The sequence below is a fragment of the Chionomys nivalis genome, chromosome 26 (assembly GCF_950005125.1).
Source record: "Chionomys nivalis chromosome 26, mChiNiv1.1, whole genome shotgun sequence".
Lineage (NCBI taxonomy): Eukaryota > Metazoa > Chordata > Mammalia > Rodentia > Cricetidae > Chionomys > Chionomys nivalis.
In genome coordinates this window covers 36414316-36486404 of record NC_080111.1, presented here as the reverse complement: position 1 = coordinate 36486404, position 72089 = coordinate 36414316, and the positions used below count along the sequence as shown (strand labels likewise).

Below are 72089 nucleotides of genomic sequence, written 5' to 3'. Positions count from 1 at the left end.
GTTAGGTCTGTCAAAAATCACAAGAACCCAGACCTGTCTGGTAAGAGAACACCGAACACCCTGACCAACATTAAACTGGGGTTCCTCTGTAACCCTACCCAACAACAACTGCATCTTTCAATATTCCTGATTCATCTGAGGGGGCTTGCTCTACCTGTCATCATGTTATCATTATGCTATCCACATCTATCCTGGGTGGCTGCCCAACCTCCCTTGGGTCCCTTTCTGAGAGCTTATGAGCAGGTGGAGCTTCAGAGACATGAGCATATGCACTCCCCATAATCACAAGCAACAGTGTTAGGCATCATTGATTTAAGATTCCCTTCTGTATGGTAGGAATATGCTTTATTACCACTGTTTAATAAAGTATCTTATTTGGCTTATGGCAGGGCAGTATATAGCTAGCTTGGAAAACTAAATTGAATGAAGGCACAAAGAAGGCAGAGTCACACAGATGCCATGTAGCCACCCAAGAGTCATGATCCTCGTAGTAAAATATAAACAACAGAAATGGGTTAATTTAAGATGTAAGAACTATACAGCAATATGCCTGAGCAGTTGGAAAATAGTGTTGTAATTAATATAGTTCTGTGTGATTATTCAGGTCTGGGAGGTCAGCAAACAAAAGAACAGTCTCTATTTACAGATCATCCAACCATATGGAGCAAGGTCTGACCTCCAGCAGTGGTCTGCTGTTGTGGAATATTATATTCACTGTGTAAAGGTCTGCTAAATTTTTGTTGCCTTTTTAATGATGCAAACATGTTTTACATTTTTTGATTAAATAAAATTAACCTGTGGTCAACAGGCTTCATCAGCAACCATCTCATAGGAAGCTGTAGGGAGAAACTAAATGTAGTGAGAGTTTTTAAGTGGGGGCTGAGTAGAAGGAAACTCTTCTTTTTATAAATGCAAGCAACAAGGACACATTAGGAACTTTTTATTCAACCTCTATGAGCTAGAAGGAATTTCTTTCAACATTTAAATTCTGACTTCCATAGAAGGATAGATATTTAGATATAGATTTTCTTAATGTCTTGACAGGATCCCCTATCTCATATTTCTGTGAGTCTGAGGTCAGTTTCTGAGGGAACAGAATTCCTTCATTGTTGTATCCCATAGGACAAACTGCTACTGGTAAATGTGGAGTTGCAATTGCTGTTTGGGACAGAAGTTACTTGAGGTGCAGTCAGTGTATTGAATGCAAAACCCCAATGTGGCCCTCCTGCTAGCTGACTCCAGGCCACCACTCTGTCTCAAAAGCACTCTGTCTGCCCTTTTGGGTTTGCGCCTGTCCAGTGGGACTCAGTGAGGCAGGCTAGAAAGAGTAAGGAAATAAAGAAGCAGGACAAGGAATAAACGCTACTCCCCAAAGGGTCTAGTTGGTATATTTTCCTCACTAAGAGTCAAGAAAATTCCACACACGTGATAAAACACGGATTTTCTGCAGAGGCAGTATGCATCATTCTAAAGATATCTCAAAGAGAATGTTCAAAACAATCAAGAACTCAAGATGAGCGATGAGGTTGTATGACTCCAAAACCTGCACTAAGGAGAGAGAGTCATGAAGATTGCCATGAGTTAGAGGCCAGACTGGTCTATAAAGAAAGTTTCAGGACAGCCAGAATGGTTACACAGAGAAACCTAGTTGCCGGGGTAAAAATAAATATATAAAAACCTAACCACAAAACAATCAACAACTCTCTTTAATTAAGGTCAGAATGTCTATGCCTTGCATTTAACTGTTAGCATACCATACTCATCTCTAAATCTAATTAATACACCTTACAATTTCATTTACAAAGGAAATACCTGAGGATGAGGAATAAAACCTGGAAGGATGACTCAGCAGTTAAGAGCACTTACTGTTCTACAGAGGATTCACACCCATATAGCAGATCACAACATAGATCCAGGTGACCCAATGCCTTCTTTTGTCCTCCATGGACTCTGCAAAATTATGATGCACATTTAGATAAGCAGGCAAATATTAATATACATAAAATAAAATAATTAATTTTTGAATTCATATATTTCTACTTTCAATTTGTACTAAATCTTTAAGTTTTATAAATTACATTATTTGATTTTATTTCTTATTTTTTAAGACAAGGATTTCTGTAGCTCATTGCTGGTCTGGACCTCACTATGTAGACTAGTGTCTGCCTGCCTTTGTGGTATGGGAAGTCCCTCAATATACAGTTGCTTTTATTGGTTAATGAATTAATATATAGAAAGAGTAGACAGAGTCAGAGGAGAAGCCATGTAGATGCCCCCAGATACTGATGCCTCAAACTTCTGGGATTAAAGGCATATACCACTATACCCAACTATGAATTACACCCATTAAGCCATGTGACAAATAATTAAGCATCTATTGTAAGGACACCTAAGCACAGTTTCTCTCTCTGTGTTGTCTCTATATTAGCTATACCTACTTTTTTCCTCTATGCTTTTTGAATTTTTCTGAAAATGGTTTTCTGTTGTGTCACCAAGGATTTAATTTTACCCAAGCAGTGGTTCCTAAGTAGAGATCTCCCCAAGGGATTGATAGCAATGCTGAACTGAAACGCCCCCACTGTAGTTGATACACACAGAGTCCCAAGGATATCTTCTGAGCATGCATGATTTGGGGCTGGCAGCAGTCTGGCTATGCTACTTTTTATTCAGTCTCTGACAAGATGCCATCTTCCATTATACACTTAGTGAATCAGCTTTTCTTGATCATGTGCCTATTGTTAACTAAGAAGTGGGAGAGGTAATAAATCAATATAAACTTCTTATACAGTAATTGGGATGTGAATAGAGGATCTTAAAATGTCAGCTCTTTTAATCCTTCTCTGCCATCACTAGGAATCTAGTATAAGAAAAAATGAAGGGCACATGTATAGCATGGTGGTGCATAATTATAATTCTCATACTTAGGAGACAGAGATGGAGAGATTAGAAGTTAAAGAAACTCCACAAGCACAAAGCAAGGTTGAGATCAGCCTGGAATACATGAAATACATTGACACATACACATGCGTGCATGTGTGCACATATGCACACACACACAGAGACATAGAAAAAAAGTTATGTTTAATTCAATGATTAATATTTAATCATTAAGTACAAATTTTACCTACAGCACAAAATATGTTAATCCACATTAGAAAAAATAATGAAAATTTGATGTGCAACTTGAAAAGAATGTTTAAATAAATTTCTGTGACATTCAATAGTGTTTTTCTTTTTTTTTTTTTTTTTTTTTTTTAATAGGAAAAACATTTTTAATAAAGCATTTCATAATTATAATGTTTACATCACCTATGACTCTAAATTGCACTTAAAATAACATTGACAGTGATTGCTTAGGACATATATTACAAAATCAAATAATTATTTTTTTCTGTTTTATTAGTTATGTTTACTCAATCAAGCTTTAGAAGTATACTGCCGATTGACAATAGTTTAAGAAATTCTCAACAGATAGGAAAAAACATTTTAAAAGAAATATTGGATTATAGAAAATTATCATAGCATAATCAATGGGAGGGGGAAAAGGCAAATCGTCAAATATTGTATTAACTTCTGTCCTAATCTTATTTTATAAATTATCTCTCCCATGAAAAGTCTGTAGAAAATTCTCAAAAATTGTGGAGAGATGCTAACAGTTGCTTCCACTCTGTACAAAGATAACTACTCTTCTCTTCTCCTTTTCAATACTGTTAGATATTTCTCTCTGGTTCATGTATTGAAGAGCTACTAGGCTCTATTCCAAAGCAGCTGCCTAATTTCCCAACTCAGTAGCTGTGTGTAAGATTTCTGGCCCCTTGGAATTCATAAAGACATCTTTAAATGTTCCTTGGCATCTTTCTTTTTAATATTTTGAGCAGTTTATGAGCAATTGGTATTGTTTCTTTAAATGTTGGGTAACTTGACCAGAAAAGTAACTGGGATTCTGCTTTTTATTATTGCCAGTTCAACCTTTTTATTGAGGATAAGTTAGCCTAGTATGCTCCCAACTGCTTTGAGGAAACAACATGCCCACAAAAGCACATGGGGAAGAAAGTACTTATTCCATGTTCTCGAGGCAGGGGCTGACACAGGGGCCATGGTATTGTGCTGCTTACTGGCTTGCTCCTCAGGGCTTGTTCATTCTGATTTCTTACAGCACCCAGGGTTAGCAGACCAGGAATGAAACCACCCACAATGGCCTGGGCCCTTCCATATAAGTCATTAATCAAAAAAATGCCCTACAGAATTGTCTTCAGTCTATCTGATAGAGGTGTTTTCTCAATTAGGTTTTCTTTTCCCAAGACAACCCTAGCTTGTGCCAAGCTAATGTACAATTAATCAGAACAAAGTCTACTCAGAATTTCTATTTCTTCTCGGTGAGTTTGAGTGTGCATAACATGCATATGCATGAGTGTGATTGTATGTGTATGAATGCTGTTGTGTGTGAACTGCAAGTGTTACAGCTCCAGAAGAAAAGTGTCCTAACCTGTCAGGATGTCAGGTTATCCCTGAAAGTGTTACAACTCTGGAGAAAAAGGTATCCTAACTTGTTGGGAAGTCCAGATATGCCTACAAGTGTTATAGATATGGAACTAAAGGTATCTTAACATATCAGCTAGTCAGACTATACCTACAGCTGTAAGGGAAGGTGTTCCGGGTACATACAGCTATAAGAAAGATATCTTGACTTGTAAGAAAGTCAGGCAATATGAACAGCTGTGGAGGGAAATATCCTGTGTATGCCTACAGCTGTGAGGAGAAAGGTATCCTGATTCATGAGGAAGTGAGGCTATACCTACAGCTGTGAAGGGAAAGTATCCTGTCCTGATTTGTCAGGATGTCAGGCTATAACTGCAGCTGGGATCCAGTGTAGGATGGTCTAACAACAAAATATGGCAAGCCTGTTTTTCTCTGAGAGAGAGCTATTTACAGCTGATCTCTGCTTTGCTCCCAAGGGAGATTCACATCAGAAGCATCCTTTCATCTCAGCTACTGCCCAAGTTGTTACTTCTGCTTCACTCTGCTAAGGTAAATTTCCTGCGGAAATGTAGCAATCCACTGTGGTTATAGGAAAAAAGTTATTACTTCAGCTATGTTCCTGTGAAGGACCTGCCAAGAAGAGATTCTGATCTATGTCAGCAAAAGAAAATCTTCACCCAAAATTATTTCAAGATTCATTAATCCAGGAATTTGAATGACTCTACAAGAGTGTAGAAGGAAAACTCTGAACTAAACAGACACAGAAATTTTTTTAGGGATCCTTAGGGGTAGAGTTTCTCCAGGGAGAAGATTTTTAGGGAGAGAACTGGTCTGGTTTCAATTTCCTTGATCTTAGACAAGCTCAGTTATTGATGGTTTCCCTGCTAAGAGGGTGTTTACTTTTATGTATTGTTGGTCAGACGCTTATTCGGTTCTAGTTCCAGTGTATTCTTTGGCTCATATCTTAGGGTAAAAATGTGTTTCTTTAGTTCTGGTTTCAGAGCTAGGGTGTATTTCTTTCACTGGTTCTGGTTTCAGGACCAGGGTTAGTTTATTTCACTGAATAAGGGCTCAGAGTTAGGGTGTTGTTTCATTCACTGGTTATGGTTTGAGTGTCAGGGTGGTTTTATTTCACTGGCACTGTGTTTAAAGTCAGGATGTCTCCCTTTTACTGACTCTGGATTCAAGGCCAGAGTGGGCTTTTTTCACTGGTTCTGGTGGGCAAGGTTGGATTTTTCTGGTTCCAGGGCCAGGGATGGTTTCTTTCACTAATTCTTATTTTGGGGCCGTAGTAGGTTTTTTTTTTTTTTGGTCATTTCATCCTACATGCACCTTGACACATGTGTGGAAGTCAAAGGACAAGCTTAGATGTGAATCTTTAACTTCCACCTTGTTTGAGATGTGGCCTCTTAGCTGTGTTCCTCTGCTACTTATCCCAAACATCCTGGCTGACCAGCTCTCAGGATCCTCCTGTGTCCACTTCCTAACTCCCTAGACAGACAGAAATTGGGAGTATAGACATGAGAAGTACAGTCAGGATTTTTAGTGTGGGTTTTGATAACTCATGGTTATGGACACTATATTTATTTGGCAAGTGCTTTGACCCATCGAGCCATGTCCACAGACCTTCTACACTTTTCTTTCTTGGTGTGAGGACTGAAGCTGAGTTCTCATCTTATTAAGTAAGAACCTTCCTAATGATCTGTATGTCAAGCGCAATTTTCTACTTTTTGTTTGAGAAAGGCCCTAACTGATTCATTCAAGACTGTCTTATATTCACTCTGTAGCCCAGGAAGGTTTTTTTTTTTTTTTTTTTTTTTTTTTTGATTTTTCTAGACAGGGTTTCTCTGTGGTTTTGGAGCCTGTCCTGGAACTAGCTCTTGTACAGCAGGCTGATCTCGAACTCACAGAGATCCACCTGCATCTGCCTCCCGAGTGCTGGGATTAAAGGCGTGCGCCACCACTGCCAGGCCCCAGGAAGGTTTTTAAGGTAGAATCCTTCTGCCTTCCAAAGCAGCAGATGTTGAAGATTTCTGTTGAGGCTTAAGCTTAAGAATTTGTTGGTTAGCCGGGCGGTTACACATCACCATCCCAGACAACAGCAGACAACAGCCCTCTGCGCAATCAGGAAGGGAGCCTAGTCGCTGGAAGTGGTGCCAGAAGCCAGAGAGCGACTGGAGAACAGTTGCTGCTTTTTTAAAGAGAGAGAGACCACGCCCCAATGGGCTGGTATCTCAGCAGCTATTGGCTGAAGGAGCGGAAGGAGCTCCAGCAACATACAGATGTCCTGCTAAGACTCAAGCTCTCACCTGATTGCCATCATTGTTCCTTCCAACATAATGTGACTTGAATTCCAGGAAATTCCCTGACCTTACCATAAGCAATATTAAAAAATTTCATGTTGCTCAGTGTAGGTTGTAGAATAAGCTTCAGATTGCTTAAGCAGTAGGCAGAAGTGGTTAGCTTTCCTCTACCTTCAGGTTTCTCAGCACCTGCACCAGTGGTACTTTGGGAGGATCAGTCTACCATCATGAGGATGGTCACTCCTTTGTAAGATACTTAGTGACCTCTGATTCTTAAACAATAAGTGTGTACTCTATCATGCTGGAAAGTTGAAATATACTTATGTTTCAAAGCATTGTCCAAGAAAATCACTATGCCTTACCAAAGATGTCAAACCTTATTCTCAGCAAGGCAGTCACTGTGATTCACAGCAGCAGAAATCAACTGTATTTGTCTTGTCCACCTTGGCTTGGTCCTGAATTTTCAACTTTATGACTTCAGTGACTTTGTTGGATTCATCTTTGATTTCTCCAGAACAAAATACAGCTTGGGACACTAGGTGTGAGGTGTGGCTCTGCCCAATAATGTGTCATTTCATTTTTCACTTGTGTGATATAATTTGCTGATATGTGGAAAAAGTGAATCTCAACAGAGAAAAGCCTCCATGAGATCTGGCCTGTAACGGTATTTTATGAATTAATAATTTAAGTAGAAGCACCCAGACCATTGTGCATATTGAAAGCCCTGAGCAGGCTAAGCAAGACACAAGGAGCATGCCATTAAGCAGCATTCCTCTGCTTTAGTTCCTGCTGTGATTTCCTCAATGATGGGATGTGACAGGAAAATGTAAGACCTTTCCTCCTGGACATTGTGGTTGAAATAACAACAATAGAAAACAGGCACAAGTAGAAGTGAAATCAAAGTCACATTTCAAGCTGATTAGCAACCATAACAGAAATGCAGAAAGAAGAAATAGATATAACTTCAGTGTGTAAATAAGGTCACATTTTGTTTGCTATGTGTACTAACATTGCTGAGTTTTGGAGAACAGACAGTATAGAGTACTCACAGGATTTCAACTGAAACATGCTGTGTCTCTTTCCTGGTCATATAATTAAGGGCTGCATTATAGGGAAACATGAGAAATTCTCCTTACCTATCCACTTTTCAACAGTTACCTATTTTGCTTCCAATGTTGCCAATTCTCTCTAAGTGTCTTTCTTTCTTTCTTTTTTCTTTCTTTATGTCTTTCTTTGTTCCTTCCTTTCTTTCATTTCTTTCTTTGGTGTGTAGGTGTGAAAAATTTCCAATACATAAAATAATTGAGATGAACATACAATAAATTGTTTACATTCAATGGATAATTAATGGATAAAGATACAATAAACAGCTGTGGTGATTGGTTTCCAGTACATGTAACAAAGACACCCATGAGAACAAATCAAGTACAAAAAGAGATCAGATATTCAGTAGGTCAAGTCAATGATCAAGTCAATATAGAAACCCTACTGCAACCATGGAGAGGAGAACCAATGATTTATTCTAAAGCAAAATGTAAATGATCAATGGCCTCATTACAGGTTTCACCACATTTCATCTTCCAGGAAGAAAGCGGTTTTTGAAGTTTTTTTTTTTAAATATTTATTTATTATGTAGACAATATTCTGTCTGTGTGTATGTCTGCAGGCCAGAAGAGGGCACCAGACCTCATTCCAGATGGTTATGAGCCACCATGTCTTTGCCAGGAATTGAACTCAGGGCCTCTGGAAGAGCAGGCAATGCTCTTAACCACTGAGCCATCTCTCCAGCCCCCGGTTTTTGAAGTTTTTATAGAATCAGAATAAAGGCACACATTATGACACCATTTAAATACTTTGGTGAAATTTTAGTTATGAGTCATGTGGGTTAGAGAATAGTTTGGTCCTCTGTTATAGAACACTGAGTTAGTAGAAATGAGGATTTGTTAGCTAGACGTTGGAAAAAGGTTTCTATCTGATATTAAAGATTGTTAAGTCAGGCAAAATGGTGAATAAAGAATGACATGGTGGTTTGAGTAAGAATTTTTCGTTTGGCTCAAATATTTATATGCTTAGTTATACCACAGAACAAGACTGATTGAGAGTCAATAGGATGTATGGTCTTGTTGGAGTATGTGTGGCCTTTTATAGAGAAAGAATCACTAAGGGTGGACTTTAATGTTGAAGAACCAAGCCAGGGCTAGTGCCTCTACTTTACTGCTGTCTGCAGATTGGGATATAGAAATCTCAACTTTTTCTCCAGGACCATGTTTCCCTGTGTGCTACCATCCTTTCCACTATGACAATAATAGAATAAATGTCTGAGGGCTGGAGAGATGGCTCAGTGGTTAAGAGCATTGCCTGCTCTTCCAAAGGTCCTGAGTTCAATTCCCAGCAACCACATGGTGGCTCACAACCATCTGTAATGAGGTCTGGTGCCCTCCTCTGGCCTACAGACAGAACATTGTATACATAATAAATAAATATTAAAAAAAAAAGAATAAATGTCTGAAACTGTACAAAAATCACAATTAAATGTCTTCTTTTATATTATAAGAGTTCCCATGGTTCTGTTGTCTACACAAAAATTGAACACTAAGATAAATGGCTATCAATGGGGCTAAATATAAATCCAATTTAAACTATAATTATGCTCTGGACATCTTATATCTAAACTTCACCATAATTACTGAGGTTCTAGTCATTTAGTTAGTCTCATAGAAGGTACAGTATAGGTGTGGCTACCTCCTGGGATATCTGCTCACAGTTCCTTAGTCCTGTGCCCTTGGGTGGAAAATCACAGTGGCTGAAACAAGTTGCTCAGGAATTTCTTATGATATGGTCATTAGAAAACAGAGGAAAAAATACAGGAAAGGCCAGAATCTGAAGATGCCACAGCCAACAGGTGGTGCCACCATCTGGGAAATGAGGAATTGAGCACATGAACTGTGGGAATATCTCATTTTCAAATTGTAACAATGGTGACACATATCTACACTCCACACATAGACTTTACAATTGATAGCCATTTAATAAGTATATTGTATCATATAACAATCTTATTATCTAGCAAGTATTCATCTTTTCACATTGTTCTTATAACCTGCTTTTTAGGAGAGGTCTGTGTTGCCTGAGTGGTTGGTTCCTAGGCCTATGATCTGATCTAAGGGGGAAATGTAGACAAGAGAATCCCTGGAATGTGTTGATTAGCTACAGCAGGAGAATAATAGAGCTCCAGTGTGAGTTCCTGTCACAAACAAATAGGGGAACAAGATTGAGGAAGAACCTTCATATCCACATCTGGCTTTCAGATACACAGTGCTTGAAGGACCAGGATCTAGTTGGCTACATAGAAGTGTCTCAAAAACTAAATAAAAGCCATACAGGGATGACAACAAAAGTCCTGGAGTTGTGAATGAGTGAGAAGACAGGTGAGCTTGTCTTGTGAGCTTAAGGATCTCAATTTGAGCCCCCCCCGAATCCATGCTGAAGAGAAAAAGAAAAATGGTATGGTCACAAGGAATTTTAATACCAGCGATGGAATGGGGGCATGAACACAAATAGTAACTGGAGGCTTGTTAGCCAGCAAGTCTTTTTTACTTGGGAAGTACAGAGCAAAAACCCTATCTCAAAAAATAAAAATTCAGTGAAATAAGAGTACATATACCAATGGTTGGCCTCTATCTTCCACACATAAATACACAAATACACACCCACACATACACAGCCATATACATACACACTCATGCATATACATACTCACATACATGCACACAGAGATGTGCACTGGCACATACAAACATATGTACATAAAAATCATTGTTAACATTGCTTGTGTGGCTTTTATTCTTTTTTCTCTTCTTTTTTTTTTGATACAGGTTTCTTTGTAAGTTTGGGTCCTGTCCTGGAACTAGCTTTTGCACACCAAGCTGACTTCAAATTTACAGAGATCTGCCTCTGACTCCTGAGTGCTGGTATTAAAGGCATGCAACCCAATTTCCCAGCTACATGTGTAGTTTTCTAAATTGTGTATCCATGCCTGTGATGATATGAAAGCAGTAATAAGAGGGAAGTGCACAGCACTAATTGCCCACATAAAGAAAATGGAGAAAGCTCACATGAGAGACTTAACAGCACACCTAAAAGCTCAAAAAAGAAGCAAACTCACCCAGGTGGAGAAGAAGATTGGAAATAATCAAACTGAGGGCTGAAATCAACAAAATAGAAACACAGAAAACAATCCAAAGAATCAATGAAACAAAGAACTGGTTCTTTGAGAAAATCAACAAGATTGACAAACCCCTATCCAAACTAATCAAAAGGCAGAGAAAGAACACTCAAATTAACAAGATCAGAAATAAAAAGCAGGACATAACAACAAAAATTTCTCTTAGGAAATTCAGAGAATCATTAGGTCTTATTACAACAGCCTGTATGCCACAATGTTGGAAAATGTAAAAGAAATGGACATTTTTAAAGATAAAAACCATATGCCAAAATTAAATCAAGACCAGGTGAACAATTGAAATAGACCTATAAGTCATGAGGAAATAGAAGCTGTCATCCATAGCCTCCCAACCAAAAAAAACCCAGGACCAGATGGGTTTAGTGCAGTATTCTACCAGATCTTTCAAGAAGAGCTAATACCTATACTCCTTAATGTGTTCCACATAATAGAAATAGAAGAGTCATTACCAAATTCTTTTTATGAAGGTATAGTCACTCTGATACCAAAACCACACAAAGACTCAAACAAGAAAGAGAATTACAGGCCAATTTCACTCATGAACATTGATGAAAAATTCTCAATAAAATACTGGCAAACCAAATCCAAGAATAAATAAAAAAATCATCCATTTTGATTAAGTAGGCTTCATGTCAGAGATGCAGGGCTGGTTCAACATACAAAAATCTGTCAATGTAATCCATCATATAAATAAACTGAAAGAAAAAACCATATGATCATTTCATTAGATGCTGCAAAAGTATTTGACAAAATTCAACACCTCATTATGATAAAGGTCTTGGAGAGTTTAGGAATACAAGGATCATATCTAAATATAATAAAAACAATATACACTAAGCTGATAGCTAACATATTAAATGGAAAGAAACTCAAAGCTATTCTATGAAAATCAGGAAAAAGACAAGGCTGTCCACTCTCTCCATATCTGTTCCAAATATTGATTGAAGTTCTAGCAATATGCTGTCTTTGTGAAGTCTCATTTGGGTTTAAGCCCAAGTTTATATAGGACAAGAGAAGACCGACAGTGGTGGTACAGGCCTTTAATTCCAACACTTTGGAGGCAGAGGTAGGTGGACCTCTGTGAATTCAAGTACAGCCTAGAATTCAAGAGCTACTTCCAGGAAAGGCTTCAAAGCTACAGAAAAACCCTGTCACACACACACACACACACAAAACCTAACAAATAAAACAGAAAAAAAAAACAAAAAAAAAGGAACAAGAGAATGGGTATCTAACCACTGAGGCAGATAAAGATTTACAGAACAAAACTGTCTTTCTGATTATGTATGATAATCTAAATATATGGTTTAAAAGATGTATAATGTAAAAGATATGTTTAAATATTTATCAACATTGAAACAGAATAGAACACGAATATAAAATAAAATGGAAAACTTCTATCCCATTGTAAAATTTGTTCTTAAATAAAAATCTACTCTGACCTATTCTAACCTCAGCATAAGCTTTCTTATGACACTGAACATGCTGGTTCATACAAAGGCCGGAGATCCTTCTGCGAAGGACTGAAAAGAGTTCATTTTAACTAGTCCTGAGTACTGCCTGTCTCAAGGCTTTTGAATTACTCTACAGGATTTCATTCTTTAAGCTTCATTTTATGCATATGGATGTTTGCAGCAGTTTCTGAGGCCAGAAGATTCACAGAAGTTCAAGCAACCTCTGTCTTTCCAAAAACACCCATTGCTTTTAATTGCTAAACTATCTCTCAAGCCACATTTTTATTAAAAAATATTTTATACACTTTAAGTAAAATATATTCCATAACTTTGTCCCTTCCTTGTTCTTTCTCCATCCCTTTCCAAATTTTTCTCTATCAATTTGTTCCTTGTTAAGTATGAGTGAATAGTTTGTGAAAATAAGTGAGTAAAATCTGCTGGGTCTGTTGGCTGTGTGTTATGGTTTCAGTACTGGACATACTGTTTTGAATACACAAATATGAAAATTATTCATGAATGTGGCTAATTTGTCCACTCTCAGTAGAATGTTAGTCTTTATTGAGCAATATGAGTCTGAAATTTAAGTGACCTAAACTGCGTTTGACATAAAACATTAGTAAGAATAGGAAACTTGAAGTGGTAAATACCTAAGCCAACACTTCCTGGTGCCATGTCCTTGAAGTTCTACCTCTACAGGGAAGACTATGGACACTGTCTTCTACCAATCACAGTATCCCCATGTCCCAATGATCTTCAAACATACATACCTCATTGATCATTCTCAACTTGAATGACTTTGAAATTATAAAATCCCCCCACACACAATTTTAAGTATCATGGCCATATGCCCGTGCTACTATGACTGACTTAGCTGACTTTAACTTCATTTAGTGAGTCATTAAAATTTTGGAATGGCTAAGATGATTGGTTATACATAAGTATATCCAAAATCACTTATCTCTGTGTGCTTGCATTTCACCATCTGTAGAATAAGGACATCACACTGCTCTATCCCTTGATGAATTATAGCACACTCAAAGATAAAGGAAAGCAATATTGCTCAGACTTGAAATTCAAGGGACTTTATGTCAAGAGGGCAGCATTTGATGGAGTCTTCTTCTGTTACTGAGGGTAGGACCATCCTGTTTCCTGGATACCATAACCAGCAGGCTTAGCAACTTATCTTTATTAAGTCAATTAAAAGAACAAACTTACAATGGATGTTGGTGGTGCATGTTTTTGATCCTAACACTTGAGCAGCATAGATAGGTGGATCTCTGTAAATCCAAAGCCACTCTGGTCTAGAAAGCTAGTTCCAGAAAATCTAAGGCTAAAATATAATCGCTGTCATGAAAACCTTTAGTATAACTACAAATTGGTTGTCTGTAATGAATCCACCTACAACTCAGGTACACTGGAAACAAGGTGGGCAAATTTCTCTGATATTGTAGAAAATGCAAGTCTATATAGTGAGTTCCAGGCCAGCCACAGATTCATGGTGAGACTATTCTTTAACACAAAAGGAAACAATAGAAATACAAAAGAGTGAATTATTAATGAAAAATTATAAACATGATATTTGTTTCAGTTTGACTTATTTGGAACAGTGATGAAGCTAAGAAAATTAATACATCCATTTGCAGCCCTAAAAGGTGAAGATACCTGGCAAGAGATAAACACAATTACCTTCTATAACTAAACCAAATAATGAAAGTCTTCCCATCTCTGAAACCCTCATCCACACTCCACTCCTGCAAGGTGGTCAGATAAATAGTAAATGGGAACAAATTTCAGAGAGACATTCTCATCTGGAGAAGTCAGTCTTTTCCCGCAGTGAAACTCCCAGGGAAATTAGAACTTCATGGTGTCTACTCTTTTTCTATTTGTTGGCCAAATGGAGATATATAAATGTCTCCTAGAATATCCTTATTCCTGCCATGCAGGCTGGTACCAGGGATTGACAAGATGGAGACTGAGGAGGTTTTAATTCCCAGGGGGCCCTCAATGTGGGGACTGAAGATATGGTTACTGACCACTACATGAAGTGCCAAAAAAGTAAAGAATGGAAATACTAGAGGGGGAAGATCCAGCACAGCTGAGGGGAGGAAGAGAACAGTTCATGGCAGCTTGTCCACAGGTGCACCCTAAACACTGCTCTCTGGTGAAGAGGAAGCCCAACAAATCACCTTGTTTGTAGGGCATGTTCCCCTTAGACTAATATTTACTTATAAATCTTGCGGCTGTGCTCCCCGCTTCTTCTTTGTTTACCTGCGCTTTGCTGGAACTCTGGCTTTGTAAGCTCCCCCACTTTTCCCTTATTAAAGTTGAATATTTTATATTAAAGCTAGTTTGGTTAATTCTATAGACCACCTGTCAACAGTTTGGCACTGATCATGAGGCTTTTTGGCTCCCTGGTCGCTGCGCAGCAGCCCACCGGAGTAGGCGACGTCTCTCGGGCAGGGTCTTACCCCTCCTGGCTGGAGGCCTCTCCCCTCCACACAGATTGCACCCTCTCAGCGCAGCTCCCTCCCTGCCAGTCTTCTTATCCACTCTGCCCCACTACAGTGGCAGAAGAAGCAGTGAGGCCCTTGCTCACAGTGCCATTGTTCCTAGGGTCACTGAGCACCTGCAGCAACACTTGATCTTTCAGCAAGTCAGCAAATGGAGCACAGGAAGCAGGACTTGGCCTGCCTGACCCTACTGAAGGCCATACTCGCCCACCTAGCCTGCGTGCTCTCACCACACCCCGCCCTGGCCTGCTAGCCCCCCTCAGCTTTCACAGCACACACCCGGCTTGCTTCCCCCTCCCATACAGGCGCCAGCCCCACAGAGCACCCAGTGCGATTCACACGCATGAGCAGAGGGAGCTCAGGCCCCGGCACCCTGCCTGCTCTTACACAGGCTGCTGCCCTTGACGCCTCTGGTGACTCTGGTGGCATCAGGGTGCCCCCTGCCCCGTTTTCCTGGCATTTCTGCCGCCGGCACCGCCATCATCGCTGCCACAGACTTGACCTGGCGCTTCTGCCTTCAAAGGCTGAGCAGCCCGCCCACAACACCACAGCTTAGGAGCAGTTACTGCCACCATTGCAATCCTGGAACTAAGGCATAAGCGAGTTAGCGAATGGACTACAGGGTACGTGACTCCACCTGAGCACGACCACGTGGTCACTCTATCCCCTCAGCACTGTGAGCTTATAATTTTCAGTATTCTTTTCCGGTTCTGACTTTCTAACACCTAGTGGCAGGCAATGGTCATTACAGGTGAACTTTCTTTTAAGCAATCAATCAATCAATAAATAAGGATAAATAGAAATAAATACAGATTTGACTGAAAATATCTGACAATATCACTGTTGAAGGCTTCTGCAGCCTATTTAATTACACCATGGCTGAGATATTGCATATATATATATATATATATATATATATATATATATGGTTTCCCTTATTGGATATCTATAGGGCTTACCATCTTTATCCTTTTTTGTTTTTTTATTTATAATATGGTTAGACATTAAAAAAATGATAAAGTCCTTACAGGATGAATCCAGGATTCTTAGGGCAGAGGTTGAATGCTTAAAAACAATTCAGACTGACAACAACCTCCTCAAGAAAGAGTTTAAATTTCTCAAGGAAGAGAATAGATCTTTGTCTAATATGACTCTGTCAACTGAGCAAAATTTAGAAAAGGTACAGTCTGCCAGGCGGTAGTGGCACATGCCTTTAATCCCAGCACTTGGGAGGCAGAGGCAGGTGGATCTCTGTGAGTTCGAGACCAGCCTGGTCTACAAGAGCTAGTTCCAGGACAGGCTCCATAACCACAGAGAAAACCTGTCTTGAAAAACCAAAAAGAAAAAAGAAAAAAAAGAAAAGGTACAGTCTGATATTAAGGAGAGATTCACTACTGTGGAGGAGGGAACAGCTGATTTGGATCATAAACTTCAGTCCCTGTCTGTAGGAACTGAAACATTATCTGAGAGAATTATAACTGCTGAATGTGACAATCGGATTTTGTCTAAAGGATATGACAGATTGGCTGACAGATTCCCAATACAACAAGGCACAATCCATGCCATGAAAATTATATCCAAGGATGAGATATTATCTCTATTGGACAAGCTTCATACCTTAGAATCCTCAATGAAGGCTTTGGAGCATAATTCTGGACAAGAGATTCAAGCCTTGCAGAAGGCAATGGTAAACAGATTTGAAAAGATTGAGGTAATTCGAAATTCTGATGAAAAGGAGCAAACGGTAGAAAAGCAAATTTTAACTCCATCAGGGAGTAAAACTCTCCAGGATAATTTCCATAAAGCTCTTCCTGCCTTTCCAGTAATAACAGCAGAGAAGGTGACTGGTTCCAGAAACCCTAGGGTCATCAAGAAACATACATGGGAGCCCGTACGTATGAATGATCTGAAAGAAATAAAACAAGCTGTTATAAATTTTGGGCTACATTCCTCCTTTGTTAAAGAGGTTCTAAAAACCTGGTCTATCAGTAACAAGGCCATGCCCCATGATTGGATACAATTGATATCAGCAGTTCTAGATAGCAGACCGAAATTGTATTGGAAATGCTTGTTCAGTCAAGAGGCTAGACTTTTAGAACAACAGGAAAGAGCCAAGGGAATTGAGATTTCCTTAGATCAAATTCTAGGTGAAGGACATTTTCCTGATCCTCTGGAACAAGCTAATTATGATGAACACACCTTATCCATATGTACTACAACAGCCTTAAAGGCTTGGGACAGGGTTCAAGACCAAGGACAGAGAATGGAATCATATATCAAAGTTAAACAGGGTCAGAGAGAGCCCTTTAGTGATTTTTTACATAGACTAACTAAAGCTGTACAAATAGGGATATCTGACCCAGAAGCAAAGTGTATAATAATTGAGAATTTTGGCTTATGAGAATGCCAATGTGGAGTGCAAAAGGATCCTGCGGCCTTTAAAGATCAGATCAGTGCCCTTGGACGAATGGGTCTTGCATACAATGAATGTTGATAAATTTGACTATGGCATTGAAGCATGGGTAGAAGAAGCAATTTCCAATGGTAAAAGAAGGCATTAAGATACCAAATGTTTTAATTGTGGCAAAATGGGACATATAAAAAGGAATTGCAAAAAGTATTTCCAGAAATAATAATAATGTCTCTTCTAGAAATAACAAAAATAGAAGGATTCAGCCTTCAGGTTTATGTAGGAGATGTGTGAAAGGCAGACAATAGACGAATGAGTGTAGGTCAACAAGAGATAGACAAGGCAACCTGTTACAATCAGAAAACACAACGGGGGGCCTCTCGCAGGCCCCCATGGCAAATGAGGTTCAGTCATTTCGGATTACTGCAGAGAATGTGCCTCATCAAGAAAATTAGAAAGCCTCATGCCTGCTGTTAAGAGCAATAATGGCCTGAAGGATGAGTTACATGTATTTTGACAGACTTGTATAAGTGAACAAAGACCAAAGCTAAGAATATGTGTAAATGGCATTTTTATTACTGGCCTACTGGACTCCAGAATCTTGGCATCCATATTGGCCTCTTCAGGAGGTACATGTTCATTTCCTGGGAATTGAAACCCTATCTTGAGTAAGGCAAAGCATGAGATGGAAGGACAAATAGGAAAACTAAGGCCATATGTAGCAAATACTGCAGTGAATTTATGGGGCTGTGACCTATTACAGCAATGGAATACCCACATTAACATTCCTGCTGCTTCTAGAGCCTATATTTCTGAGGAAAAATATTAAAAGATATTACAGTCAGCGGAAACTGGCCATTCAGACTTTATAAGAACACAAAGCAATTGATGCCCCTTCAGAGATACTAATAGCCTGACCCTAAAATGGTTGACTGAGAAACCAATGTGGAGCAAGCAATGGCCTTTAGCTGGGGAAAAGTTGCAGGCTTTAGAACAGCTGGTACAAGAGCAATTAGATGCTCGACATATAGAAGAATCTACCAGCCCTTGGAATTCTCATCTTTGTTGTTAAGAAAAATTCTGGTAAATTGAGAATGGTGACAGATCTCAGAGCTATCAACAAGGTTATTCAACCTATGGGTCCTCTGAAATCTGGAATTCCTCTGCCCTCTTTATTACCAAAAGGATGGCCTCTCATAGTTATTGATTTAAAGGATTGTTTCTTCACTATACCTGTACAAGAAAAAGAAAAGTTTGCCTTCACAGTGCCTACTTATAATAACTCTCAACCTACGAGGAGATCCCAATGGACCGTCCTCCCACAGGACATGTTGAACAGCTCCACCCTGTGCCAATATTATGTAAATCAACCATTGGAAATAATACACAAGCAATTTCCCAAGTCTATAGTTTATCATTACATGGATGATATTCTGTTATCTGACTCAACCACGAATCCTTGGAAAGACTGAAGAAATGAAGATAGTTTTACCTAAATGGGGATTGCAGATTGCTCCTGAAAAAATTCAGAGAGGAGACTCTGTTAATTATCTAGGTTTTAAAATAGGTTTGCAAAAAATTAAGACAAAAAAGGCACAAATTAGGAGAGATCGGCTACGGACTCAATGACTTTCAAAGACTGTTAGGAGACATTTTCAGCCTATGACTAGCTGTTGGGATAACACCTGGTCTACAAATTCATTTAAACAAAAACTTGGATGGTGATAAAAACTTGAACAGTCCCAGAGAATTAACAGCTGAAGCAGAAAAGGAACTAACAATGATTGAGGAAAAATTACAAGAAGCACATGTCCTAATCGCTGTAGTCGGGGCTTGGGACTGGCTGCCATCTTAGTAGAGGGATCTAGGAGTCATCACCACCCTGAGTCCCGGTAACATGCATTACACAGTGGCCTTCTGGAAACAACGCCTTAACCCAAAAAAGTGACTCAGCAGTGAAAACTTCAGAATTAGAACCCAGGGTCCAGATAACTGGCTATGTGGGACAGTGTGAGCTACGTGGTGAAAGGAATTGATCGGAAGCACTCAGCACAGCCTCACACACTAGGCTGAGGAAAGACCGAAGCAGGGAGGAGGTGGGAAGAATTTCCTCTCAGCGTCAGCAGCTGGTGACCCCACCTGTGCATCAAGAGCCCTGGAAACACACAGACAGCCAAGCGGTGGGGACTGGCGTAGCGCAGACAGCCAAGCGGTGGGGACCGGCGCGGCCCAGACAGCCAAGCGGCGGGGACCTGCGGGGTGCAGACGCCAAGCGGCGGGGTCCGGCGCGCAACTCCGAGTGCAGATCGCCCAACTACAATTAAATCAAAGAGGTAGGCCTTTTGCTGGTGAGGTCCCTGGCAAACGGGGAGCCGGGTCCCATTCCTGAAGACCCTTCTGAGTGGTGAGAGGGATCTTGGCCCACGACAGGAGACAGGAAATGGAGCGAGGGCATTTTGTAAGCCCCTGGCCAGCAGCGAAACCTGATTCAGTCCTAAAAGACCCATTAGATAGCATTGATAGGAGGAGATGGGCAGGCGCCAAGGCAAGAATTCACCCAACAATCTGAAAAACAACATGAAAACACCAGAACCCAATGATCTTACAACAGAAGGACTTAAACACCCTAACACAAAGAAGGGGAAAAATTGACTTTATGAAAGCAATAGAGTTCCTTAAACAACATGTAAAAACTGCCCTTATAGAAATGGATGAGAAGCATAACAAAAAGTTTGAAGAAATGAGTAAATATATATATGATACCCTGGGAAACCAAGAAAAAACAATCAAACAGGTAATGGAAACAGTTCAAGAATTGAAAACTGAAATGGAAGCAAGGAAGAAAACACAAAATGAAGACCAGCTAGATATGGAAAGTCTAGGTCAATGAGCAGAGGCTACAGAAACAAGCATACCAATAGAATACAAGAGATAGAAGAAAGAATCTCAGATTCTGAGGAGACCATAGAGAAAATAAATGCACTGATCAAAGAAAACAACAAAGCCAACAAATTCTCATCACAAAACATTCAGGAAACATGGGACACAATAAAAAGACCAAGCCTAAGAATAATAGGAATTGAAGAAGGAGAAGAGTCACAGCTCAAAGGCCCAGAAAATATTTTTAACAAAATTATGGAAGAAAACTTTCCCAACATAAAGAAAGATATTCCTTTGAAGATTCAAGAAGCATACAGAACACCTAACAGACTGGATCAAAGAAAAACATCCCCTCACCATATAATAATCAAAACACAGGTTAAAGAAAGAATATTAAGAACTGCAAAGGAAAAATGGCAAATAACTTATAAAGGTAAACCGATCAGACTTACACCTGACTTCTCTATGGAAACCATGAAAGCCAGAAGGTCCTGGATAGATGTACTGCAGAAACTAAGAGACCATGGATGCAATCCCAAACTACAACACCCAGCCAAGCTATCTTTCACTATCAATGGAGAAAACAAGACATTCCAGGATAAGAACAAATTTAAATGATACGTAGCCACAAATCCAGCTCTACAGAAAGTAATAGAAGGAAAATCACAACCCAGGGAATCCAACACTGCCAACACTGCCTACAATAACTCAGGCATCTTGTGGCCTTTCACCAGAGCAACTCAAACTCTACTACCAAAAACAACAAGAATAACTGGAGTAAACAACCACTGGTCATTAATATCACTTAATATTAATGGTCTCAATTCACCTATAAAAAGGTACAGGCTAAAAGATTGGATACCAAAACAGGATCCAACATTCTGCTGTTTGCAAGAAACACATCTCAACCACAAAGACAGGCATCTACTCAGAGTAAAGAGTTGGGAAAAGGTGTTTCAAGCAAATGGTCCTAAGAAACAAGCAGTGTGGCCATACTAATTTCTAACAAAACTGACTTCAAATTAAAATCAATCAGAAGAGATCGAGATGGACACTTTATACTCATAACAGGAACAATCCATCAGGAAGAAGTCTCAATCCTGAATATCTACGCCCCTTATATAAAAGCACCCACTTATGTAAAAGAAATATTACTAGAACTCAAGGAAGACATCAAACCATGACACTAGTAGTAGGAGACTTCAACACACCTCTCTCTCTAATGGACAGGTCAATCAGACAGAAACCAAATAGAGAATTAAGAGAATTATTGGAGGTAATGAAACAAATGGATTTAACAGCCATCTATTGAACACTCCACCCAAATAAGAAAGAATATACCTTCTTCTCTGCAGCTCATAGAACCTTCTTGAAAATTGACCACATACTCGGAAACAAAGGAAGCCTCCACAGATACAAAAAAATATCAGTGTCCACCTGTGTCTTATCAGATCACCATGGATTAAAGTTAGAAGGCAACAACAATGCTACCCCCAGAAAGCTGAGAAACTCATGGAAACTGAACAGTCAACTACTGAACCACACCTGGGTCAAGGAAGAAATTAAGAAAGAAATTAAAGTCTTTCTTGAATTTAATGAAAATAAAGAGACCACATACTCAAACCTACGGGACACGATGAAAGCAGTGCTAAGAGGAAAGTTCATAGCACTAAGTGCCCACTTAAAGAAAACGGAGAAAGCATACATTGGGGACTTAACAGCCCACCTGAAAGCTCTAGAAAAAAAAAGAAACGGACACACCCAGGAGGAGTAGAAGACTGGAAATAATCAAACTGAGGTCAGAAATCAACAAAATAGAAACACAGAAAACAGTCCAAAGAATCAATGAAACAAAAAGTTGGTTCTTGGAGAAAATCAACAAGATCGACAAACCCCTATCCAAACTAATTAAACAACAGAGAGAGAACACGCAAATAAATAAGATCAGAAATGAAAAGCGGGACATAACCACAGACACAGAGGAAATTCAGAGAATCATTAGATCTTACTACAAAAGCCTGTATGCCACAAAACTGGAAAATGCAAAAGAAATGGACTTTTTTAAGATAAGTACCATATACCAAAGCTAAACCAAGACCAGGTGAACAATCTAAATAGACCTGTTAGTCGCAAAGAAGTGGAAACTGTTATCAAAAATCTCCCTTCCAAAAATAGCCCAGGACCAGATGGTTTCAATGCAGAATTCTACCAGAACTTCCAAGAAGAGCTAATACCTATACTCCTTAAGGTAATTCACAATATAGAAACAGAAGAGTCATTGCCAAATTTTATGAAGCTACAGTTACCCTGATACCAAAACCACACAAAGACCCAACCAAGAAAGAGAATTACAGGCCTATCTCACTCATGAATATTGACACAAAAATCCTCAATAAAATACTGGCAAAGCAAATCCAAGAACACACTAGAAAAATTATCCATTATGATCAAGTAGGCTTCATCCCAGAGATGCAGGGCTGGTTCAACATATGCAAATCTATCAATGTAATCCACCATATAAATAAACTGAAAGAAAAAACCATATGATCATTTCATTAGATGCTGAAAAAGCATTTGACAAAATTCAACACCCCTTTATGATAAAGGTCTTGGAGAGATTAGGGATACAAGGGTCATACCTAAATATAATAAAAGCTATTTACAGCAAGCTGAGAGCTAACATTAAATTAAATGGAGAAAAACTCAAACCCATCCCACTAAAATCAGGAACATGACAAGGATGTCCACTTTCTTCATACCTCTTCAATATAGTGCTTGAAGTTCTAGCAATAGCAATAAGACAACATAAGGGGATCAAGGGGAATTGTATCGGAAAGGAAGAAGTTAAGCTTTCATTATTTGCAGATGATATGATAGTATACATAAGCAACCCCAAAAACTCTACCAAAGAACTCCTACAGCTGATAAACACCTTTAGTAATGTGGCAGGATACAAGATCAACTCCAAAAAATCAGTTGCCTTCCTATACACTAAGGATAAGGAAGCAGAGAGGGAAATCAGGGAAGCATCACCTTTCATGATAGCCACAAATAGCATAAAATATCTGGGGGTAACTCTGACCAAGGAAGTGAAAGATCTATTTGACAAGAACTTTAAGTCTTTGAAGAAAGAAATTGAAGAGGACACCAGAAAATGGAAGGATCTCCCTTGCTCTTGGATTGGGAGGATCAACATAGTAAAAATGGCAATGCTACCAAAAGCAATCTATAGATTCAATGCAATCCCCATCAAAATCCCATCAAAATTCTTCACAGATCTGGAGAAGACAATAATTAACTTTATATGAAAAAACAAAAAACCCAGGATAGACAAAACAATCTTACACAATTAAGGATCGGTTGATGGCATTACCATCCCTGACTTCAAACTCTATTACAGAGCTACAGTATTGAAAACAGCTTGGTATTGGCATAAAAACAGAGAAGTTGACCAATGAAATAGAATAGAATACCCTGACTTTAACACACAAACCTATGAACACCTGATTTTTGATAAAGGAGCTAAAAGTATACAATGGAAAAAAGAGAGTATCTTCAACAAATTGTGCTGGCAAAACTGGATGTCAATCTGTAGAAGAATGAAAATAGATCCATATCTATCACCATGCACAAAACTCAAGTCCAAATGGAGTAAAGACCTCAATATCAGTCCGAACACACTGAACCTGATAGAAGAGAAAGTGGGAAGTACCCTACAAGATATGGGCACAGGAGATCGCTTCCTATGTATAACCCCAGCAGCACAGACATTAAGGGCAACATTGAATAAATGGAACCTCCTGAAACTGAGAAGCTTCTGTAAAGCAAAGGACACTGTCATTAAGACAAAAAGGCAGCCTACTGACTGGGAGAAGATCTTCACCAACCCCGCTACAGACAAAGGTCTGATCTCCAAAATATATAAAGAACTCAAGAAACTAGACTTTAAAAGGATAATTAACCCAATTAAAAAATGGGGCACTGAACTGAACAGAGAATTCTCATCAGAAGAAGTTAAAATGGCCAAAAAATACTTAAGGTCATGCTCAACCTCCTTAGCGATCAGAGAAATGCAAATCAAAACAACTTTGAGATATCATCTTACACCTGTCAGAATGGCTAAAATCAAAAACACCAAGGATAGCCTTTGCTGGAGAGGTTGTGGAGAAAGGGGTACCCTTATCCATTGCTGGTGGGACTGCAAACTTGTGCAACCACTTTGGAAATCAGTGTGGCGTTTTCTCAGAAAAATTGGGATCAACCTACGCCTGGACCCAGCAATAGCACTCTTGGGAATATACCCAAGAGATGCCCTAGCATATGACAAAAGCATTTGTCCAACTATGTTCATAGCAGCATTATTCGTAATAGCCAGAACCTGGAAGCAACCTAGATGCCCTTCAATAGAAGAATGGATGAAGAAAGTGTGGAATATATATACATTAGAGTACTACTCTGCGGTAAAAAACAATGACTTCTCGAATTTTGCAGGCAAATGGATGGAAATAGAAAATACGATCCTGAGTGAGGTAACCCAGACCCAAAAAGAAGATCATGGGATGTACTCACTCATAATTGGTTTCTAGCCATGGATAGGGGCCACTGAGTCTATAATTTGTGATCCTAAAGAAGCTAAACAAGAGGGTAAACCCAAGGAAAAACATATAGATATCCTCCCAGCTATGGGAAATAGACAAGATTGATGGGCAAAAAATGGGAATCTTGGGGGGTGGGGTGGGATGGGGATGAGGGGAGATGGGGAGAGAAAAGTGTGAAGGAGAGGATGAGGGGAACTGGGGGAATCGGGGTGATTGGGGTTAAAGGAAGGTTGGATGGGGGAGCAGGGAAACTCATACCTTAGTTAAGGGAGCCACCTAAGGGTTGGCAAGAGACTTGAACCTGGAATGGCTACCAGAAGCCCAGGGCAATGTCCCCAGTTAGTTCATTGGGGCACCTGAGGATAGGGAACCTGAAATGAACCTATCCTATAATCATACTGATGAATATCTTGCATATTGCCATAGAACCTTCATCTAGCGATGGATGGAGATAGAGACAGAGACCCACACTGGAGCACCGGACTGAGCTCCCAAGGTTATAATGAGGAGCAGAAGGAGAGAGAACATGAACAAGGAAGTCAGGACCATGAGGGGTGCACCCAACCACTGAGACAGGGGGGCCGATCTATTGGGAGCTCACCAAGGCCAGCTGGACTGCTACTGAAAAAAACATGGGATAAAACCGGACTCTCTGAATGTGGTGGACAATAAGAGCTGACGAGAGGCCAAGGAGAATGGCACAGGAACTTTCATCTGGCGATGGATCGAGAGAGAGACAGAGACCCAATTTGGATCAACCGTCTGAGCTCCTAAGGTCCAAATGAGGAGCAGAAGGAGGGAGAACATGAGCAAGGAAATCAGGACCACGAGGCGTGCACCCACCCACTGTGACAGTGGAACTGATCTATTGGGAGCTCTCCAAGGCCAGCTGGACTGGGACTGAATAAGCATGGGTTGAAACTGGACTCTCTGAACAAGGCGGACAATGAAGGCTGATGAGAAGCCAAGGACAATGGCACTAGGTTTCGATCCTAATACATGAACTGGCTTTGTGGGAGCGTAGCCTGTTTGGATGCTCACCTTCCTGGACCTAGATATAAGTGGGAGGACCTTGGTCTTCCTGTAGAGCAGGGAATTTGGACTGCTCTTCAGTATCGAGAGGGAGGGGGAGTGGACTAGGGGGAGGAGAAGTGGAGTGGGGATAGGGGGAGGGGAGTGGGGGGAGGGGGCAATATGTGGGAGGAGGGGGAGGGAAATGGGAAACGGGGAGCAGTTGGAAATTTTAAGTAAAAAAGAATAGACCATCCACCAACACTATGGCATTTGATCCTCGTGCTTTCACAAACCTCCATTCCTATCAGTTCACTCAAATTCCACAGCTCTTTGTCGATGCCTGATCACCTTAACCTTATAGTGACTTCAGTTTTATGTCTCTGGAAGTCCTCATGAGCTGGATGTCATCTTGAGTCATCACCGCTTAGAGCTCCTAACTGAATGTTCTTCAGGCACCTGGGAAAGAGAATATGATACCAATCCTACAAGGCAGGCTTCATGCCTGCAAGTTATGATTCTCTCTTTTCAAGAGGAATGAACTCCAGCACGGTAACACCTGGTATGTGAGCTTCTAGGCACCAACTGTAACCAATTGCTTTTATTAAATAGTTAATCATCTTTTAAAGACTTTTACTGTTAGTTTGTATCCTGATTACTTTTTGTACTTTCCCTCATTTGGGGGAGACTTGGGTTCTGAAATTCTTTAAGAAGAAAGCTAGTTCAGGCACCCTCTCCTCCACTGCCAAAGTACCCAGCTGGGGACATCCACAAGGACACCTGGAATCCTCTCCATAGCCAAGTCTTCTGCCAATCCCAAAACTGATCCCCAATCAAGATATCTTCTTCCCTGCTCTCATATCCACCCCTCCTCCTTCTCCACCCTCCCACTTCCTCAAGCTCTCCCCAATTCTCCCATTCTCCCCTCTCTCTCCTCCTCCCCCCCCTTTCCAGACCCATGCTCCCAACACCTGCCCGGCAGTCTTGTCTGCTTCCAATTTCCAGGAGGATTTATATCTGTCTTTCTTTGAGTTCACCTCATTATCCGTCCTCTCCAGGCTCCTGAACAATAGGTGCAATGTCCTCTGTTTATGGCTGGAGTCCACCAATGTGTGAGTACATACTATATTCATCTCTCTGGGTCTGGGTTATCTCACTCAGTACAGTGTCCTCCATTTCAATCCACGCACACAAAATTCAAGATGTCACCATTTTTTTTTTTACCAGAGTAGCACTCCAAAGTGTACATGTTCAACAATTATTTTTTATTTTTTCCATTCAAAAATTTACACTTCCTCCTCTCCTCCCATACCTCTCCCACTTCCCCACTCACCCTCCTCTCTCCCCCGCCCTCCTTGAGAGGGCAAGGAATCCTGATCTGTGGGAAGTCCAAGGCCCTCCCCACTACATCCAGGACTAGGAAGCTTTGCATTCAAATAGACTAGGGTCCTAAATAGTCAGTACATGCGTAGGAACAAGTCCCAGTGCCTTTATCAATGGTTTCTCAGTCAGCCCCCAATGTCAGCCACATTCAGAGAATATTGTTTGATTGCATGTTCATTCAGTCCATGTCCAGCTAGATTTGGTGAGCTCCCATTAGAACAGGCACACTGTCTTGGTGGTGGACTAACCCCTCATGGTCCAGACTTCCTTGCTCATTTTCTCCCTCCTTCTGCTCTTCAATTGGACCTTGGGAGCTCAGTCTATTGCTCTGATGAGGGTCTCTGTCTCTATCTCCATCCATCACCGGGCGAAGATTCTATGGTGATATTCGAGATAATCATCAGTGTGATAGTGGGGCAAGGCCAGTTAAGGCATCCTCTCCTCTGCTGTCCAAGGAGCTAGCTGGGGACATCCCCATGAATACCTGGGATCCCCTCAAGAGCCAAATCTTTTGTCTACCCTAAAATGGCTCCCTTAATATAGATATCTTCTTCCCGGCTCCTAAATCTGCCCTTCCTCCATCTCTAACTCCCCACTCCCCCAAGCTCTCTCCAGTCTGTCCTTTCTTCCTTCTCTCTTTCCCTTTCCCCTTTCCAGACCCCCACCCTCATGCTCCCAACTTTTGCCTGGTAATATTGTTTTCTTCCAATTTCCAGGAGGATCTATTTATTGTTTTCCTTGGGTTCACCTTGTTATTAGGCTTCTCTAGGCTTGCAAACTATAGGCTTAATGTCCCTTGTTTATGGCAAGAATCTACTAATGAGTGAGTACATACCATATTCATCTTTTTGGGTCTGGGTTATCTCACTCAGGATGATGTTTTCTATTTCCATCCATTTGCATGCAAAATTCAAGATGTCATTGTTTTTTACCGCTGAGTAGTACTCAAATGTGTATACATTCCACACCTTCTTTATCCTTCCTTCCTTTAAAGGGCATCTAGGTGGTTTCCAGGTTTTGGCCATCACAAACAATGCCACTACAATCATTGTTGAACAAATGACTCTGTAATATGACTGGGCATCTCCTGGGTACATTCCCAAGAGTGGTATTGCTGGACCCTGAGGCAAGCCCGACCCCCAATCCCCTGAGAAACTGCCACACTAATTTCAAAAGTGGCTGCACATGCCCACACTCCCACCAACAATGGCTGAGTGCTCTCCTTTCTCCACATCCTCCTCTGCCTTGTCCCATGGTCACACTGATGAGTATCTCGAGTATCACCATGGTTCCTTCATCTGGGGATGGATGGAGATGGAGACAGGGACCCACATCGGAGCACTGGAGTGAGCTCCCAGGGTCCAGTTGAGGGGCGGGGGAAGGAGAGGAGGAGCAAGAAGGTCAGGGCAGAGAGGGGATGGTCCACTCACTGAGACAATGTTTTTGATCTAATGGGAGCTCACCAAATCCATCTGGACTGGGACTGAGCAAGCCTGTGGTCGGGCTGGACTCTCTGGGCATGGCTGATGGTGTGGGCTGGCTGAGAAGCCATTGATAATGTTACTGGGACTTGTTCCTGCTGGATGTACTGGCTTTTTAGGATACTGGTCTGTTTGGATGCTTGCCTTCCTGGACCTGGATGGAGGGGGGAGGGCATTGAACTTCCAACATGGCAGGGTATTCTGGGACTGGAGGGGGGAGGAGGATAGTTAAGAAAGTAGGGGGAGGGTGGAGGTGGAAATTTTTGAATGGAATTTTTTTTAAAAAAATTAAAAAATATAATAAAAATGTCAAACAGAAAAAAAAGAAAGTCTAAGTTAGTTTCCAATGCTACCACTCTTTTATTTCTGTGGTAAAGAACTTAGATTAACCATTCATACCACACTGGTACTGACATGTTCATGAGACTCAGCACTTAGAACATTGGTGATTCATCCACAGGGATCAACATTGATGCCTAGCACCCACAACTGTGTGTACTTCCATTCACAGGGGATTAGACACTGTCTTCTTGTCTACATCTAAATTAAACTTCATTCTTTTTGAAAATAACAGGCACATGAAGAAAACCTATTATAAATATAGGATCACGTACAGACATTTCTGTTCAGCATTTGCATATCTTGTGCCAAAAGAGGCCAGAACAATGAACCCGATCTTCAGGACATACAATTACAGGGAGTTCAGACCAATCTGAAGTGTGGGCTAGAAATCAAACTTGGGTACCCAAGAGGACCAGTACTCCTGAGACCACTCTCCAGTTCCCATATATGTCATGATAATGCTGAAGGTGAAGGTGTCCCAGTTTCCTTCTGTCTCTCAACACTTGAAAGATAAAGTCACTTCTAGATGATTGTGAAAAGAACCAATGGACTGAATGTGAATGGAATTTCTATATTGCTTCTTATCTTCATTGATAAAACAGATCTCTTTATGTGAATAAAGATAAAAACCTTGGTTAAAATAAACCTGAGTCAAGCCAGATTTTATTAGGAAAAGTCCACATAGCCAGGGATTTCAAGAATTCATGATGGGGAACAAATTGACCTCACACTTACTGAGATGGGTTCCATACATATGCCTGTGTGCTATGATTATAGACATACACCTCTAAGTCCAGCTGAAATAGGTGTTTTTAAAGGACGTATCATTGAATCAGAGAAAGAAATAAAATAAGATTTAGAGAGAGTACCATTGTTTTCATGAATAGCAATATTTCTTGAAATTCTAAAATATGAACAGCCAAATCATTTCATATATTCTCAATAATGGGTTATTTTCATTGAATTGTTAATTCCATCCATTATTAAATGTTTGAAGTGTGTTTGTGTGAATACACCTGTGCCATGATGTGTATGTAGCACTGACAGGAAAACTAACAGGGGTCTATGATCTACTTCCACTTTGTGAGTTCTAGTGGTGATACCTAGAGAAACATTTGGCTGCAAGTGACCTAATGGCACTTCTTTGTATTTAAAAATTATTCACCAATGAGCTCATATAGAACTGTGCACATGGAACCACCCAAGTGAAAATGTGAGAAACACCTGTAGAAGTCTTATCGGTAACCCAGAGATGGAACTCAGGTTCTCAGAATTAGAGCAATGAACTTTACTAAATGAGACAATTCTCTGCCATATAATTTATGTCTTAAGAAAGTGTTATGAATATATATTTAGCCTTTAGAATGAACAAAATAGAAATGTATGGTAGTATAAACATTTTCATATGCAAAGAAGATTTATTATTCAAGATGCCCTAGGTCGTTATACCCTTGAATGAATTTACATGTACAATCCGAAAGACAATAATTTACTGATGTGCTATTTCTTCAAATCAAATTTGATCTCACTGATAGAGTTCTGTGGGAAGAAACTGTTGTATACTATGCAAGAAACCTAACCTTGATCCCAGTATAACATCAAGCAATTGTATAGGATACACAACTGATTGCTGATTATCTTACTTTATTATATCAATATCATATAAATGAAAATATGTTTGAATACACACTTGAGGTATTTAATGTTTCTTATAATCACATTTTTCAGTCATTTTAGCATTAACATTGTTAAATTGTGTTGAGAAAACAGAACACATTGGGAGTTCATCATGTACCCTTGAACTTGTGCTCAGGTGGCAGACATATGAGCATCATGAGTTCTGATATCCAAGCCAGGATGAATAACAAACAAGACCTCAAGAGATTTTGTGAAAAGATAAAAGTCAAAACCAGGAACAACAACTGACCACCCTTTCAATGATACCCTTACTTGAAAAGTATGATCTGATATGTTCTAATATTTTAATAACCAATGGGACACTTCAATGATGGGGATGTCATCCTATACATTACATCAGAAAAATACCTATTACTAGGTAAAGGCACAATAGAAGCTGAACAAAAGCCATAGAAGGAATTTAATGTCTACAAACTAAATTTTAGTAAATAAAGTTGTCGCAATATACAACACTTTAGTACCTACTTCAAATGTTTCAAAATAGAAAACAAAATGCAATGATTTCCACTTCCTTCAAGGCTATGATGAAAAATAATTTTTCTTCAAGCTGAAGACAACTTTGATGGCTAGGTCACTAAAAACTGTTTTCATGAATAGGGCTTTCTGCTTATGAGTTTGTTCCTATTTCCAAAATTCAATGTGATATAAATAGACATTAAAATATTTGTAGGACTAGAGTCATGTTTTAGGTGACTAAGAAACCTTCATTCCATGGACTCAGGTCAGATTTGTAACAGCTATCTGCAATTTCTGCTACAAAAGATCCAAGGTGTTAACATTTTCAGGATACAGAATGCACATTTACATTCTCTCTCTCTCTCTCTCTCTCTCTCTCTCTCTCTCTCTCTCTCTCTCTCTCTCATACACACAGACATACACATCATTACAATAAAAGCAAACATTTAAACAATTTTTCTCTCATGAAAATTTTTCTCCTGTAAGCATTTATTGATGTAAAAGAGGAGTCCAGTCATCATACAGCTAGCTCACTTCCAGAGTTTATCTTCATGAAGTATTGGTTCATGTAACAATAAAGCAAATTTAAACTTGAAGTAAGAGAAATTAATCCTTCTAAGTTGGTGGTATCATTTGGGGAGATTTAGGACATGCTGCACTGCTGAAGGAAATATGTCACTGAGAGTAGGCTATGAGAATTTACATTCATAAGCCAGTTCCAGTTCCAACACTCTGCTTCATGTGGCTGATTACAGATGTGAGTTCCTAAGTTCAAGCTTTAGTGCCATGTCTGACACTTTTTGTCATGGCACTTTCATGGTGATCCTGTTATCCTCTAGAACCATGGCCTGAATAAGATGCTTTTATATGTTGAAAGAAACATTATATCACAACCAAAAAGGAGGCAGTACACATCCATAAATATTTACACCTGAATTACATATTCCATGCAGTTGAAGAGAAGTATAAAATCTAAAAGAGTTACATTATTGTTCAAATTCATCTTGCAAGTCTTAAAATTCTGGAAGGAAGGATATGCTGACTACCAAAAGTTAGGCAATACCAACAGCTGTGAAAAGAAGTTTGCCCCACTAGATGTAGGAATTCTGTTCCTCTCTGAGAGAGAGTCATTACAGCTGGGCTCTTCTCCATTCTTCTATGAAAGCTTCCCAGCAGAAATGTCTGTGGTTGATCTGCTCCACTTCCTAAGGGAGTCTCCCATAAGAGGTGTCCATTGCTTCTGTGCTCTTCTGGGTTAAGTGAGTTTCCAAACAGTTATGTCAACTGTATCTCGGTTCAACTCCACTAGGGATTTCCTGATCCATTCCAGTGAAGGAAAGTGTTCATATAAATCTCACTCAAGAGATTTATTTGGGAGAGAAGAATCCAGAGTGCGACTTTTTCTGCAAGTCTGCAAAGGGGCAGCTGCCAACTGAATGAGCATATGACTCATATAGGGATTCTTGGAGCCAGAGCACTTCTAAGGAGATTTAGAAGGCAGGAATTGCTCAGATTTAAATGCCTGGGTTTGAACAAGCTCAGAGATGGGCTGGATTTTGTGTGCTGGGATTGGTTGATTTTGAGATCAGAGAGACAAGGGTAGATTGCATTTCTTTGGCTCTGGTTTGAGAGCCAAAGCAGATTTCTTTCACTATACATTTTTGATGTTTGACTGTGTTTTCAGGGTGATGTTGTATCTTTCACTAGTTCTGGATTTAGGGGCAAAGGGTTTTCCTTTGTATCTCATTTCAGTACCAGGTTGTGATTCTTATCCTGGCTCTATCTCCTTCCCATAAGACTTCATAAAATCACAAATTAGGTTTTGTCCATCAATTTCCTGGTGCAAATAAAAACTGGTATCATAATGCTTGAACAGATTGTTGACATTATCATTTTTTTACAGAATAAATACTGTTGGTTAATTGACTGTAAATGTGATAGCTTAACATTAATTTGCAATAAGAAACCCTCAGTGTCTTCTTCAGGTACCCAAAAACTTTATCAGATTGATTACACACAAAAAGTTTTACTCCTGTAAAAAATGCAAAACATTTACCACACTAAGTTTATTTTTTTCACTACAATAAGATTATTCTCATGTTTTTGAAAACTATACTCCTTAAGTTTACAGTTTCTCTCCAGGATGGTTTGTTTCATGTATTTGCAGATTATTTTGAAAACAGATTTGCCAAACAAATTCCATTCACAAGTTTCTCTCCAATCTGTGTCCTTTTCTGCATTTGAAGATGAGTAAGATATGAAAAGACTTTTCCAAACTCATTTCATGCATACTGTTTTGCACCGATGTGTGTTCTTTGATGCTTTTGAAGAGCATTGTGTTGAGCAAAGGCCTTACCACACTGACTACATTCATAGGGTTTCTCACCAGCATGTGTTCTTTCATGCAATTGAAGAGTATGAAGCTGTCCAAAGGCCTTACCACACTGATTACATTCATATAGTTTCTCTCCAGTATGTCTTCTTTTATGGTTTTGAAGATGACTGTGTTGAGCAAAGGCCTTACCACAGTCATTACATTCAAAGGGTTTCTCTCCAGTATGTGTTCTTTCATGTATTTGAAGATGACTGTGTCGAGCAAAGGCCTTACAACACTGATTACATTCATAGGGTTTCTCTCCAGTATGTGTTCTTTTATGCCTTTGAAGATCACTGTTATATGCAAAGGCCTTACCGCACTGATTACATTCATAGGGTTTCTCTCCAGTATGTGTTCTTTTGTGCTTTTGAAGATGACTGTGTCGAGCAAAGGCCTTAACACACTGACTACATACATAGGGTTTCTCTCCAGTATGTGTTCTTTTATGCAATTGAAGAGTATGGGGATGTCCAAATGCCTTACCACACTGATTACATTCATAAGGTTTCTCTCCAGTGTGTGTTCTTTTATGCGATTGAAGACAACGGTATTGTGCAAAAGCTTTACCACACTGATTACATTCATAGGGTTTCTCTCCAGTGTGTATTCTTTCATGTATTTGAAGAGTACCCTGTTGCGCAAAGGATTTACCACAGTGATTACATTCATAGGGTTTCTCTCCAGTGTGTGTTCTTTCATGTATTTGAAGATGACTGTGTTGAGCAAAGGCCTTACCACACTGAATACATTCATAAGGTTTCTCACCAGTATGTGTTCTTTCATGCAACTGAAGAGTATGAAGCTGTCCAAAGGCCTTACCACACTGATTACATTCATATGGTTTATCTCCAGTATGTACTCTTTTATGCTTTTGAAGATTTCTGTGACATGCAAAGGCCTTACCACACTGATTACATTCAAAGGGTTTCTCTCCAGTATGTGTTCTTTCATGTACTTGAAGATGACTGTGTTGAGCAAAGGCCTTACCACATTGATTACATTCATAGGGTTTCTCTCCAGTATGTGTTCTTTTATGGTTTTGAAGATGACTGTGTTGAGCAAAGGCCTTACCACATTGATTACATTCATAGGGTTTATCTCCAGTGTGTGTTCTTTTATGCTTTTGAAGACTACTATGTTGAGAAAAGGTCTTACCACACTGACTACATTCATAGGGTTTCTCTCCAGTGTGTGTTCTTTTATGCAATTGAAGATTACTGTGTTGAGCAAAGGCCTTACCACACTGATTACATTCAAAAGGTTTCTCTCCAGTATGTGTTCTTTCATGTGTTTGAAGATTACTGTGTTGAACAAAGGCCTTACCACACTGATTACATTCATAGGGTTTCTCTCCAGTATGTGTTCTCTTATGCTTTTGAAGAAGACTGTGTTGAGCAAAGGCCTTACCACAGTGATTACATTCAAAGGGTTTCTCTCCAGTATGTGTTCTTTCATGTATTTGAAGATGACTGTGTCGAGCAAAGGCCTTACAACACTGATTACATTCATAGGGTTTCTCTCCAGTATGTGTTCTTTTATGCCTTTGAAGATCACTGTGATATGCAAAGGCCTTACCACACTGATTACATCCACAGGGTTTCTCTTCAGTTTGTGTTCTTTTGTGCATTTGAAAAGAATTGTGATTAGCAAAGGCTTTACAACACTGATTAGATTCATAGGATTTCTCACTATCATGTGTTCTTTTATTCCTCTGAACCTGACTATCATATGCCAAGGCTTTAAAACATTGAGGATGTACTGAAAGTTTCTTTCCAGAATTATTTCTTTTAATCCTGCAAGCATAAATGGAACACATAAAAGGTTTACCACATTCAATACACTCATGAACCTACAGATCTGTATATATTATTTTTATAATTTAGTCCAATTGTAAATTGAAATCAGATATTAAGGTTTTATAACTGTGTTTAAACTCATGCTTTCTTCTTTAATTAAGGGTTGTTTTGCATTTTTAAGACACTTGTCATGGTAAATTTCTTTATTATGTGGTTTAAATTTTCACCTTTAAAGAAACATTTTTCAATTTGACATATTTCACATATTTGAAGATAACTGAATAACCTCAGAACAACTTTATTGCATTCTTAAACTGTCCTATACTGTAAATACTATATTTGCTAAGTAAACTAGGACAATAAGAAGTATTTGTACAATTCTAGAACTCATGTGGCTTCTCTGCAGTGTGAGTTTGTTTATGTATTAACAGTTATGTGAGAAAACCAATTTTTTATATAGTTGAATCAGTTTGAGAAAGGGTACTCAACATGGGGCTAATGCTTATCTTCTAATTGTTTTTAGAGAGGGGTATGTTGTGTTTTCCCATATTCCTATGCTCATAGCCTTGTATTGAGATTAATATGTGGTATACAAAGTAAAGGAAGAATCACAAACAAAAAGTTTCCACACTGAATTATCACAGTGTGACTTTCTTTTCCTCATAGATGTGCAGTAGAGGTGTTAAAGTTTCTTCACAACAACTGCCACTTAACACTAACTGATTCTGTCAACAATCTTAATATAGTAATAAGAAGTATATGAGTAATAGAAGATTTACTATGTGCTCTCTGTTTAGTAGAATGTCTTGCAGACATACTTATCATCACTTCAATGTATCCACATTTTGTATTATGAGTAGCAAAAAAATAAATGGATTGGTGGATCTACAGCATAGCACTCATGGTTCTATGATTCAAATGCTGATATCTGTTTAGCCATTTCTCAGCTGTCTTTTTAATTAAAAGAATGCCTTGAAAATATAATTCACCCACATGAAATTATATATGGACTTTTCAGAAGTTAATACTCATAAATGCACTTAAAGCTGTGCTTATTCACACTGTTGTTTATATTTACATCTTCTAGGACACATTATCATTTCATTAGAGGCTCATTATTTTCAGCATGCACAAGAAAATTACCTTTCATGTCTTCTAGAAAGTTGACAATGTTTTTTACTATTATGTTCTTCCCAAATGTATCCTAAAATTTAGTAGCAGAAAATGTATGTTATAATATTGAATACTATGCATCATTTAAGTAACTATTTTAAGTAAACCTTAGAACCATGTTTGCTTTATTTACCTCATTCCTCTTCTCCATTCTAAATAAAATTATTGAAGAACATCATTAACCAAGGAAAAGCTATCCCTTTATTTTGAAACAAGAAGGAAATTAATTTTTACCTATAATAGTGAGGTTCCTGTAGGTCTCCAGCATCACATCTTTGTACAGATTCTTCTGGGAAGGATCCAGCAAATTCCACTCTTCCCAAGTGAAGTTGATATGCACATCATCATAGGTCACTGCCTTCTAAAATATTCCATACATGATAGTGACATGATAGTGACAACATTGCAAATGTATACTTGTTTGATAATATAGTCATATAATTCTGGTGTTCCCTAATTATATTCTTAAACATAGACACTCACTTTAGAAAGAAATTGAATAGGAGCGTCATCTCTGTCATTTATGTACCCTTTTAATGGGACATTACCTTACATGTGAAATATCTATTAGCAGAGAGAAACAAGGAGACAGATCAACAGTACATAGTACACATGAGAAAATTTTATGAAGATTAACTAACTACAAATAGATAAATAAGTTGGACAACATGGGTGTATTGACTCATGCCTTTAAGCTCAGAACTTCAAAAGGAGAGGCAGGTATATTTTTCTCTGAGTTAAATGCCAGATGAGTCTATGCAATCAGGTCCAGGACAGGTGGAAATACATAGTAAAACCCTGTCTTCCAGGAAGTAATGGTGCATGCCTTTAATCCCAGCAATCAGGAGGCAGAGCCAGGTTGGTCTCTGTGAGTTTGAGGCCATCCTGTTCTATGAGAGCTAGTTCCATGACAGGCTTTAAAGATACAGAGAAACCCTATCCAAAAATCAAATAAACAATAAACAAAAACAAACAAACAAAAAGACACTGTCTACATTGCAAAAATCAGTGAATCAAGCAAGAAGAATAGAGGATCTCAGAGGTTTCTACTGAAGTTCCTACAAAGAAGTGTACGTTCACTCCAGTCCTCTATTTATCTTCCAGACATCCGAAATGCCCTAATTTAAACTGTAATACCAATAACACTTTACAAACAGAGATTTATGTTTAAAACAGTTACCAATGGACAGATGAAAACATTAGCAATAAATCTTGGGCATAAGTAATAAACACAAGCTGGGAGAGAGATGACTGAGTAGTACCTAGCTTTTGATGGTCATGAATTGATGTGGCAGAATTGCCAGTACTTATTTGGGAATCATAACTATCCATTATTCCAAGTTCACAAATTCTGAGATCCTTTGATCATGTTGAGGACCAGGTACCCATGTGCAGCATAGTCATGCCGATACATAAAATAATTATATCAATTTAAAAAATGTAAAGTAAGCATAACAAGCAGGTAGAAGTTTATACACCTACAATTCAATGACTCTGAATGCTTAGGCAGTACTAATGTCACACCTACTGAAAAACTTCTAGACCCCAAAATGGGGGAAAAAAAGCTAGTTCTATCAGAGGCAACACAGACGAGAATACCAAAGAGCAAATAGAAACCAAGGAACCAAACATGCATAAAACAAAGACAAACAGAGATACTAGGACCTATACCCACAGTCACCTCAAACCCAGATACCTGGACAACAGCATAACAACATGATAAAGAACAGACAGAACAATATGTCACTACAATATTCAAACTCTCCTACTACAGTATACCCTGAATATTCAAACATAGTCAAAGACCAATTAAGTTAGATCAACTATGAAGATGTTATATTCCTTAAGGAGGAAATGAATGAATTCTGTAAAATAAGCAAGGGCAAGATAAATGAAATCTTGGAGAATAATAATAAACCCCTTAAATAAAGCCAAACAAGCAAACAGTTGACAGAAATGAATAAATCAGTTCAAGAACTGAAAATTGAAATGGAAGCAAGTAAAAAAAATGCAAGTTGATGGAATTTTGGAGATAAAAAAAAACTAGATAAATAAAAAGGAAAAACTGGCAAACTAATGTGAAGTCTATCATCTATCCTATCTTTGTGAGTCTAAACTTTTACATATAATTTGCACAAACCATAACTAAAGAAAATTTTAACAATATAGTTTTCAATTCAATCAAAAAACTCAGGACATAACATTAGACTGGAAGGTCTATGGCAGCAAAAGCAGAGCCTCTTTTCCAAAATAACATGCCCTTAGACTCAAATTTTGAAGTCAAGATACCTTTAAAGTATGTGTGAGGTTACCATAGCAGCCCCCAAATCAGATGTCTCTCCACAGTCCAAAAATTCAAAGAAAACACAATGTGTAAGCCAGACTCTGTGTGTATTTTCTATCTTTTCAAGGCCCATTAATAGTTTTTTTTCTTTAAGAACCTCAGTGTAAATTCCTTAAAAAACTATTTTTAATCTATGACTCTGTCTATATTTATCCTCTCTGTCTTAAGCCAATGGACATTTATCAAATAATCTATCACTAACTCAGAGGCCTTTTTATCTGAATGTTTTTACTGTGTATCTGTAATCCTTTTCTGATGAGGAGTGTTTTTGCAATTGAAGGCTACAATTGACTTTCATTTTTGTGATTTTACAACCCCTTGTTTTAAACTTTCTTAGGGTTTATGTGGACTTAGTTACCAAACATTTGGTGTCATGCAAATGGGGACTGGACTACACTTTCATCTATTGGCTGCCTAGACCCAAATAGTCACACACAAACTATATAATTACATTAGCATTTTTTAAATGCTTCAGGCATATTCCTAGATAGATTTTACATGTTTAATGCATCCATTTCTATTCATATGTGTATCACCATGAGGTTGTGGCTTACATATAATGTTTTGGGATTTTTACTTTCAGTGACTATGTGGCATCTCTTTGATCTTCCCAAATAGTGCACCTATCAGTCAGGTCTGTCTTCATTAAAGAAACCAAGTAACAAATGCTGAAAAGTAATGAAGTTGCTCTCCAACTATAATCAGGTCCTTTTTCATAATTGTTTCTCCAGCAGCTTATTTTCCTGTGCATTGCACATTCAAAATTCTTGCTTCTAGTCTAGACTGAGGTAGAAACCACTCTCCACATGCAAATCCTTTTCCTTGTCCTTTACCTGCAATGGATATTCAGTTTCATAACTCAAATTTATAACTTTGAAACCAGTGGTAGAATCATTTAATTTAAGATTTTAAAGGTGTAATGTAGGACAAGGTTATTGCTCAGGAGAGGAGAAGACAGGGACCAAATCCTTTTATATCAAGATGAAATAGATAGTGTCAAAAATTTCTAAAATACTAGAAGTACAGCTATTCTAAAATTAGTGACTTCCTGGGGAGAAATCACTCCATTTTTAATAATATTCACATACATCTCTGACTATTGCTCAAAGAGGACCCAGGCTACAATAACTTTTTGCATTTCACATTTTTTATCCTTATATCTTTTAGGTTCAGGCTCCACACTCTGCTCCACACTCTGAACAATTTTTTTTTTTGTTTTTCGAGACAGGGTTTCTCTGTGGCTTTGGTTCCTGTCCTGGAACTAGCTCTGTAGACCAGGCTGGTCTCAAACTCACAGAGATCCTCCTGCCTCTGTCTCCCGAGTGCTGGGATTATCTTTTTTTTATAAATCTTTTTTTTTCTGAACAATTTAAATAGGGGTGGAAGGCTACAAATCTACCCACCTGGACAGATGGGAGACTTACACAGCAAAGTCTTCCCAGCATTATTTCTTACATAAACCAGTGGCCTTAAACAGTAAGACCATCTTCAGGGACAGGATCATGAGATGTCAGACTTTTCTTCCATTTTTATAAGCTTTTTAGTAGCCTGTTAAATGAGTAGATGGCCCTGGTTTTGGTACATTTCTATTCAGAGTTACAAGATGGAGATTCCAGGGGATGTGAAGGATAGAAAAAGTATAAGGCAGAAAAGATAAAAACAGGTTAGGGAAGTCTTGCACAAGCTATGTCTCATGTCAAGTAAATTTCCTAAGAAGAATAGATTTGGGCTGGAGAGATGGCTCAGCAGTTAACAGTATTGATTGCTCTTTGAGTGGACCTGGGTTCAATTCCCAGTACCCACATGACAGCTCCTAAATATCTGTAAATCCGGTTTCATGAGATCTGATACCTACACACCAACACATATAAAATAAAATAGAATAACTCATAAAATATCCAGTATTTATACTGGCTGAGAAATAAACTTGGGGCTCTTTCATATTGACTTTCAGTCCTCTCAGTCTGTTTTATGTTTCTGTCTTCATTTCTCTTAATCTAACATTTCCTCAGACTCAGCATCCCTTCCCAGGGAACCCGCAGCTGAATTCTGTTGGACAGACCATATGGGGTATCCAACTATGCTTGAACAAAATTTACTGCAGTTTCTGTATGATGTTGCTTTTGATACAAGGAATTACTTTGCATATTCTTTCCATAAATTAAGAGCTTAGCTGGATAGAGCCTTACACTTTAGGGCACCTTGTTAAGATTTAAATGTAAAGCAAGGGCCTTCACTTTAGCTGTGTAAAATCCTTGAAAATTCCTCCTGTATTCACTACTGGACAGCCATCTGAAACAACCTAGTGCGTTTTTCCTCAACAAAACATAGATTTTTTTCATTCTTTTTATGTGTCTTTTGCAATGTAGATTTGAAGAAGTCAACAGTAATAACCATCCAGCAGAAATAATATTTTGTCTAAGATATCAGTCCATTAATTTTTAATTCTGCCTTAGTCACTTTCTTGGGACATGGAAAGATTAAGAAAGATTGGGGGCCAAAGTGTCACACAACTGATCTCCAGCAAACTTTTTATGAAGTCTTCTAAGCTCCTGTACTTACTTACCAGGCACAAATCAATTAATAGGGCCAAAAGAAATAAAGCCAGTCTTGGGCTAGAGGTACCAGAACAAGATGAGGTTATGAGAGCAATCAGAATTATTATATCTTTATCAGAAACAGAAAATAATGGCAATTTCCAGGATCAATACAGTTGTAGTTGTCAGGATGCCATGAAGATTTAAGCTATACAATGTTTAACAGTTCATTGTGTCAGACCAATTGCCCTGTTAAGCTTCCAAACTTCCTTGACTATTAAGGTATTAAAAATAGAAACACAAGGGGCTGGAGAGATGGCTCAGTGGTTAAGAGCATTGCCTGCTCTTCCAAAGGTCCTGAGTTCAATTCCCGGCAACCACATGGTGGCTCACATTCATCTGTAAAGAGGTCTGGTACCCTCTTCCGGCCTGCAGGCATACACACAGACAGAATATTGTATACATAATAAATAAATAAAATTAAATTAAAAAAATAGAAACACAAAATAGCCTGAATGCCTCTGCCAGAGAGTACAAGAATCTGCCAGCATTCCTAGCCACCATAAGGGACCTGGCTTGCAAGCCATACACCCCACCCCCACAACACCATTACTTGCAAGATCCTGGAGACCAATAATTTGTGAACATTAGAGGAAGAGATGGGAAGGTGCCAATGCAAGAATTCTCCAACATCCTAAAAAGCAACATGGCAACACCAGAACCCAGCAGACAAACAATAGGAAGACTTGATAATCCTAATACAGAAGATGTAGATGAAAATGACTTTCAATGTAACTTTATGAAAATGATGGTGACCCTTAAAAAGGAAGTCAAAAACTCCATTAAAGAAATGAAAGGGAAGACAATCAAAGAGCTGGAAGAAATTAATAAATCCCTCCAAGAAAAACAAGAAAAAGCAAGCAAACAGGTGAAGGAAACAGTTCAAGACTTGAAGATTGAAATAGAGCTAATAAAAAAAACCACAAACTGAGGGAACTCTGGAAATTGAAAATCAGGGTAAACAAACAGGAACTACAGAGACAAGTATAACCAAGAGAATACAAGAGATAGAAGAAAGAATCTCAGGCACTGAAGATACTATAGAGAAAATAGACTCATTGATCAAAGAAAACATTAAATCCAACAAATTCTTAACATGAAACATCCAGGAAATCTGGGACACCATGAAAAGACCAAACCTGGGAATTATAGGAGTAGAAGAATGAGAGGAACTTGAGGTCAAAGGCACAGAAAATATACTCAACAAAATTATAGTAGAAAACTTTCCCAACCTAAAGAAGGATATCAGTATGAAAGTGCAAGAAGCTTACAGAACACCAAATAGACTGGATCAAAAAAAAATCATCCTATCACCAAATAATAATCAAAGCACAAAACATACCGAACAAAGAAAGCATATTAAGAGCTGCAAAGGAAAAAGGTCAAGTAACATATAAAGGAAAACCTATCAGAATTACACCTGACTTCTAATTGGAAATCATGAAAGCCAGAAGGTGCTGGATTTATGTGCTACAGAAACTAAGAGACCATAGATGCAAGTCCAGACTACCATACCCAGCAAAGCTTTCATTCATCATTGATGAAGAAAACAAGATATTCAATGACAAAAACAGATTTAAAAAATATGTATCCACAAACCCAGCCTTACAGAAAGTACTAGAAGAAATACCTCAACCCAAGGATGCTAACTACACCCACAATAACACAGACTTCTGATAACCCCCCACTAACATAACCCAAAGAAGAGAAACACACAAAAACTACTACCAAAAGATAACAGGAGCTAACAACCACTAGTCACTAATATCGCTTTATATCAATGTTCTCAATCCACCTATAAAAGGACAAAAGAATGGCTACAAAATCAGGATCCAGCATTCTGCTCTTTGGGAAGCACACCTCAACCTCAAAGACAGATAATACCTTAGAATAAAAGGTTGGGAAAATGTTTTCCAATCAAATGGTCCTAAGAAATAAGCAGGTGTGGCTATCATATCTAAAAAAATTGATTTCAAACTAAAATCAATCAGAAGAGAAAGTGAAGGATATTTTATACTCATAACAGGAGCAATTCATTAAGAGGAAGTATCAATCCTGAATATCTATGCTCTTAGTAAAAGAGCACCCACATATGCAAAAGAAACATTACTAAAATTGAAATCCCACATCAAATCCCATACACTATTAGTAGAAGATTTCAACACTCCTCTCTCCACAATGGACAGGTCAACCAGACAAAAACTTAACAGAGAAATAAGAGAACTAACATATGTAATGTATCAAATGGACTTAACAGACATCTTTAGAACATTCAACCCAAACAAAAAAAAAAGAATATACCTTCTTTTCAGTACCTCATGGAACCTTCTCTAAAATTGATCACATTCTCGGTAACAATTCGAATACCCACGAAGGAAATGGAGTAATCCACTGCATCTTATCAGATCACCATGGAGTAAAGTTAGAATTCAACAACAATACTGCTCCTGGAAACCCTACAAATGCATGGAAACTGAACAGTCTACTGGTCCACCCCTGAATAAAGGAAGAAATAAAAATAGAAATTAAAACCTTTCTTGAATTCAATGAAAATGAAGGCACAACATATCCAAACCTATGGGAAACTATGAAAGCAGTACTAAGAGGAAATTTCATAGAAATAAAAGCACACATAAAGAAAACAGAGAAAGTGCGCATCAATGACCTAACAGTATGCCTGAAAGCTGTAGAAAAAAAAGAATCAGACTCACCCAGGAAAAAGGAAAACTGGAAATAAAAGAAAATAATCAACAATATTGACAAATCCTTAACCAAACAATCAAAAGGCAGAGAGAAAATATTCAAATTAACAAAATCATAAATAAAAAGAAGGCCATAACATAACAATAGACACTTAGAAAATTCAGAGAATCATTACGTCATACTACAAAAATATGTACTCCACAAAATTGGAAAATGTAAAAAAATGGACATTTTTTTAGATAGATACCATCTATTAAAATTAAGTCAGGACCAGGTGAGCAATTTAAATTGACCTATAAACTACAAGGAAATAGAAACTGTCATCACAAACCTCCCAACTAAAAAATGTCCAGGTCCGAATGGTTTTAGTGCAGAATTCTACCAGAACTTCCAAGAAGCACTAATACCTTCACTCTTCAAAGTGTTCCACATAATAGAAACAGAAGGCTCACTGCCAAACTCTTTTATGAAGCTACAGTTAACCTGATACCAAAACCAAATAAAGACTCAATGAAAAAAGAGAATTACAAACCAATCTCACTCATGAACATCGATGCAAAAATTCTCAATAAAATTCTGGCAAACTGAATCTAAGAACACATAAAAAAATCATCTATCATGACCAAGTAGGCTTCATCCCAGAGATGAATGCCTGGTTCAACATATAAAAATCTATCAATATAAATAAATTACCATATAAATAAACTGAAAGAAAAAAAACATATGATCATTTCATTCGATGTGGAAAAAGCATTGGACAAAATTCAACACCCCTTCATGATAAAGGTCTTGGAGAGATTAGGGATACAAGGATCATATCTAAATATAATAAAAAATATGCAGCAAGCCAACAGCTAACATAAAATTAAATGGAGAGAAACTCAAAGTGATTCCACTAAAATCAGGCATGAGAAGGCTGTCCGCTCTCTCCATATATCTTCAACATAGTTCTTGAAGTCTTAGTAATAGCAATAAGACAACAAAAGGAGATCAAGGAGATTCAAATAGGAAAGAAAGAATTCAAACTTTTGTTATTTGCTGATTATATGATAGTGTATATAACTGACCCCATAAATTCTACCAAAAAGTCTTAAGACAATTAAAATAGTAAGAGACAACTTGTCAGGCTATACATTTAAGCAGATGGCAAAGTTTCACAGCAAGGAGATTCTCAGAATAATTTCTCTCTTTTTTTTTGGTTTATTGAGACAGGGTTTCTCTGTGGTTTTGGAGCCTGTCCTGGAACTAGCTCTTGTAGACCAGGCTGGTCTCAAACTCACAGAGATCTGCCTGCCTTTGCCGCCCGAGTGCTGGGATTAAAGGCATGCGCCACCACCGCCTGGCTTCAGAATAATTTCTTAAGTACAAGGGTGACCTGAAACAACAGATCATTCTTCACTGACAGAGTTCTGAGGTGAAGGTAACAGGGGATGAGAAAGACAGGAAATGTAAAATGTAAAAAAGATAAAAGCTAGGGTGGGGAGGTCTTGGAGAAGATATACCCTATGCTTTGTATGCTTCCTAAGAAAAACAACAACTTGCCAGGTAATGGAGGCACATGCCTTTAATCCCAAGACTCAAGAGGCAAAGCCAAGTAATCTCTGAGAGGTTGAAGCAAGCGTGGTCTACAGAGTGAGTTCTAGAACAGTCAGGACAGTCTAGGATAGTCAGATCAGTCCTACACAGAAACCATGTCTTGAAAAGCAAAACAAAACAAAAATAAATAATAAATAAATAAACAAATAAATAAATAAAAGAGCAGAAGAGAAGCATCTTGTATCTTGTATACTTCTATGGAGGAAATGAATGGAAATGGGGAAATTAAAAAAAGTCATCAGAAACTATCAAACAATGTGACAAATTTATGATGAGGTTGGTCAAACAATTCTACACAAGGGGAACAAGGGTACACAGGGTATCTCATAGAACTTCGGGAAGTGTAAAGAGTGGCCTTGGTACTGTTAGCCATAGCTTCCTATGGTTCTCAAGAGTTGGGTTCCAAAGATCTGAAGAACCCCTCCACAAAGAGCTTGCCTGGCACCAGACCATTACCAGCATCAAAGCATGTCCCTGGTTTTAGAGAAGGAATTATGTTTTATTATCAAAACATCAGGTTTTTAGGGAAACTCTCAAGACTTAAGTCCCAGACTGTTACTAGGTCTCCTAAGAATGTCTATCCTCCCCGCCTGAGGGCCTAAATGAAAGCTTTGATTGATCAGGCCAGCATTCATACAACAGTGTTTTAAATTTCAAATATATGTCACCTGGTGTCATGTTGCCTATCTGGCCTAACTATGCCTTTTTCAAAAAGAAAACAGGAACTTTATGGCTCACCAGCCTTATAGTTGGTGGGGAGCCTGTAATGCCTCTTGAGCATCTTGTTAAAGGCCTCTTCTTTGGTATCGGGATGGGCCAGTTTAAATGAGTGATGGCTTCTTTGTAATGGTTTGGAGACAGATATCTGGACAATTCTGTTCAGCAATGGGGACCAAAGTTTCAGAGTCTCCACCAACCCTGATTAGCATCTACTTAGCTTCTGGGTAATTTAGCAGCAGTCCTCCCTCAGCTATTTTCTACTGTGTGAGACTTCACTGTTTTCTGAGCATTGGTAAATCCTCTATATCACCAATTCTGATCTTTTACATTAGGGCATAATAGTGGAGTGCCTCCCAAGACAAGATGTCTTTGATAACCACCACAAATATAAATTTAAATGGAGGTTATGTGTAAAGGTTGAATACAAAGTGCTCAATATCAAGATGATGCTGGAGAAACTAGGCCTCTCCAAGTTAGGGAACTTATTTCCATGAATGCATCAAGCATGTTGAAATTGACAATAAAGATGTTTGTACACACAGCTTCCTGCTCCCAATTCTCTAAGCAGATTTAGCTACAGAGCAAAGGTATTCAGAGGATTGCCCCTAGTTCCATGAGTTAGGAGGGACCATGTGGAAATTCATAATACAGAGAATATGACAGCAGGTTTCCATAGATCCAGGGAGGATACACCATAGTGTCTCCCACACCTCACACTCTGCTCCTCCCCATCTGGAGACAGCATTCCCTTGCTCACCATGCTGTGGTTCATCAGCTGGACAAAGCTCTCACCTCATCATCTCCATGCAGCAGCTACTGCACCACAACACAGGAAAGCGCTGGTGCCAGCTCCTCTTCAAAGCCAAGTCTGAAGACACATGCCTAGAAGAGCTCTGTACCACTTCTGACTGGCAGGGAACCAGGAATACACGATTGGTAGTTAGGCCTGAGTGGCAAGAACACCTCCCATTGGGCTATACTATGCTTAAAAACACATCATGGTGGTTATTGGCCATTCCTCCCCCCCCCCCCCCGCAATCAAAGATCTTTTCTAGATCTCCCAAAATATGCATTTCAATAGCACTTGCCCCTGGCTCTAAATCAGACACTATCATAATCGTGCACTCCATCAGAACTTTTCCTTTTTCCTCCTGAACACAACTTGGCTAGCTAGCTTGTACAGTGGACTGTGCTAGATAGGTGGAGTAATTCCCTGTAGAACAGTTAGAAGAAAGCCCAGAATATTAACAAACAAAGAGAGTTTTCAGGTCAAAATGGAGATGTTTTTGCTGGGACTTCACACTGAGATTGGATGAACTGAAGGTATTTTACCTAGTTTTCAGCAATTTGAAACAAGCATGAGAGAAAAGTAAAAACCTGATCGCAAACAAGATCTTTCTCCCGTCTGATGGCTGGATGAAAGCTCTTCTGTTTTATTAGTTTTACTTCTGAAATTCAGAGCAATATGGAAATTTGAATATGCAGAGAATAATGAAGCCACGAAGCATGATTTTATGAGCACTGTTGTTAGCCAGCACATCTTCATCCATGGACTGATGCATAAAAATATGCAGCTGCATTATTCAAGATTCTCTACAGGAACCAGACTGGTAGACTGGTAGAATGAATCTCACCATTTAAGATGGAAGTGGGCTTATTAGAATGTCTCACAGGCTCCAGTCCAGGTTGTCTAACAATAGCTGCTTACCAATGAAAATTAGAAAAATCCAGGACATTGCCTCTCAACCTTTTGTCTATGATCAAATGAAGAATTCAGTAGTTGTTCAGTCCATGAGACTTGGTGTATAAGTTGGTTTACAGTATACACTAACTTTTAAAGTTAATAATCTATTCTGGAACTTATCTCTGTGGGTCTAAATTACCCCTTTTCGTTAACTGAGCATATATTTTAAGATGCCTGATGAAGTGTTAATCTAATTAATCTTTATCAATAAAAATAAGGAGTCAGATATAGGGGTATGAACCTGAGAGATCAGAGAAGCAGCAGAGCACCACCAGTGACTCTGACCTCCTCCATGTAAAGAAAGAAAGATCTCCCAGCTCCACCTGTCTACTTCCTGTCTCTTACCAATTCACAGTTCTCAAAACCTCTCTGATATTTTGTTCAGCTAATGGCTAGGTTTGATCTCTGACTATAAAGCTGATTATCAAAAAAAGATCAAATTATTACACAACTCCTGCAACTTCTCATATATCTTACTCCATTGCAACTTCCATCCCTCATATGCAGGCCTCCATGCCAGCTGTCTCATAGATTGGAAATTACAACATCCGGTCATCTCAAATGTAATCCAGCTTCTTCTTCAACACTTAATTCAATTAACTCCCACAGTCTCTTCACTAAGGCTTTGAATCTCCAATCATACACTGCTACAATTGTGATCAACAGACCACAGAAGAAGAATCCATGACCTTTACATTTTGCATCTTTCTTGTTTCCAGAATCAGTAAATCATAGGTAATCCTGAGATTTGATGAACCCTACCAAGCTTGGACTAAATTTGCTGCAGGTTCTGTATGATGCTGCTTCTGAGACTGATGTGGGAGTGCCCTCTGAATGCTGTGATTACCATTAATGAATAAAGAAACTGCCTTGGCCTGCTGATAGGTCAGATCTTAGGCAGGCTGGAAGAACTGAACTGAATGTGGGGAGAAAGAAAAGTGGAGTCAGGAGATGCCATGGATCCCCAGTGGAGATAGATGTGCTGAAATTTGCCTTTAGGCCATGAACTTGTGATGATACACAGATTAATGGAGATGGGTAAAATTAATATGTAAGAGTTAGTCAATAAGAAGTTAGGACTAATGGGCCAAGTAGTGACTTAATTAATACAGTTTTTGTGTGGTTATTTTTGGGATCTGGGCAGATTGGAAACAAGTGGCCAAGTGGCCTCCCTCCAACATAAGACAAGGAATTACTTTCTATATTCCATCCATAAATTAAGGGCATAGCTGGATAGAGTCTCAGGTTACCTTCGTAAACTTTAAATGCACAGCAAGGGCCTTTCTTTAATGGTGCTAAAATCCTTGAAAATCCCTGTCTCTTTTTCACCCACCTGGACTGCCATCTGAAACTTCCTAGTACTTTTATTCTTAGGACATGGAAAAATTCAGATAGGTTTGGGGACAAAATATCACATAAATAATCTCTATTTTAATGTTGTTATGAAATATTTTAAGAATCTGCATTTATGACTGGAGAGATGGCTCAGAGGTTAAGAGCACCGACTGCTCTTCCGGAGGTCCTAAGTTCAATTCCCAGCAACCGCATGGTGGCTGACAACCACCTGTATGAGATCTGGTGCCCTCTTCTGGCCTGCAGGCATGTGTGCAGACAGAACACTGTATACATAATAAATAAATAAATCTTCAAAAAAAAAAAAGAAAAAAAAAGAATCTTCATTTACTTACCAGGCCAACATCACATAATAGAGCCAAAAGTAATGAAGCCGGGCTTAGGCTGGAGAGGCCACAACAAGATAAAGCTATGACTGTTTATTGAGAGCAATCAGAAACTTTATACATTTAGCAGAAATAGAAGTTAATAATAAAAATTTCCAGGATCAATACAGCCAAGACATCATGAAGACTACAAGCTATACAGGGAATACAGGATTATTGTCCCAGACCAAGTGTCCTGTTGAACTTCCATACTTCCTTGACCACTAAGGGAAGGAACACTTAGAAAAACACAGATTAGCCTGAATGACTCACTGCTAGAGGGAGTGCATCACCATGTCAGCAACTGAAAGGCAGTGTGCCCCAGGAGCCAAGGATTTTTTTTTTTTTGGTTTTTCGAGAAAGGGTTTCTCTGTGGTTTTGGAGCCTGTCCTGGAACTAGCTCTTGTAGACCAGGCTGGTCTTGAACTCACAGAGATCTGTCTCCCTCTGCCTCGCGAGAGCTGGGATTAAAGGGGTGCGCCACCACCGCCTGGCTTGGAGCCATGGATTTTAATGTGAAATAACTAAGACACATGTCTCTCAGGGTAGATGGGCCAATCCAACTCCTTTGTTCCCTGCAGAGCCTTTTGCCCACTAAAATCCTATAACCTTGACCTCCACTGCCTGCCACTACTCTCAACACTCCTGTCTTTAAGGCCCTACAATGACAGTCAGTTCAGCTGTGTAGAGTTTTCTATGACTTTTGCATCTAAAGTCCTGTTAGCTTGAAAATTCTTCCCCAGTCAATATTCCCAAGTTCATTGCAGCAACAAAACCACTTTTATGATACCATTTTTATTCCAACATTCTTCTTTGTTCCTGTGATTAAATTATCTAACCTAAAGCAACTCTAGTAATGGATAAGTTTATTTGTGTGTTACCCCTAAATCAGAGTCCACCACTGTGGGGATATTAGGATGGAAACTCAAGTTAATCACTGGAGGCAAAACATGTGGAACCATTGTTTCCTGGTTTTCTCTTGTGCTTTGTAACTGTTTTGTCCTCAGCTAGCTCCCTTAATCAGCCCAGGCCCACTTGCTTAGAGACATTGTCAACTCAGTGGAAGAGTCTTCTTCCAACATCAATCATCAATCAACATAATCACTTTCAGACAGAAATCAGACATTCTGATCTCTGATGACTGATACTCAATTGATAATTCCTCAGATGACCCTAGGCTTTGTCTTGTTGACAGCTGAGGCTAATTATCACACAGAGACAATATTATATGAGAATGTTTTAAAGAACCAAAAACATAGTGTATTATTCCTGTCAATCACTTAACCAGCAAAGACCTAAACATGAGGATAACAACAAATGGAAAACACAGATTGCCAGAAAATGGAAAGAGATAAGGATCTAAGATCAAGAAGAGAAAACTAAAACTCTCACTCCATAGAAACTATTCAAAACAAAAACTTAAGGAACTGATATCAGAGGAAATATTCTGAATACAAATTGATGAAGGTCCGTAATTTTTGAAATTTTAATGATATAATTAGATCATGGTTCATAAAATTAACATAGATGGCACCAATGCCAAAACAACAAAGACAGATCTATGAATACATGTTATTGCCCCTTAAACAAGAACTACAAGATTCTAGTCAAAATCAAACTCGAGAAAATCACTGGCATTCATTCATCCTGTACACTCCAGTTCTCTCCTCTTCTGTTCTCTCCTCTTCTGGTAATAGTAAAATAACAAAAAAAAGGATTGGGTAAGAAGGGCTCTTCCACCAAAATTCACAAGATTCACTTGACACCTTCTGATATTTTTGCTTTGTGGAAATAGTTTTGATTACTAAAAGGATCTCATTCTCTTATGATAAAGAAAATGATGTCTGTTAGGATCACTTAGACACGATTTTATTTCCTACAATTGGTGACTGCCTCTAAGTCTGTATCAGAGTGAGGAAGTATAAACTTTTTAAATGAAATTACAAGAGAATAGATTTTTAAAGAATCACTGTATATGTGAAGTAACTTGCTTTACTCTAACTGCTTTATAAATCACAAACAATTTTGAAAACAAGGTTATTCCTATTTTTTGAGTATGTTTGTGCATGAGACAAAATGGCTGTGATATACAAAAAATGTTTGTTAGATCTTTTGGATTGGGAATAGTAGAGATTTGTTAACCTGCAAACTTGAATGTAGGTTTAAACTCAGGTCATCCACAGGGGGGAAAAATATGTGCTGAGCCACCTGCCAAGACACATAATAAATTTTATCAAATAATCCAAGTCTTTCTTACATCAATAAAAACAAGAAAAACAAGACATAAATAAAGAAGTAAAGAAATGATTTCTGGGAATATGAGGCATAAGAATTAAGATGATATGTAAGATAATTTTGCAGCATTAAATGAATACAACTCAATAACTTCATCCAACAATTTATAAGAGGAAAGCTAATCACAAAGTAACATTCACAGTGGAAACCCTCAGAATGCTCATTGGGATTGTGTGTTAATCACATCAACTTCTAAGTAGCAAAGACTCAAATGTGAAGATAACAACAACTGGAACACACAGATATGCCAGAAAATGGAAAGAGGTAGGCATCTAAGATGAAAAAATAATCCGCACGGAAATATCCCCCAAACCTCAAACTTAAGGAACTGATGATGTAAGAAATTTTCTGAATAAAATTGGGGAAGGTCCACCATTTTCAAGAAAGTGAATAATAAATTAGATTTCAGTTGTAGATTACAAAAAATTGTATACAGATTCACATAATATGCTTTCTGCATTTTACACAAAGATCCATCAATCAAGAATGTGTACAATGGTTATGAAAGAATAAAGGTGTTAAAGAGAAAGAGCCGTGAACAAAAGCAGGAATATATAGTCAATTTTTAATCAAAAACCAAAGTAAACTTAGGCAAAGAAAAGTGTGATCTTGGTCAATACTACCCAGCTATCTTTTATTATATGTGTACAGAAATTAAATAAACATAAACTGTACAACTTTCACAAAGATATCTCAACGTAACCCTTAAACTGTTGTTTCTGACCCCCAGTTACTGATCTGTCTTCTGCGATGCAGCCACATGATATAGATGCTCTCTTTGCAAATAGAGAAGATCTCTTACCACAGCTCTCCAGATCCTTGTGCTATCTTCTGGTTGAAGGTAAACACAGTCCCACTGATGTCCAATCCCAAAACAACCTAAAAATGATTTAAAATCTGCTTCCTGCTACGTGCATTATGGCGGAATTGATGGATTGTGCCCTATCTACCTGACTAACACAATGCACACTGGAGAATTCGCTGCACATCAGAAACTTCTTTTTGTCCCCTGGTAAGCTTCACTGGATCACACCATTGTGGCAAGTGGCAGAATCACATTAACAGAATTCTAATCAAGTATTGCTTTACCAGTTCCTAAACAATTGGTAATCTTTAGAACAGAAACCTGAAATTGGAAAGCAATATTCAGATATTCAGTAGTCTAGAAATTAGAACTTCAGTTTTCTAATCTCTCTTCCCACTGCACAACAAAAGCAGTTCTCATGTGTATACTCTGGACAGAGATACAACCAGCATCATATCCTTCAGTTCCAGGGCTACAGAGTCTCCTTTTCCCCCACTAAATCTACACACAAGGAGGCTCAGAGAACAAAAGCCACTGCCAGCATGAACCACATGGACCAACCTAACTACAGTCTGGCTCATGGTCCTTCCAAGTTGCAGCAGAAATAACAGTTCAACAGACCTGCTCTATACACCACCCCCTCTCAGCATGGGATAGCTTGTGGTATTCCTTAAAGCTACCTATTACAGAGGCAGAGGAGAGTAATGGAAAGAGTCCACAAACTATCTGCCATTAGTACTCTTGATTGCCAATGCTTTCCAGAATTCCCTCATTGGCTAGGACCTCTCAGCTGGGACTCACAATATTAGCAGCTCCTCTACTGGAGGATCAGAGATCAAATGACTCAGACATCACAGCCCTTCCAGTTCTGCCCTCCCAGCCCAGCAGACAGGGTCCCAGTTTAAAATCTTTGTATTTAGCACACATTATTCCACTCTCCTAGAGCACCCACATCCTGTTCCTCATCCAAAGTACAGGGTCCTTTGGGTTACATTCCATTACACACTTACTTTCCAGTACAGCCATCACTTGTCTGAGAGATGCGAAATTTTGGAAAAAAATCAAGTCACATTCATAAAGTAATTACTGTTACTGTGTAACTGTGGTTACTTTGTAACTGTTGTCAAAATAACAGACCATGAATTAGAAAACAATCTAGGCATATTAGGACTTGAAGGCAGCAAAGAGAATATAAATATGACATAGTTTTCATCTCAAAAATTATTTTGAAAACTTGAAACACACATTATTGCCATGTGCTCCAGAGATTAGGGATTTGTATTCATGCACATTAAAGATTTCTCATATATTTTATCTAAAGATGAATGTCTTAATGCAGAAAAGTAACAGTCCTTTTAAGCAGGGCCAAAATATTTTACCTAGATCTTTTTTTTAGATGAACTTTTGTAAATAGAGCAATGAGGTTTAAAGATATGGTCAGTCCCTTTCCAAGATTCTTGACTGCTCTGGTCTGTGGACTGTAAACAATGGTAAATCAGGGCAATCAAAGAGCATCTACAATTGAATCCCTCATTCCACATAGCTAATCTCAACTTCTATTGAAGGAGGAAAGCTCTCACCCTCAGTCCAACCTTTTTGTTTCTGCCCTGTGTCTCCACCAGCTTCAAGTTTGTCAATGAGCTCAATTTTTGCACAGGTCCCTCTGCTTCTAAGTGTCCAATAAAAGCCAGAAAGATCAGCAGACACTCATTAACTACTCTATTTTTCTTTCTCATTGACAAATCAAGGTCAAACCTGTAAGGAGTTACAGGACTCTTTTCCCAGAACTAGGCAGCAGAGGAAAGATTGATTAGGAGTTAAAAATGATTCTCAATTACACAGCATGAGGCAAGCCTAAACTGTAGGGCACACTGCTCTACACAGAAATCAATAATCAACATCACTTGAAAGAAGTAAAACGCAACTCTTAATGACTTTGAAATGTTGGAGAACAAAAACAGAGACAAGGGCAGCAATATACTTAAAGAAAATATCTAAAAATGACACCAACAAGTGATTTTTTAAATGACAAAAATACTGCACTTTTAAGATTAAATGAAACTTTCTATATTGACTTTGAAAGACTAGGCCGTTCTATGAGAGAGGGGATGCCATTAATAAGAGATAGATTGATGGTGCCCATATACATATGTTGGCTGCTGAGATCTGTAACCTGACGCATAAGAGTTAGTCAATAGCCTGTTTCTCAAATCTCTGAGTTGACATAACTTTGTCAAGAAAGATCAACCACATCTGCAGAGGATAGTGGCCTAATTGCAAATTCAATGTTCATTGGCTCAAGATAACCTTCCCAATCTGTACACCCACACAAATGATCTGCATTCATTCAAAAGGCATTAATTTAATAACACATGCTTGGAAATTACAAATTCACTGAACCTACCACAATCAGACCCTTTTTCATAATGGTAGCTTCAATAGTTGATTGCCTCCACTGTTTCCCCTGCAGTGTACACAATAAAGTATTCCTCCTATTGTGGTCTGAAGACAGAAGGAATGCTCCATATTCAAATCCTTTACTGTGACTGCATTGCATAGTCAACTACATGACTCAAATAGATAAGTCTAAAACTGTGAGGTTTTACAGTCATTTTAGGGGAATTTTGAAAGTGTAGTATACCAAGTACACCTGAGTCAATATAAGAATTTGTCTTAGAAACTGTTTTCCTAACAGGATGGAAATGCAGCTGTTTTGGAATTAATATGCCTTTCCATTGAGAAATCACCACATACACTTAGGAGATTAATAAAGAAAAACCTCTTTAATGATGGTATACATCATTCTCTGGCTAATGCTCAAAGAGGAGCCAGCTAGACAGATTCCACATTTGCTGTTGTCCTTAAGCCTTCTTTATGTTTAGGCTCTAGGTTACACTTTGAACAATTGAAGTAGAAACAGGCACCTTGCCAGGCTAGACATTTAGGCAGATAGGAGAGTTACAGAGCAAAGATATTTCAAGGATAATTTCTTATGTACACTGGTGACCTGAATCAGCAGATCATGCTTCAGTGACAGGGTCCTGAGTTGAAGGTCACAGGGGATGAAAAATTTAGGAAATGTAAAAGTAAAAAGTTAAAAATTTAGGATGGTGAAGTCTTGCAGATGCCTAGTAAGCTTCCGGAGAAAAACAGCAACTTGCTGGGCATTGATGCCTCATACCCTTGCTGTACCAAGGGACCTCTATGAATTCAAGGACAGCCTGGTCTACCCAGTGAGTTCCGGGATAGTCAGGACACTCCTACAGAGAAACGCTGTTTCAAAAATTAAAAAAAAAGTAAAAGAAGAATAGCACCTTGGATACTTCCAGAGGGGAAATAGAAGGAAATGGGAGAATTATAAGAAGTCAGTAAACAATATCATATGAATTTGGTCTGACAATTCTACTCAATTGTAACACAGGTTATCTCAAGAACTTTACTAAGAGCACAGTGGCCTGGGGACTGATAACCACAGCTCCATATGTGGGTCCTTAGGACCTAAAGCAACCCCTCCATATAAGCCATGGCACCAGACCATTACCAGATCTCACAAGGCTTAGCCCCCAGGCTGTTACTAGATCTCCTAGGAATGTCCCTGCTCCCTGCCTAAGGGAATAAATAAAACCCTTGATTGATCAGGTAACTCCTTCACACAACAATGTTTTTCATTTCAAATATATGTCACCTGGTGTCCTATTGACCATCTGGAACAACTGTGCTTTTCTTAAGAAGAAACTGGAACTTTGAGCCACACCAGGCCTTAAGGTTGTTTAGGAACCTGTAATGCCTCCTTGAAAAGCTTGCTAGAGAGTATTTTTTTTATAAGGGGATGTTCCTGGTGTCTGGTTTTAAATCAGTGGTGGCTTCTCTGTAGTAGTTTGGAGCTAAATAGCTGGACAAACCAGTTCAAGAAAGTGTGCCCTAGCATCATAATCTCTAACAGCCCTGATTAAAATACATTTATATTTTGGGTGATTTAGAGGCAGTCCTCCCTCAGCTAATTCTATTTTGTGAGACTGAACTATTTCCAAGGCATTAGAAAATCCTTTAAATCAGCAATTCAACTCTTCTACGTGGCAGCTTAGAAGTGTAGCGCTACCCAACAGGTGAGCTGCCTTGATACCGTCCACATGGTTAAACACAAATGGAGATTTATAAAAGGTTAAATGCAAAGTTCTCAATTTGAGAAGATGCTGGAGAAACTAAGCCTCTCTGACTATGCCATATTGAAGCTGAGAAGAAAGATGTTTGTACACAGAGCACCCTGCTCCCAATTCTCTAAGCAGATTAAGCCCACAGCACTAGGTCTAGGAATTAACAGGACCACATGAACTTCACGAGGCAGGGAATATGGCGGCAGGTTCCCACACAGATCCCGCAAGGATGCACCACACTGTCATCAGCACCTCACCCTCTGCTCCTCCCTATCTGGAGACAGGATTCCCTTGCTCACCATGTTGTGGTTCCCCAGATCGCCAAAGCTCTCAGATCGTCATCTCCCTGCAGCAGCCACTTCACCACAGCACAGGAAACAACTTGCACAAGCTCCTCCACAAAGCTGAGTATGAAGGCGGGTGCCCGGAAGAGCCCTGCACTGTTTCTGACTGGCAGGTTACCTGGAGGGCCTGATAGGCTGGTGAGGTCTGAGTGGCAAGAAAACTCTCCACAGGGCTACAGTATGCTTAAAGACACAGTACAGTAGTTCCTGGCCACTCCATCCACCTGAGTCAAATATCTTTTCTAGATTGTCCAAGCTTTGCATTTCAATAGCACTTGCTCCGTGATCCAAAAGGAGACACCATCCTAATCTTGCACTCCATAGGAACTTTCCCTTTTTCCTCTAGGACACAGTGTGGCTAGCTACCTTGTACTGTGCACTGTGCTGTTTAGGTGGGTGCGGTGATTTCTTGTCCTACAGGGGGAAGGGTGCACAGAATATTAACACCTAAAGATAACTTTAAGGTCACAAAAGATGATTGTTCTGTGGCTTCATGCTGAGGTCACATGAACTGAAGCTTTTTACATGGTTTTCCCAGGGATTTCACACAACAGAAAAGAGAAAAGGAGGAACCAGATCTTAAACAAGATGATTGGTCTTTCCCCAACTGATGGCTGGATGATGGCTCCATTGCTTTATGGATTCTATTCCTGAAATTCAAAGCAAATTCCAGGCAAATGAATAATAATAAAAAGAGTAGTGTTCATAAAAATTTGAATATGTAGAGAATAATGGAGCTAGGAAGAATGTCTTCATGAGCACTACTGTTAGCCCCCACATCTCTTTCCATGGTCAGGTAAATAAAATATACAACTGCAGTATTCAAGATTCTCTACATGAAAAGGACAGGTAGAATGAATCTCACCATGATTGTAAAAAGTGGGCTTATTAGAATGTCTCACAAGCTGTGGTCCAGGTAACTTAAAAATTGCTGCCTACTAATGGTAATTGGAAAAATCCAGTCCATCACTTCTCAACATTTTGTCTAAGATCAAGTGAAGAATTCAGTAGTTGTTCAGTCCACGGGACTGGCTATTGTGTGTGTCTTGTTTTCTGCTATGAATTTGAGTAGTGTGCTTTCAAGGTCTGTGAAGAATAATCTTGGGATGTTGATGGAGATTGCATTAAATATATTAATTTCTTTTTGTAGGGTTGCCAATTTTATTATGTTGATTCTACCTATCCAAGAGCATCTTTCCATTTTCTTGTATTTTCTTCAACTTCTTTCTTTAAAGACTTAAAGTTTTGAAATAACAGGTCTTTCACGTCTTTGGTCATTGTTTCCTGAAGATATTTTAAATTATTTGTGGCTATTGTAAATGGTGATGCTCCTCTGATTTCTTTCTTAGCTTCTTCTTCTTTTTTTTGTATGTAGGAAGGCTACTGATTTTTTGAGCTGATCTTGTTTCCTGACTAATTACTAAAGGTACTTATGGGCTGTAGGAGTTCCCTGATACAGTTTGTGTACATATACTATCATATCATCTGTGAATAGCAAAAGCTTTACTTCTGCCTTTCCAGTTTGGATCCCCATAATCTTCTTTTTTTTCTTTTTTCTCTAGCTAGAATTTCTAGAACTATGTTTACTAAGTATGGTGAGAGAGGACAGCCTTGAAATGTTCCTAATTTTAGTGGGATCATTTTGAGTTTCTCTCCATTTAATTTTATGTTTGCTCTATGCTTTCTGTATATTTCTTTTATTATGTTAAGATATCTTCCTTGTATCCCTGATCTCTCCAAGACCTTTATCGTGAAGGGGTGTTGGATTTTGTCAAATGCTTTCTCAGCATCTAATGAGATGATTATATTTTTTCTTTCAATTTATTTATATGATGGATTACACTGACAGACCATATGCTTCATATGTTAAAACATTCTGCATCCCTGGGATGAAGCTAATTTCATCATGCTGAATAATTTTTGGTGTGTTCTTCGATTCAGTTTGTCAGTATTTTATTGGGTATTTTTGCATTAATGATTATGAGGATGATTGGTATATAATTCTTTTTTTTTATTCTTTGTGTGGAATTATTATCAGGGTAACTGTAACATCATAAAATGGATTTTTTTTTTTTGGTTTTTCGAGACAGGGTTTCTCTGTAGCTTTGGTGCCTGTCCCAGAACTAGCTTTGTAGACCAGGCTGGCCTCGAACTCTCAGAGATCCTCCTGCCTCTGCCTCCCGAGTGCTGGGATTAAAGACATGCGCCACCACCGCCGGGCTAAAATGGAAATGTTTGTATGGAACTGTTCCTTCTGTTTTTATTTTGTGTAACCATTTGAGGAGTATAGTTGTTACCTCTTCTTTGAAGTTCTGGTAGAATTCTTCGCTGAAACCATCCAGTCCTTGGCATTTTTTTTTGTGTGCGAAGGGAGGCTTTTGATGTCTGCTTCTATTTACTTGAAGGTTATAAGTGTATTTGAATTGTTCTACCAGGTCTTGATTTAATTTTGGTATGTGGTACCTATTCAGAAAATTGTCAATTTACCTTACATTTTCCAATTTTGTGGAATACAGGATTTGAGGTATGATGAAATGATTCTCTGGATTTTCTCAGTATCTGTTGTTATGCCTACCTTTTCATTTATGATTTTGTTAATTTGAATGTTCTCTCTCTGACTTTTGGTTAAGTTGGATAAGGATTTGCCTATCTTCTTGATTTTTTTGAAAGAACAGCTCTTTGTTACATTGATTCTTTGTAGTGTTTTCCTTTCTATTTTACTGATTTTACCCCTAAATTTGATTATTTCATGATATCTATTCATCCAGGATGAGTCTGCTTCTTTTGTTCTGGAGCTTTCAGGTGTGCTGTTAACTCACTAGTGTGAGATTTCCCCACTTTTATTATGCAGGCACTTAGTGCTATGAACTTTTTTAACAGCACTGCTTTCATAGTGTCCCATAGGTTTGTGTATGTTGTGCCTTCATTTTCATTGCATTCTAGAAAGTCTTTAATTTCTTTCCTTCTTTCTTCTTTGACCCATTGTTGATTCAGCTGAGCACTATTCACTTTCCAAGAATTTGTAGATTTTCTGTGATTAGTGTCGTTGTTGAATTCTAACTTTAAAACAGGGTGATCTGATAAGACACAGGTGGCTATAACAATTTTTTGTATCTGTTGAGGTTTGCTTTATCACCATGTATGAAGTATATTTTAGAGAAGAATTTATATTCTTTTGTGTTTGTGAGGAATGTTCTGTAGATGTCTGTTAAGTCCATTTGATCCATGGCATCTGTTAGTTGTTTTATTTCTCTATCAAGTTTTTGTGTTGTTGACCTTTTTACTGGGGAGAGTGGGGTGTTGAAGTCTCCTACTATTAGTGTGTAGGGTTTGACTGTGATTTAAGCTTTAGCACAGTTTCTTTTACATATGTGTGTTCACTTGTATTTCGGGCATAGATGTTCAGGATTGAGATTTAGTCTTGATGGATTTGTTTCCTGTGATGACTATGAAGTGTACTTCCCCATCTCTTCTGATTGATTTTAGTTTGAAGTCTATTTTCTTAGATATTAGGATAGCTATACCTGCTTGTTTCTTAGGTTCATTTTATTGAAAATCTTTTCCCAACCCTTTACTCTGAGTTTGAGGTGTGTTTCTTATATACAGCAGAAGGATATATTCTGCTTTCATCTCCATTCTCTTAGCCTGTGTGTGTCTTTTTATAGGTGAATTGGGTCCAAAAATATTTGGAGATATTAATAACCAGTGATTGATAATTCCTTTTATTTTGGTGGTAGTGCTTGTGTTTCCTTTCTTTGGGGTTTGCTGATAAGGGGTTATCTGTTGCTTGCGTTATTGTGGGTACAATTAGCTTTTTTGAGTTGGAGTTTTTCTTCTATTTCTTTCTTTATGCTAGAATTTGTGGATAATTATGGTTTAAATCTGGGTTTGTCGTAGAATATTATGTTTTCTCCATCGATGGTGATTTAAAGATTTGCTGGGGCTAATTGTCTGTGTTCCATCCATGGTCTCTTACTGTCTACAGCACATTTGTCCAGGACCTTATGGCTTTCATGGTTTTAATTAGAATTAAGGTTTAACTCTGATAGGTCTGTCTTTTTATATTAGTTGGCCTTTTACTTTTGCAGGTCTCAATATTCTCTCTTTTTTCTGTATGCTCTGCATTTTGATTATTATATGGTGAGGGGACTTGTTTTTGTTTCAGTCTATGTGCTGTTCTGTAAGCTTCTTCTACCTTCATAGTGATATACGCCTCTAGGTTGGGAAAGTTTTCTTCAATGATTTTGCTGAATATATATTCTGTGCCTTTGAGCTGGAGATCTTTTCCTTCTTCTATCCCTGTTATTCTTTGGTTTGAAATTTTTTTTGTTTTTGAGACAGGGTCTCTCTGTAGCTTTGGAGCCAGTCCTGGAACTAGCTCTGTAGACCAAGCTGGCCTCAAACTCACAAAGATCCACCTGTCTTTGCCTCCCGAGTGTTGGGATTAAAGGCGTGTGCCACCAATGCCCGGAACTAGGTTTGAATTTTTCATGATGTCCCAGATTTCCTGGATGTTTTGTGTTAAAAATTTGTTGAATTTAAATTTTTCTTTTACCAGTGAATATATTATTTTTCTGTACTTTCAACTGCTGATATTCTTCATTCTATCCCTTCTATTTGGTTAATTATGTTTGCATCTCTTGTTCCCATTTGTTTAAATGGATTTTCCATTTCTAGAATTCCTTTTTTGGTGTTTTTTTATTGCCTTCGTTTTAGTTTTTAAGTCTTCAAGTGTCTCAACTCTTTTCTTCACATATTTGCTTATTTTTTCTTGGTTTTCGTTAAGAGATTTGTTGATTTCTTCCAATTTTTTTGTTTGTCTTTGTCTCCATTTCTTTATGTGAATTTTTTATTTCCTCTTTAAATCTGTCCATCATCCTCTTAAGGTTATATTTAAAATTATTTTTTTCTCCCTCTTCTGTGTCAGGCTGGTCAAGTCTTCCTGTAGTATTTCTATTAAGAAAAGTCAACCTGTCTACTTAAGTATTGAACTCTTTCTCAGCTGCATTCACCTTTTGATCAGCATTTACATGGAAAACAAGGATTTTTATACCCCTTTCCCATTTACAGAGATTATTCACATTCTCTTTCCTCAGATGTCTTCTCTCATCATTTTTCTAATAATGCTCTTTACTAATCCCTCAGCATCCAGTCAAACCACTGGATAAAGTTTATCAGTCAGTGCATTGCTAGTTCTAGATTAGACCATTTCTCCTTCCAAATAAACCAAATTAAAATGTGTATTTTTGAATTTCTGCCGACTGTAAACATTTCTTTTCACAAGCATCTTTCAGGGTTGTCCCAGCCAGGGACTGTAATCCTGCAGCTGTCTAATTCTGGGTGGTTCGTGCATGATGTATTGGACCATCAGCCAGGGCCTAGTCATCTTTTTCTCATTCAACCAATCATAGGGAATAGACTTCATGTGTATGCTTGATAGCAGAAGGCATAGAAACACGAATAGAAACTAATGGAAGTTGGCCATTTCTATTGGAAGTTGGCCATTTCTTCATGTGTCTTCCTTGTGTCTTCAGGACCTACTTTGTGCTGACCTCTAATATACCACTTCCGTTTGATAACAGGTAGCAGCTGTAAATGTCCTACTTTATAACTTGATAGATCTAGAAATACCCAGCTCATGATGGGCAGTTCACATCACTTGGTATAGTGGTGACTGTAATGGATTAAGCCACATATGGTTGGTACTTCTAGGTTCTAGGGGTCATGCAGGGGCAAAAATGCCCTCAGCCAATTGGGGATGTTAAAGGTGCCCTCCTGCATGATGCACATAGAACTCATCTAAGCCCTGGCCCACTTGTATTAGCACCATCATCTGCATATGATGTAGCCATGTCAACCCACTGTGTAAATGTGCTAGGCAGTTTTTAAAAGCTGGGTGAGCCATCTTCTTCCTTTTCTCTGCACACTGACTTCCCAGGCCTGTGCATGCCCCCTCTAGTAAACTCCTAAGAGTGTTTGTTGTGTGTTCTGTGTTTCCTTCTTGTTAAGAAAAAATTCTTAGAAGGCACAGTTCTGCCAGCACTAAGAAGTCCAATTAGGTGAAATCAAACTAAATCAAAATGCCCATCATTGTATTAAATACAGCACTCTCTGATGGCTGAGCACATGTGGGGAGACAGCACAGTGGGGAGCCCATGCAAACCCAGAACCATGTGTTTCTCCTCTAGAATCCCACCTAAATACACTGTGGGAGTGTGTCTGACCCCTTCCTAGGGGTATCTGTATGTGGCATGCTGGGATTTGGAGTGCAGGCTAATGCAACTCTCAGGCCAGGGGGGTGGGATGGATGCCAGGGGCTGGAGGCTAAGCTCCAGACTTAACATTTCTCACTTGTGCCAAGTAATCTCTGTGATCCACTGTCAAATGTTCAGTTTTTCCCAGTGAATTGAATTAATAGTATGTGCTTGCATATTTGAGTATATTTATTTTTACAAATGCTTTTATGGGCAGTAGTGGCAGACACTTGGAATGAATTCAAAAGCTAATATTGTTCCAATTCTCCAGTGCTACTTTTTTTGTATGTTATTCAGCTATTTTTGTTTTCCTGGGTTGTGTGATTTTTTTTGTTTGTAGACTATGTAGCAGCTGTGCCCTTCTGCCTAGTCAGCCTGCTCAGAGCAAAAGCAGTTTTCTCTGAGATGAATAGAGATCGTTAAAACTGTTCATCCAGAAGCACTGTATAGAGGGCTGTTAGGTGATTTTTCCTTGAGGTTTTCTGGTTTTGTATTCTCTATATTTTGCATTTGTGAAAATTATGGTGTTGTTAAAGTTATCCTTTAGAATAAGCATCAAGATTGATAATCAACATTTCACAGTTTTATCTACTTGATTTTTAACCAAGACCTTATGGTACAATATGAACATGCCAGAGGCATTTCTTTCCATCATTTGTCTAATTTACATTTGTTCCTACATACCCAATGAACTCCACATAAAACCTGAGAGGACTTAAAAAGAAGAGAGAGAGAATTTAAGACAGTTTTTTGCTGTTTGTGGATTGCGTGTGGCAAAGAAATTGTCCTGACTCAGCAACAGGAAAAAACTGGCTGTTTTAAAATGCCGGCTTTCTGGGCTGTGCCGCCATTGCGATCTCTGTTTGGCTCCTGCTGGAGACAGAGCTTTTGAATGGAGCATTTGGAGTAAAGTGCTACAGCTTGCTTGATGGCAATGTGGACTGCTGTGTGCCTGGAACTCTGTGTGGCTCAGGGGCACCAAATGGCACTGAGGCAGGAGCAGCTCAGCTCCACCAAGCTGAACTGTTCTGGTCTCAGGCAGGAACTACCTTAATTACCATAATAACAGTACAGTTAAGGTTTAGACTGAGCAGGACACAGGCGGTACCGTATTACCACTACATGGTGCAACTTAGGTTTTTAAGAAATGCTTAACATTTAATAAATGCTCCTGGATAGTAAAAAAATGACAGATTCACAATAGAACAGATTCAGACACTATTGGATGAATGTATGTAGGCTTGAGAGAGAGAAAAAAATATATATATATAAAAAGAATAAAGTTAATGTCTTAAAAAAGGGTAAAGTCTTTAAAGAGACAGAATACAGATAGTTATAGATTAAAAAAATAAAAAAAATAAGCCGCGTAAAAATGGAAAATTCACAGAAAGTCTGGATTCTTCGTATTATTGTGTTTTCTTTAAAATTTTTGACCATAAAGGAGCTAATTGCAGAGAGACATTTCATTATATGGGCTGCCAAGCTAAACCAGAATGGATATAAGGGTATTATGATTTCAGAATATGGGTCTAAGGATATGATGCTTTGGAGAGGGTCTTCTTTTGTTTTCACAGAGGATAAGACTCTGTGGATTGCGTCTATCCCAATATGGTATGATAGACCACGCCCTCCTGAAAGGTTGCTGTGAACACCTTCAGAAAATTACTTCATTCAACTGCCGACTGAGATGACCCTGACACACAGGTTACACCAGGAAAGATCTGAATACAGCGCCCCCATTCAGCAGGAAGCAGTTTGGAGAGAAAATCTGCGCCCATGTTCCCAAATATGGTTTATAAGTGTTCTTTTACATTTAAAGGGGGATATGATATAGATATAAATAATTTGCATTGGTATGGATTATAAGGTCAATTTTGTTATGTGTATATGTATTTCTGATCTTGATTAAGGTATTGTGATTGTGTAGTTCATTTAAAAATGTAATGTATAATTAAGAAATATAGGTTAATGGTTAATCATCAATAATAGTCAAGCTTGTAGTCATGTTAATTAGATTTTCTAGATATATAGAGATATATTTCAGTTAGATAGACATTCTTCATATCTTTCAAAGACTGCAGAATATGGCATTTAAAATATTTTAATAACTTAGGGCTTTTCATGACAATGAGACACGTCTGCTCGTGGCAGAACCAATCTACTTTGAAGATCGGCATCAAAGAGTTGGTTAGCCATTTGAGCAAGAAACTGCTCTTGCCTGGACTATTGCATAAACTGGACACAGAGAACCCTCAGAAAGAGGACTGCTACACTTGCCTAAAGGTGAGATGATCTTTCGGGGTTCCTGATTTATGAAAGAGTCTACGAGACATTCTGCAGGACACAGCAGATAGTGACTGAACTGTCTTTAAATTTTCCTGCTGGATGAAAATGTCTGCTGGATACTATGGGCCTGAATGCTGAAGATGGATGCCCCAACGATACAAAAGAACTTTGGGTGACTGTCCAGGCAGCGAGATGTCTCTGTCATTTCTAGAGTTTTGGATTTCTTGTTTGCTTAGGTAATATTATATCCTTCTGGAGTCTTTGATGGAGTTGAAGAATAGTCAGTTATAGTTATAGTTTTCCTTAGTTATAATAAAAGATAAAATAGATATAAATATTATAACTGTAATTCTTGTTTGATAACTGTTTTGTTATATGTAATCTTACTATGTTAGAGTGAAAGCCTTTCTTTTTTGTTTAAACAGAAAAAGGGGAAATGATGGAGGAGGGTCATCTTTCTATCTGTTGCTTTTATTGGTTAATTAAAAAAGAAACTGCTTGGCCTCTGATAGGGTAGAATTAAGATAGGCAGAGTAAACAGAACAGGATGCTGGGAGAAAGAAGCCGAGTAAGGAGTCGCCATGATTCTCCCCCTCCAGACAGATGCAGGTTAAGATCTTTCCTGGTAAGCCAGCTCATGGTGCTACACAGAATATTAGAAATGGGTTAGATCAATATGTAAGAGCTAGCCAATAAGAGGTTAAAACTAATGGGCCAGGCAGTATTTAAAAGAATACAGTTTCTGTGTAATTATTTGGGGGCATAAGCTAGCCATGTGGGCGGCTGGGTGCCGGGGACGCAGCCCTGCTGCTCCTAGCACTACAAATTTTGAGGTAAGAATGTCCCTAATGTCTCTGCTTTTACATTGTGATTATGGTTAGAAGTGGATTTGTTAACTGAGCATGCTTAAGGAAAGAGAGAACATTGCATGAGCATGTTCAGACTCCCTAGGTAAAATCCCCATGCTTCATTTGTTGAGGAAAAACATTGTTTTGAAAACTTCTCCCATGTTCTTTGTTCCTCCTACAGGCAAGACATTTTTTCTGTCTTGGCTATTGAAATGGCTATTTTTGGTAGTCAAAACTGACTACCTCTAGGATCATCTTATACACAAAGAATTGATTATAACTGAGAGAGATTTTACTTAAAGGTTTTTAAATGGGAAAATCCTCCATTAATCTGTATTATTTGAGATGATAGGAGCCACCTTAAGGTGCTTGGTGTTTGTGCACACTTAAGCAGTGAGCCATCTCTCCAGCACGTGTCTGTGCAGTTTTAACACCATCACTCATGAGTAGAGGTAGTGGGATTTTCTGCATTTGAGACCAGCCTGGCCTACAGAATGAGTTCTACAACTATACACACAAAAAAATTCTGTCTTGAAATCACAAAAAAAAAAAAAAAAAAAAAAAAAAAAACTGAATGAAACAAAGACTATGACCCAACTTTACTCAGCATCTTACATTCTGGTAGCAGCAGTCACATATAAAGTATTTTGAAGAAGAAAAGTCTCTTTTTCTTGCCTCTGTGCTCTAGCTCTGGTTACCAAGCTCATTCCTTTACTCGCATTAGTGCCTACTTTATTGTAATTTTGGTGAATACTTAAAACCAGCTGAGTCACAGAGCCTTGTGGGCAGAACAACTACTGGATTCTTCACCTGGTCTTAGACAAAAGGCTGAGAAGCAAGCTATTGGATTCTTCAACTGCCATTGGTAAGCAGCTGTTCTTACATTACCTGGACAACAGCTTGTAAGACATTCTAAAAAGCTCGCTTTTTACATAATGGTGAGATTTATTCTATCTGTCCTGTTGATGTAGAGAATCTTAAATACCGCAGTTGTATATTTTATTTACCTCACCATGAAAAGAGATGTACAGGCTAACAATAGTGCTCATGGAGACATTCTTTCTAGCTCCATTATTCTCTACATATTCCAATTTCCATGAACACTACTTTTTTTATTATTATTCATTTGCCTGGAGTTTGCTTCAAATTTAAGGAATAAAACCCATAAAGCCATGGAAAGGAATCAGTATTCTTTCTCTTTAAGCACCCTATAGCCCTATGGGAGGTGCTCTTGCCACTCAGGACTCACTAGCCAACCATGCACTCCAGTGACCTGCCAGTCAGAAGCAGTACAGGTCTCTTCCTGGCTGCCGCCTTCAGTCTTGGCTTTGAAAAGGAGCTGTCACCAGTGGATTCCTGTTGCTGTTGCAGAGAGATGATGAGCTAAGAACTTTGGCAAAATGGAGAAGCATAACATGGTGAGTGAGGGAATGCTGACTTTTGATGGGGGGGAGCAGAGGGCGAGGTGCAGAAGACACTATGGTGTTACCTCCATGGGTCTGGGTGGGAACCTGCTGTCATATTCCCTGTATGTGAAGTCCCTTATGGTCCCTGCTAACTCATGGTCCTAGGGGCATGCCTCTGAATAGCTTTGCTCTGTGGCTTCATCTCCTTAGAGTATTAGGAGCAGGAAGCTCCCAAACTCCTTCCTAGTCAACTTCAACAGGGTTCATGCATTCATAGATACAAGTTGCCAAACTCAGAGAAGCCTCGTTTCTCCAGTATATTCTGGAGCACTTTGCCTTTAAGCTTTAAATATAATCTGAATCTATATTTAAATTTGTGGATGTTATTAAGGGCATCTCACATGTTGTGTTGCTTTCCACTACTGTACCATAATGTTGAAGATTAGAATAGGTGATACAATAGATTGACCAATGCTTAAAATATAATTAAGTCTCACAAAGTAGAATTTATCAGAAGGAGAACTGTGTCTAAAACACCCAAAATATAAGTATATGCTAATTAGGGCTGGAAGAGATTAGAATGTCTGGGTGTACATTGTTTACCAGGGTTGTCCAGATATTTGACTCCAAACCATTTTAAAGAAGCCATCACTTATTTAAAAATAAAAAGTCACTGTCAGGCGCTGGTGGTGCACACCTTGAATTCTAGCTCCCTTGAGGCAGAGGCAGATGGATTTCTTTGAGTTCAAGGCCAGCCCGATCTACTGGGCTGAATCTACTGAGGCTCTGAATCTACTGAGAAACCCTGTCTTGAAAAATCCCCGAGTACAGGGATTAAAGGTGTGCCCAACCACTGCCCAGCTAAGATGTTATTTTTCTTCAGAAGCTTACTAGGCATGGCACATGTTTTCTCCTCCCTTGTTATCTTCACCTTAGAACCTTAGAACCCTGTCAATGAAGCATGACCTGCTGTAACAGGTCACGGTATACTTGAGAGAATAGTCTGAGAATACTTTTGCCTAAATATTTAGACTCTCAAGTTGCCTGTTTCTATTTCAATTGTTCAGAGTATAATCTGAACCACTATCCTAAGAGATACCTATAGCTAACAGCATATATTGAATGCAAAATCAATCTAACCTAGCTCCCCTTGAGCATTGGACAGACATCAATGCACAACATCATTAAAGAGACTTTTCTTTATTAATCTTGTAAGTGTGTGATGTGATTTCTCAGTGAGAAGGTGTATTAATTCTAGAAGAGCTGCATTTCCATCCTGATAGAAACATTGTTTCTGAGACAACTTCTCTTATGTTGACTCAGGTGACCTTGAGCCTTGAGTATCCTCTATATTACACCATCAAAGTTCTTTTTTTTTTTTTTTTTTTTTTGGTTTTTCGAGACAGGGTTTCTCTGTGTCTTTGGAACCTGTCCTGTAACTCGCTCTGGTAGTCCAGGCTGGCCTCGAACTCACAGAGATCCACCTTCCTCTGCCTCCCAAGTGTCACCACTGCCCAGCTCACTGTCAAAGTTCTTAAATGACTGTACCAATTCACAGTTTTAAAATTATGTATTTGCTGGGCAGTGGTGGTGCATGCCTTTAATTCAAGAACTTGGGAGGCAGAGGTAGGCAGATTTCTGTGAGATTGAAGCCAGCATAGTCTACAAGACCTAGTTCCCAGACAGGCACCAAAGCTACAGAGGTACCCTGTCTCAAAGAAAGCCAATAAATTAAAATAAAATAAAATAATGCATTTGAGCCATGTGGTTGACTGCCCAACGCAGTCACAGGAAAAGGATTTGCATATGGAGCATGTCTTCTGTCCTAAGACCACAATAGGAAGAATAGATTATTGTGTGCACTGCAGGGGGCACAGCATAGGTAATCAGCTATTGGAGACACCCCTATGAAAAAGGGCCTGACTGTGGTAGCAATAGTGGTTTGTAATTGCCCAGCATGTGTAAATTAATATCATGTGAATGAACACACACCAAATTGTGTGGGTGTCCAGATTAGGAAGGTTATCTTGAGTGAAGGAACATTGAATTTGCAATTAGGCAACATCCTCTGCAGATATGATTGATCTTTTTTTATTGATATTTACTGACCTCTAAAATTTTCTTTGCTTCATTCCCTGCCTCTCCAATCCCCGCTTCAACCATCTCCCAAGGTCCCCATGCACCCAATTTACTCAGGAGATCTTGTCTTTTTATACTTTATACTTTCCATGTAGATTAGATGTATGTAAGTTTCTCTTGGCATCCTCATTTTTGTCTAAGATCTGGGATTGTGGTTTGTAGGCTGGCTTTCTTTGATTTATGCTTAAAAACCACCTATGAGTAAGTACATGTGATAATTATCTTTCTGTATCTGGATTACTGCACTCAAAATATTGTTTTCTAGATCCATCCATTTTCCTGAAAAATTCAAGATGTCATTATTTTTTTTTTGCTGTGTAGCACTCCATTGTATAAATGTACAACATTTTTCTTATCCATTCTTCAGTTGAGCAGCATTTAGGTTGTTTCCAGGTTCTGACTATGACAAAGATGCTATGAACATAGTTGAACACATGTCCTTGTGGTACAATTGAGCATCCTTTGGTTAAATACCCAAAAGTGGTATTACTGGGTCTTGAGAAAGGTTGTTTCCTAATTTTATGAGAAATTGCCACATTAACATCCAAAGGAACTGTACCAGCTTGCATTCCCATCAGCAATGCAGAAGTGTTTCCATTTCCTCACAACCTCTCCAGCATAAGTTGTCATCGGTGTTTTTAATCCTGGCCATTCTTTCAGGTATTAGATGGATTGACAGAGTTGTTTTGATTTGCATTTCTCTGATTAATGATATTGAACATTTTCTTAATTGTCTTTCAGCTATTTTAGGTTCCTCTTTTGAGAGTCCTCTGTTTAGGTCTGTACTCCATTTTTTTTATTGGATTATGAATTCTTCTGTTATCCAATATCTTGAGTTCTTTGTATATTTTGGAGATCTGACCTCTGTCTGATGTGGGGTTAGTGATGATCTTTTCCCATTCTGTAGGCTGTTGTTTTGCCTTGTTGATCATGTCCTTTGCTTTACAGAAGCTTTTTAGTTTCAGGAGGTCCCATTTAATTGTTTCTCTCAGTGTCTTTGCTACTGTGGTTATATTTAGGAAGTGGTTCCCTGTGCCAATGCCTTAAAGTGTACTTCCCACTTTCTCTTCTATAAGCATTAGTGTGGCTGGCTTTATGTTGAGTTCTTTGATCCATTTGGACTTGAGTTTTGTGCATGGTGATAGATATGGGTCTATTTTCATTTTTCTACATGCCGATATCCAATTATGCCAGCACCACTAGTGAAATATGCTTTCCTTTTTCCATTTGATATTTTTTGGTTTCTTGTCAAATATCAGATGTTCTGAGATATGTGGATTGATATCTTGGTCTTCTATGGAACTCCAATTGTCCTCCTGTCTGTTCTTATGACAATGCGAGACTGTTTTCAGTACTGATTAAGTCAGTGATTGTGATGCTTCCAGAAGTTCTTTTATTGTATAGGATTGTTTTGGCTATCCTGGGTGTTTTGTTTTTGATATGAATTTGAGTGCTGTTCTTTTGAAGGCTTCAAAAAATTTTGCTGTGATTTTGATGGGCATTGTATTCAATCTGTAGATGGCTTTTGGTAAGAGATATGCT

The 72089-nt window shown here is 38.7% G+C and overlaps 1 protein-coding gene across 1 annotated transcript; it reads right to left on the bottom strand.

Annotated features, from left to right (window-relative positions):
- Window positions 1-33530: 33530 nt before the first annotated feature.
- On the bottom strand, window positions 33531-57248 carry LOC130866879 (zinc finger protein 431-like). Its single transcript, XM_057758477.1, has 4 exons — window positions 57240-57248; window positions 36829-36955; window positions 36565-36625; window positions 33531-35418 (listed from the first exon to the last, which is right to left on the bottom strand). Exons 1-4 carry the CDS (start codon window positions 57246-57248, stop codon window positions 33531-33533), a joined length of 2085 nt encoding a protein of 694 aa, XP_057614460.1.
- Window positions 57249-72089: the final 14841 nt, after the last annotated feature.

Excerpts from the sequence above, each read along its gene's own strand:
- LOC130866879 (XM_057758477.1), bottom strand. Across the intron at positions 36,626-36,828 it reads CAGGAACCTCACTATTATAG|GATACATTTGGGAAGAACAT; the intron begins GTAAAAATTAAT and ends ACTAAATTTTAG. Across the intron at positions 35,419-36,564 it reads CTTTCTAGAAGACATGAAAG|GATTAAAAGAAATAATTCTG; the intron begins GTAATTTTCTTG and ends TTATGCTTGCAG.